Below are 55293 nucleotides of genomic sequence, written 5' to 3'. Positions count from 1 at the left end.
TCTCCCGCCTTTATTATCAAGGCTTTCAGAGCCAGGACAGACAGGACAGAGGAAGTTGCAATGGGGATCTCGAGGGCCCCTTCTCTCCCTGCCATGGTACCCACAGGCTTCCTCTAGCCAAGGGCAGAGGTCTGAATCCCTGCCTTTTGGGAAACCTGGCCCCTGTCCCACCTCCCTTACTCAAGTGTCACTAAGGTCTCAGGCCAGTCCCGACCCCAGGGCTGAGCCAGTGGGTGTGACAGTGCCCAGTCCTGACAGCTCAGGCAGTTTCACTTGAAGAAACAGGAAATGTAGGGGGTAGATGACCTGAAGGACAACCAGGGTGAGAACCTGAAGAAAGTGACCCTGTAATGTCTGGACTATATTCTCCTTTCTTCTAGGGTGCCCTCCTTCCAGGCTGATGCCCCCAAAGCTCAGGGAAGCTGGAGTACCTATATGTTCAAGGAGCTCTGGCCATTCCTACTCAACGTCCCCTTCTGGCCCTCAGAGCCTTGCGAGCAAGTTGCCCCAGCACTGTTATGTTTCCAGTGCTACTTCCCAAGGACAGGAGCTGCAGGAGATTCACTTGTTCTAACCACCCCCCCATTTCTCAGATGAGTAAACTGAGTCTAGAGGAATTGGTCATTTACTTTCCTAAGGCCAAAAGCTACTAGGGGACCCCAAACACTGAGTCAGACCTAGGTCTGACTCTTCAGCCACTCTTCTTGCTATGTCCTTCGATTGGATTCTAACTGGGTGTCCTAACTTTCTACTAGATTAAACTCTAACTCCAGACCCATGTAATTAAACCAGGCTGCCTGGATTGGAATCCTGGCCCTGCCACTTCTTAGCTGTTGCCTTGGGCAAGTCAACTCCTCTGTGCCTCAGTTTCCTCACTTGCAGGATAATAGCCCCTGTCTTGTGTGGTTGTGAGGCACAGAGTAAAAGCTATGTAAGAGTTAAATGCTGGAGGGGGTGTGGAGAAAAGGGAAACCTCCTACACTGTTGGTGGGAATGTAAATTGGTGTAGCCACTATGGAAAACAGTATGGAGGTTCCTCAAAAAACAAAATAGAGTTGCTTTATGATCCAGCAATCCCACTCCTGGGCATATATCCAGACAAAACTATAATTTGGAAATATACACGCACCCCTATGTTCATAGCAACACTATGTACAGTAGCCAAGACATGGGAGCAACCTAAATGTCCATCCATAGATGAATGGATAAAGAAGATGTGGTATATATATACAATGGAATAGTACTCAGCCATAAAGAAGAATGAAATAATGCCATTTGCAGCAACACGGATGGACCTTGAGATTATCATACTAAGTGAAGTAAGTCAGAAAGAGAAAGCCAAATACCATATAATATCGCTTATATGTGGAATCTAAAAAACGACACAAATGAAGATACCTACGAAACAGACTCACTGATATAGACAACAGACTTGTTGTTGCCAAGGAGGTGAGGTGGGGGAGGGAAGGATTGAGAGTTTGGGATTAGCAGATGAAAACTATTATATGTATGATGGATTAAACAAAGTGCTACTATATAGCACAGGGAACTATATTCAATATCCTGTGATAAACCATAATGAAAAAGAATATATATGTATAACTGAATCACTTTGCTGTACAGCAGAAATGAACACATTGTAAATCAACTATACTTCAGTAAGATTTTTTTAATTAAAAAATTTTTTTTAAATCTATGTAAGAGTTATTTTTATTAGGATCTCAAGGAGCCTAGTAATAATAGCTAATGTGTCTTGAGTGTGTTATGACTTCCTAAGTATTATGCTCAGTGCTTTCCATGCATCATCCAGTTTAATCCTCTCAATAACCCTGGGAGGGAGGAACTATTGCTCTCACTTTGCAAAGAAACTGAGGCTCAGAGAAATTAAATAACTTGTCCATCATTAGGAAGAGACAGAGCCAGGATTGTAACCCAGGAGTTGACTCCAAGGTCTATACTCTTGGCTCCCAGGCTCTACTGCCTGGCAGGTGGGACGTCCAGAGTGGCATGCTAAATGGATGAATGCAAGAAGTAAAGGAAAGAAGTTGGTGGTAACCAGTGAGCTCTAAAGCTAGTAATCTGGATTTGCCCTCAGGATGAAATCACCAGGGGCAGGAACCAGAGAACCTGGAAGCTAGACTCAGCCTTTGACAGGCTCCATGCCCTGGGGCAGAGTCTCACTCCTGCCCACTGGAAAATGGAAGGGTCAGGCTTGATTTATCAGGCCCCTTTCTGCTGCGACCTTCTGCTTGTATTTCCCAATTTATCTGGATTGACTAGGTCCCTTCACTTCAGATGATACAGGAGTAAGCTGAGGCCTGCGTCAGTTTTTCTGGAGGAGGTGGCACAGGACTAGGACTTCTGGGACAGGTTCAATCTAGGATAGGCATTCTACGCTGGGGTCCCTGCATAAGCAAAGGCCTAGAGGCCAGGGCGAGTCTGGGCTTTCAGAGCGAGCTGGAGCTGAGGGTGGGTGTTGGGGGCCCCTTAAGTAGGGCAAGGAGGTGTATGTAAAGTCGGTGGTCCTTCAGGGTCAGATGTATGTATCAGAAGCATGTGGGGGATGCAGGGGGCCTCCCATGCCAGGCCGATGTGAGAGTTGCCACGTGCAGAGTGTATGCGCGCGAGGCATGCGGTCACGTGTGCTGGGGGCTGCACGTGAGTGTCTCAGTGTCTCCTCCCCATCACGAGCATTGGGGGTGGTGGTGAGTCATGGACTCAGCCTTCAGCGCCAACTGTCATGTTCCTTCCCCCAAAATTTCACCCCCCACCCAGCCGTGCACCACCCACCCCCACTCCAAGATCTGTGTCTCTGCTTCTCTCTTCCATCTCCCTGCCCCGCTCAGCTCTCTCCAAGAGGGAGGGAGTCTTCCACTTCTGCTGACTCTGCCCTCCAGCTCCCTGCCCTTTCCCACTGCCTCTATGCTTGGGTGAATCTTCTCCCCACCCACTCAGGTCCCCAGGATTTCTTTCTGCATGATGGAGAATTCCCATACTCACCACCCATCCCTTCACCTCCATGGGGGGCTATTTCTATTTCTGGGGGCTTCTCCCTTTTCTCCATGGGCCGGCTGCTCCTGCCTCAGTGGGCCTTTTGTGTCCACATTCTGCCTTTGTGGGTTTTCTGGTGTCTGTGGGCCTCCCTCCATTTCCGTGACCCTCTCCCACTTTTCTTGGCCCTCCTCCTTGTCTCTGTAATATGCGTCCTTGTTCCAGTTTCTGTGGTCCTTTCCTCCTGTCCATGGTCTTCTCCTGTCACCATGGACCACTCCCCATGCCTGAGGAGTGCTTTCTGCTCCTGTGGGCCTCTCTCCATCTTCCTGGGGGCTCTCTGAGTCCACGAGCTGCCCCCTGCCCCCATCTTCATGGGGGGCTCTCTGAGTCCATGAGCTGCCCCCTGCCCCCATCTTCATGGGGGGCTCTCTGAGTCCATGAGCTGCCCTTGTCTCCGAGGTCCTTAGCTTGTCTCTGTGGTCTGCTCCCTGGTCTAGATGGCCCTTTCTTTGCTCTGGGCTTTTCCCTGTCCTTATCCTTGTGGGGTTTGTGGACCTTGGTCCACCTCTGTGGCTCTTGATGGCTGTCTTGCTGTTTCTCTGCATTTTTCTTCATCTCTGTAGCCCTCTCCCCCAGCTCCATGGCCTTCTCCCCAGGTCTCCCTGCCTCTCGGCTGTGTCTCCGTGGACTCCCGTGCCCAAGGGCTGCCTGGGCAGGGCGGTGGCATGGTGTGGTGGAGGAGGTGGCTGGGGGTGGGCCCTCTGTCCAATGCAGCGCCTTCCCCTCATCAGCATTCTCCTCGCGGGGGGCCCCCCAGCTCGGACCAATACGGTCTCCCCCTCCCCCGACTCCCCTCCCTCGATCTCTCTCTCTCTCTCTCTCTCTCTCTCTCTCTCTGCCTGCCTGCCTCCCTTCCTCCTGCCCGCCCTCCTCCCCGTCTCCCTCCCTCCCTCCCTTCTTTCCTCCCTCCCTCATCTCTCTCCCCCCCGCCCCCCTGCGCTCCAGGACCCAGCGCGGGCGGCAGGCGGGCAGGCAGGCGGCGGCCTCGGAGGGGAGAAGGAGAAGTGGTGGTGGTGGCGGCGGCGGTGGTGGCAGCCAGCAGCTGGAAGGCAGGCCCAGCTGGGGACCCGGAGCCAGCGGCTGCTCCTCACAGGGAACCAGGGGTCCATGGCCAGGCCCTCCTGCTGAGGCCCTGCGCTGGGTGCCCCCGGGACACCCCACCCTCCTCCGCCTCCCTCTTCCACCTGCTTCTCTCCATCCTCCCCTTCCTCCTCCTCTCCCTCCTCCCTATCTCTCCACCTCTCCGGCCCTCTCATCGCTCTCTGGGTCTCCCGGCACTCCGTCCTCCCCAGCCCCTCCACTCCTCCACCTCTCCCCGCCCCCAGCATGCTTTCCCGCGGGGGCTGAGGGCTTGAGGTCCCCAGGCCCTAGCCTCTTCCAGGGCAGGGCCGGGGCTCCAGGGGGGAGGGGGGAAGGGGTGGCCCCCTCCCCCCCACCAAGCCCTCCCCTCCCCCACTTCTCCCGATGGCCGGCTTCCTTGTCTCCACCCAGTCCTCGCCCCCCGTGGCCCCCCCAGGCCGGCCCGGCTAGGGGAGGGGGCGGGGGCCCTTGCCTGGGCCGGCTTCCCCCTCCCCCGGCTCTGCCTGTGCCCCCTCCCTTGCGTTTTCACCTTCCTCCCTCCTTTCCTCCCTCCTTCCCCTCCATTTGCTCCTTCCCCCTCTCCTCTCTCCCCTTCCCTCCTCCATTTTCTCCTTTCCCCTTCCTCCCCTCCCCGGCCCGCCCTCTCCTCTTCCACCTGTCCTTCCTCCCTGCGCCCCGGGAGCACCCCCATTTTGGGTTAGTTGGGGGCCACTGCCGGAGGTGGGGGAGGGGGCCCTGTGGACTGCCCTCTCCCCCCGCCCCAGCCACACCGCCCAGCGTCACAGCGTCTCCCCCTTGTCGTTCCTCGGGCCTCGAGGGAGCCCAGCCCTCCGTCCCACCAGGATCCGTGAGTGTCTGCAGGATGGGGGTTGGGCTGGGGCCGGGCCTGGGTCCTGGAAGGCTGGGCTCACTGCGGCCTGGTGGGGGGCCCCCGCATTCCCCTGCTCCCCGGAACGGCAAATACCCTCCCCCACCAGGGGCCTGCCCTGCGCCCTCCATCTCCCAGCCTCCTTTCCCCTTGGCCTTTCCTCACCCCTTCCTCTGGGTACCCAGCTCATCTCGCCTCCCAGCCCCCAGCTGCTGGGCTCCTGAGGGGCTGGCTGGCTCTTACTTGCGGTCTCACTCCCTCTCCGGGACTCCTGGCTGGTCTCCGCCCGTGCTTGCTCCGGCCTCGGCCCGCGGTGACCGGCTCTGCTCTCTCACTCTGTTTCAGTCGCTCTTCTTTCCTCTGAACCTCATCCTCTCTGCCTGCCATGCGTCCCATCCCAGCCGGTCTCTATCTCCTGGAAATGTCTCTCCGTTTTGGAATCTCCGTTTCATGTGTCTCTTGGGCCTCTCTCTGGCTCTGTCCAACTTGTTTCTCCTTGCTGTTAGCCCAGCCCTTTCTTGGTGTGTCTCTGCTGATCTCTGTCTCCGTCTCCCTCTCCTCCCTCTGTCTCTCAAAACTCCCCTGTCTCTCCTCTCTCTTTTGGGAGGATCCCATGCCTGGTCTAGCCCTCTCTCCACTGCCCTCTGTCCCCTGTTTGCTTTGCCTGTGCCTCTGCTGCCCTGTCTGCCTCTCTAACTCTGGGCTCGGAGGCCGTCTTCCTTCTCTTACTTTTCTGCTTTCTTCCCCCGGATCCACTCCTCGTCCTGTCTCCTCCATCCCTCACTCCTTAGCCACTGCCCCCCTCCATGGTTCACTTTGTCTTTTCTATGGTGATCTCCCCCCCACCCCCATTCTCTCTTCCCACTTCTCCATTCCCCTGCCAGGCCTTTGGTTCCCATTCCTTCCCTCCCTTTGGGGCTTGCAGGCTCTGGAAATGACCGCCCCTTCCAAGGTGCTCTGAGTGATGCACCTCTGTGTGGACTTGCCTCCCTTATGTGGGCGCTTGTCCTGTCTCCTGCCTGTGCCCCTCCAGGTCACTCACTCTTCCTCCCTCAGTTTCCCTCCCTGACTCTCACTTCTCCTCTCTCCTTGTTTGGGAGTCTGTCTCTCTATCTTGTGTCTGTCCCACTTGCCCCTTCCTCTTCTCGAGAGAAACTGTGTGGCTCACATACCTTTTCTCTCTGTCTCTTTCCGACTAGCCCTCCTTCTTTTCAGAGTTTTGTAATTTCTCTTCTCCCCACGGTTCCTGTACCTGTTAGCTGTTTTGCCTCACCTCATTTGCCCTCTCCCCTTTGCGATATCTCTCACTTGCCCACTTGTCTGTCTTCCTGCCCTGGCAGGGCCCTTTCCGCTCACTCAGCTGCTGTGTTTCCATCTTTATCTGGCTTTACCTAAGTACCTGGGCCTGTGAGGCTCGGGCCTGATTCCCTGCCCCTCCTCTCTCACGCTCTCTGTGTTGTCTCTGTCCCCTTTGGTGTCCCACTTGTAGGTGATGTCTGTGTGTCCTTCTCTCTCATTTAGCCCCAGTTACTTACTTTTGGTCTGTCTGTTTTTCTGTCTGTGCCTTCCTGTGCCTCTGTGTCCATCTGCTGCCCCCAGCCCTGTCCCTGGACTGTCTCTTTGGGCTCCCACCTGTGTCTGCCACCTGTGGGTCCCTGCCCTTCTGGCCCCTGTCTCATTCTCGGTCTTTCTATGTATCCTCTAGTCTCTGCTCCCTGATTTGCCCCCAGAAGCCCCTCGTGTCTCAGGATGACCCCCTCACTCCCACCTCTCTCCTAGCCCCGCCGTCCACATCCCTCCCCCTGTGAATTCTCCTTCCAGCTTTTCCCTGCTTCCCTTGCTCCTCCACCCTTGACAGGCCTTCACCTTAGATGTCGATTACAGTCCACAGGCCCCAGGCTGTCCAGCAGGCCCTCCCATCCCCAGCCTGTCTTTCCCAGAGGTCCTGAGAGAGAGGGATCTGCTCGAGGTCACCTGGGAGTCGGTGGCAGAGCAGGGACTGAGGGGGGTCTCTTGTGGCCCTGGCCTAGGTTTTCTGGCTTCAAGGGACGATCTGAATTTTGCACTGTGCCTCTGTCTCCATTAGCAAGTTCTACCATCTCACCAGCTTGAGCCCTCCTTCCATGGGCATGAGTGGGGTGCAGGGAGCCCCCCAGGCTCACCTCACAGCACTCTAGGCCTCTCAGTAACTCCCTCCCATGGAAACCCAAGTGTCCCTTCCCTTGGGGGCATGGCCCTTGGCCAGGGAGCACCATGCATCTGGCCAAACTCATCCCTGCCCAGTGGTCACCCTGCGGAAGCCCAGGGCACCTGGAGCAGTTGTGGGGAGCAGAGACTCACTGTCTGCCCCTAGTCTTCAGCTCCCTGGTGCAGGGTGTGGGGGCACAGTTTGGCACCCGCTTCTGCAGACAGTGTACCCCTTGCTTTACTCAGTCTTCCCATCCAGGTCTCTGGTGGCATCTCGAGTGGGTTTGTGTCCTCTCTCCATTCTGTCTTCCTGTTCTGTTCTGTGTCCCTCCTCTGTCTTGATTTCCCTCTCTTCTGCCTGCCTGCTCTCTTCCTCTCCCTGCCCTGCCCTTTCTCTCTCCATCTCTGTGTCTCACTGTCTTCCTCTCTCTTCCCTCTTTCTCTTTCCTAGTCCTGTCCTCATCTTCCTGTAACTCTCCTCTGTTTCTCTCCATTGCTCTCCCCATTCTCTTGTCTTCATATCATCTTTCTGTTCCCTTATATTTTGGCCTATTTTCCCTTTCTCCTTTCCTGAGTCTCTTGGTATCCCTCCCACCTCCGGCCTCTCCTCTTTCTGTCTGTCTGCTTCCCCCCTTCCCTCTCTTTACCCTTCTTTTTTCCTTTTTTCTTTTTTAGTCCCTTAGGTGCCTGGGGTCTGACCATCTGACTCCATCTGTGTGTCTCCATGTGTCTTTCTCTTCCCAAGTTTCCTAACTCCTGGATACTCTCCCCTCCAGACCCCGGATGTCCAGGCCTCTCTCCCTGTGGGATTGTGGGAACCAGGGACGTCAGGAAGGTGGCAAGTGAGGCCTGGGATGGGGTTGCCTAGCAACCACTGCATCCTCTCCAGCCGGTTTCTGTTGCCTAGTAACAGCTGTCTGCCCAGAGACAGGGGCGGAACTGGGTGGGGGGGGTGGCACTTCCTGGTCTCCTCCTGGGGTGGAGATGGTTCCTGGAATTCGCTCTTACCTGAGATCCTTTTCATGCCTGCCTCCCATTTTGGTGGCTCTAGCAGTGTCTCTCCCACTCAGTGCCTGTGTGCTGTGGGCTTCTCCCTGCTAGTGCTCCTCTGAGTCTCAGCTCCCCCTACAGCGATGCCTTCAGTATCGCCAGCTCTAATGAGGGCAGGGCCCTTCAGAGCTCGGCAACAGTGTCCCAGGCTCTGTGGTCACCACCCCATCCAGCAGTCCCCAAAGGGGCTCAGAGGCCCCCGTATCAGCGATCTCCCCGTGGGCTGGGGGGTCTCCCTGCAGGTGGCGAGTGGGGGCCGCGGCAGCTGCGTCCCCATGAGGAGGGGAGGAAGATGCCGGCTGAGCTTCTGCTGCTGCTGATTGTTGCCTTCGCCAGCCCCAGCTGCCAGGTGCTCTCCTCACTGCGCATGGGTGAGGCCCTACAGCGCCCCCGCTGGCCCTGCCTCCTCACACACCCTCCCAGAGCCCTCCCTGGGGCTCTTTCCTGGGCCTGCCAGCCCCTCAGGACCCAGGGATCTGGGCCTCGGCCCAGCAGCCCCCGGCTCCTTCCTCCCCCGGACCTAGGAGTCCGGATCCCGGCTCTCTCCAACCTCAGATCCGGGAGTCTGGAGCCCTGACCCCACCTCCAGCCCTCCCTCAGAGCCAAGGAATCCAGGAGCCCAGCCTTTCCTCCCTCAGGACCCAGGAGTATGGTCCCCAACACCTGTGTCCCCTCAGCTGCCATCCTGGACGACCAGACAGTGTGTGGCCGCGGTGAACGTCTGGCCCTGGCCCTGGCCCGGGAGCAGATCAACGGGATCATCGAGGTCCCAGCCAAGGCCCGCGTGGAAGTAGACATCTTTGAGCTGCAGCGGGACAGCCAGTACGAGACCACGGACACCAGTGAGCAGGGCCACAGGGGCCGTGGGGTGAGGCAGGGCAGGCTGGTGGCCCTCCATCTGCTCCTCGGCCCTGGCCGCCTCAGCTTGCCGTGTTCTCTTCTAGCTCCATCTGCCCCTTTCTTCCTGTCTGCACTGCCTTCTCCTTCCCAGAGATGGTGCTGCTGGGCCGGGGGCGGTGGGGAGAGCATCAGCCCCCGTGCTGCCCTGGGGGAGCTGAGGGCCTCGTTTGAAAGACAAGCTTCACAGCTGGCTGGGGACACTTAACCCCCCAGAGCTAAGTAATGAGGGGCCCAGGCAGCGAGGCCAGGGTGCCTCAGGGGCAGGGACAGCGAAGGTCTTCTGGAGAAGACAACACTGAAGCTGAGCTCTGAAAGATGAGCAGGATATAGAGGGAGAGGTGTTGCTCAAGGTACGCCCCGTGGAACACAGCCAGCCCTATAGTAGGGGTGCGTGAGTCTGCTGAACGCTCACAGACTGCGCGAATGTCCCTTGAACAGACGTGCTGGGGACATAGACCTTCGGGAGATGCCGCCTTCAAAGGTGTTTTAGACAGATTTCTTTCCTGCAGGCCTTTATCAGAGCCTTTGTTATGCTCACGTGTGTTTGAGATCACTGAGAGGGAGAATGGGGTCCAGTGTTTCCTGGACTTTTTTGACTGGTATAGCACAGAACACAATGAGAGACCGGGTTGGAGGGTATGGAGGGAGATGGTATTCCAGGCATGTGCCTGTAGTCTGGAGCTGGGGCGGAGGGGAGGGCTGAGTATTTGGAGCCAAGGAACTTGATGTGGGGTTGCACCCATCCTGAACACCTGGACTCAGGACGTATTTGGGGGGATCGTGAGAGACTTCTGGACTGGAGTGTGACTCGGCAGTGGGAGGTGAGGCTGGGCAGATTGACAGGCCAGCTCGAGGAGGTCTACAGGTCAGGCTGAAAGACGCTACCTTCACCTGCAGGCAGTGGGGAGTCGTTGATGGGTTTGGAACAGGGAGCTGGTGAAAGTGGAATCTGGAAGCTAGATTTGGGTAGCTGGCGAGGAGACTGGTGCGTGCCTGAGTTGACAGCCCTAAAGTAGGACAGGGGAGGAGGGGTCGAAGAGAAGCGGACAGATATGAGAAAATTGGGGGACAAAAAAGAGACAGGATTTGGTGACTAATTGGCCATTAGGAGGAAGACTGAAGGCAAGGACCATTTCCAGGTATTTGGTGTGTGTAAATGGTGGGACCCTCACCAACATGGAAGGCACAGAAGGAATAAGTTTGGAGGAAGATGAGACGTTTAGTTACGATGCTCTTAGTTGGGTGGCAGAAACCCAACTCAGGCTGCCTTAAGGAAAAGGCATGTCAGCTCATGTCACTAAAAGGCCTAAAGATTAATTTCAGGCTTGGTTGAATCCAGGTACCCAAATGATATCCCAGGATTGTTTCAGGCATGGCTTAATACAGGCACTCAAATGACGTTCCAGGAACCTCTGTGTCTTCATCTCTGGGTCCTACTTTCCTCTAAATTGGCTTCATTTTCAGGAATACCCTCCCCAGCTGGTGGCAAGATGGCCTCAACTGCTCAAAACTTTGCATCTCACCAGTTTAGCAAACCCAGTGATAATTTTAGCAGGGGACCTGGGGAAGGCTCTCAGTGGCCTAGTTTGAGCCTGTCCCCATCTCTGAACCGATGCCTGTGGCCAGCACAATGTGGTCCTTTGATCCTGGGTCAGGTATCAATCAATTCTGGGAACCATGTGATTCCCTCAGGAAAAGTTAGGGTTCTGCCACGGGGATGGGCACTGGACAGGTAAAAACCAAGGCTTCCGCCCACCTCCCAGTCTTGAGATGCACGCATGTTTAAGGAGAAAGAAAATGGAAGAAAGAGGAGCAAGTAAATGCAACAGAGGAATGGTGTTTGGGGTGTAGAGTGTAGAGGGGACCTTGGCTGTGGGTTCAGGGTAGAGGGGGTGTTGGATGCACCTTAGGCTGTGCGTGGTTAAAAAGCTTAAGAGAGACAAAGGCTGAGAAACCAGACACTGGATTTGCAGCCAGAAGGAGGTCCTTGGTGTATCCTCTTCATTTCTTCCTTTGTTTCTCTCTTGGTCTGAGCCGGCCCTCTGTTGCCATGTCTCCCTGTCTCCTTCTGTCTTGTGCCCCCCCCTTTTGTCTCCTGCGGTGGGCTGGGTCAGGGACGGGGCTTCTGGGTCCCCAGGTGGTGGGGCAACATCAGGCAGCTCCATGTGGAGTGTCGGGTTCTCTCCTGGGCCAAGGCAGTTCCCTGAGGGCGGGGACAGAGAGGAGGAAGAGGGTCCCTGAATCTGCGGTCTCTTCCCACCCCTCACAGTGTGTCAGATCCTGCCCAAGGGGGTCGTGTCTGTCCTGGGGCCCTCCTCCAGCCCTGCGTCGGCCTCCACCGTGAGCCATATCTGTGGGGAGAAGGAGGTGAGGCGGGAGTGCGGGGTTGGGGTGGGGGGCGGTCCCTGGAGGCGAGGGCTGGGGAGGGGGGAGCAGGATGGAAGCAAAGGTCCTTCTCTGTTCAGATCCCCCACGTCAAGGTGGGTCCCGAGGAGATGCCCCGCCTTCAGTACCTTCGCTTCGCGTCTGTCAGCCTGTACCCGAGTAACGAGGACGTCAGCCTGGCGGTCTCCCGGATCCTCAAGTCCTTCAACTACCCCTCGGCCAGCCTCATCTGCGCCAAGGCCGAGTGTGAGGGAGGAGAACTGTTTTTTATTTTATTTTATCTTTTTTGGACGCGCCGCCCGGCCTGTGGGATCCTAGGTTCCCCGACCAGCGACTGAACCCAGGCCCTTGGCAGTGAGAGTGCAGAGTCCTAACCACCGTACCGCCAGGGAAGTCCCATGAGGGAGGAGAACTGGATGCCTTGTTTTCTATTTCCCCAAACTCCCCTTCCCAAGACATCTAGTCTCCCACAGTCATGAATGGCCCCCTGATTTTAAGGCCTGGGGGATCCAGACACAGGCTCTCCTAGTTCCCACCATCCCTTCCCCTTTAGGAACCCAGACCTCTGGTTCCACAGACCACCCCCCCTCCCCACCCACTCCCGCCCCCAAAGAGACTCTTTAGTCCGCAGATAGTGACTGAGCACGTGCTCGGAGCAGGGCCCCTGCTAGGTCCCGGTGGTTTAGCAGTGAACAACGCTAGGTGTGGTCCCCGGCTTCCCGGAGCTCGGGGACCACTGGGGGACACCGTGGTGAGCAGCTGTGATGCGGAGTGTTGCGAGCTCTCAGGAGTTAAGCGGGGGTGATCCAACCCTAGTCTGGGAGGTTCAGAGCCTGCCTCCCAGAGAAAGGGACCTCTAAGCTGGACCTGAAGGGTAGGGAGGAGTTGAGGTGCGAGAGGAGAGAGGGAGCATGTACCAAGCAGAGGGCAGGGCAGGGCAGAGGCGAGGCCCCGGGAGGCTCAGAGATGCTCCCAGTGTGGGAGTAATGAAGCAGGACCTGGGAACGGGGCATGCTCACTGAGGGCCTTATGTTTTTTCCTGAAGACGATGGGGGCCATAGAAAGTACCCACACCGGGCAGGTACGAGTGTGTTGCAGGAAGAGCTCTTTGGCTGCACCATAGAGAGCAGACTTGGAGACTCCATGACACAAGATGTGGCATGGAGAGCGGCTAGAGGTGGGGAGGGATGGTCCTGGTTAAGGCTCAGGTGGTGGCACGGGGACCGAGGGGCCAGAATGGATTTGAGGAGAGTTGTGAGGGAAGGGAGAGGGTGGGGTCATGGATGGTGACCAGGTCCTGCCCGAGGAGGAAGGGACAGTCAGTTCAGGGGCACACGTTGGGTTTGAGGTGTCTTTGAGACATTCAAGTGGAGACGTCTGGGAGGCTGATGGGCTTGTGGGTGCCGCTGGAGAGAGAGAGGACCGTGCTTAGTCACCTCCAGGAGGGAGTCCTCTTTCAAAAGGTACTCACTGCACACCTGCCATGGTCCAGACATTTTTTTTTTTTTTTTTTTTTTACTTTTTATTTATTTATTTTATTTATTTATTTTTGGCTGTGTTGGGTCTTCGTTGCTGTGTGCAGGCTTTCTCTAGTTGTGGCCAACGGGGGCCACTCGTGTGGTGCGCAGGCTTCTCATTGCGGTGGCTTCTCTTGTTGCGGAGCACGGGCTCTAGGCACGCGGGCTTCAGTAGTTGTGGCGCATGGGCTCAGTAGTTGTGGCTCATGGGCTCTAGTAGTTGTGGTGCACGGGCTTAGTTGCTCCGAGGCATGTGAGATCTTCCCGGACCAGGGCTCGAACCCGTGCATTGGCAGGTGGATTCTTAACCACTGAGCCACCAGGGAAGTCCCCAGACATTGTTCTTGGTATTAGGGATGTGGCAGCGCATGAGCCAGGCCCTCGTCAAACCTAATGAGAAGAGCCAGACAGTGGACATAGAGAAGACGTGGTCTGGTCAGGAGTAGTGAGTCCTGTGGACAAATAGAGGAGGATGACGGGAATTGGGAGAGCTGGAGTAAGGGGGTGCAATTTGAAATAGAATGGTTGGCGTGGGCCTCACTGAGGAGGTGATATCGGAGTAAAGGTCTGGAACGTGGGGATCTGGAGAGGAGCGTTCCAGGCAGAGGGAACAGCCAGCGCAGAGGCCATGGGGCACGTGTGTGTGTGCGTGTGCGTGTGTGTGTGTGTGACAAGAAGGAGGCCGGCGTGGCCGGAGCCAAGCGAGTGAGAGAGGAGGAGATGAGGTCAGGGACATAATGAGGTGAGTGGGCAGATGGAGTAGGGCCTTGGAGGCTGTGAGGACTTTGGCCTTCACTCTGACCCAACGAGAAGCCGTTGGAGGGTTTGGGACAGAGGAGGACACATCTGCTTTCCAGCAGCAGTTCTGGCTGCTGTGTAGGGAACAGACCCTCCGGGGGCAGGCGTGGCCGATGTCACAGGCGGGAGATGGCAGCGGCTCGGACGGGGACGTGGTGCCACGGGGTGTGTTTTGAAAGTAGAGCCTGGGTGGATTGGCCGTGGGCGTGAGAGACAGACAGGGGCCGGGCTGCCGTCAAGGGCTCTGGCCTGAGCGCCTGGCCAGCTGGAGGCTGTTCACTGACCCGGCGAGGTGTGGTGGTTTGGTGAGGAGAGCAGATTGCGGCTATGCACACGTGAAGCGTGCGACGCTTGTCACGCAGCCCGGTGGGGGCAGAAAGGTGACAGGAGACAGCGTTCTGGAGATCGGGGGAGGTCTCGGTTGGGACTTCAATTTGAGAGGACCCGAGCATCAGGCCCCTGGGCCCAGCACCCCAAGAGAGCCAGCTGCACTCCGAACTGCCACCCCACATCCTGAGCGAGCCCCGGTCCTCTCCCCAGCTACCCCGTGCCAGAGAGGAGGGAGCGGCCGCCCCGTCTCCAGGCACACGGAGGGGCTCTAACCCAGGGCCCTACCCCTCCCTCAGGCCTGCTGCGATTGGAGGAACTGGTGCGCGGCTTCCTCATCTCCAAGGAGACACTGTCGGTGAGGATGCTGGATGACAGCCGGGACCCCACGCCGCTGCTCAAGGAGATCCGAGATGACAAAGTGTCCACCATCATCATCGACGCCAACGCATCCATTTCCCACCTCATTCTCCGTAAGGTGGGTCCCCACCCCCCTCTCTGATTTCCCTACAGGGTCAGGAGCAGAAACATGGGGTGACAGAACGAGTCAACCAAGGCCCACGGGCCTCAGTTGTCACGTGGCGGTCCGGAGCCCCGCTTCCTACGTGCAAACGCTAAATAGGAAGTTTTGTCTCTCAGCTCAGCTGCTTGCCGGCTGCACCCTTGGTTGGACCCTGGACAGTCGCCTTCCCTCTCTGTGCATACTTGCTACCTCAGTGGGGTGCCGTGAGGGTTAATGAGTGAAAGGTGGGGAAGCGCTGGGACAGCCCCTGGCCCAGAATAAATGCGGGTGTAGTGGGAGCGCCCTGTCATCTTTACTGAGTGCCTCTCCTACTCTGTGTCAGGGTGTTTGCGCGCCTTCTCTAATTTGGTTCTCGGGACTTCCCTGACGGTCCAATGGCTCTCACCCCAACCTGCAGGGCAGGGCAGGTATGATACCATTTTTTGGTTGAAGAAGCAGGGGTTCTGGGCCGGCAGGGAATGGACTGGCTCAAGGGCACCACCCAGGAAGGGCCAGCGCAGGACCTTTCCCCATGGGCCCTCCTCATGCCATCCAATGGTGACCCACATTCACTAATCATTCATTGCTCCCTGCTCTTAATTTTTCCTCATAATCTAATCTGTATTATTTATTTTTCTCCAGTTTTTAAAAAATTAAAACCATATATCATTGCCGATCGTAGCTAACAGGAAGGAGTGTGGACAGAATCCACAGGGCTCTTGAGGCTTAGAGCAAAGATTTTGGGCTCTGGAGGCAGACAATGCAGGCCTGGGCCGGGGTCCCAGCCCCTCTTGTGTGAGCCAAGTGACCGGTGGTCACTTTCCTCTCGAGCCTGCGTTTTTCTGTCCTGGAATGGGCTGTAACCCATGTGATAACAGCTCCTGCCACACAGGCAATGCAATCTGGTGCCATTTCATGTTCTAATGCTGGTAGCAGGACAGAACTGGGCACTCCTAGCATGGAGACGTCTTCTAGCTTTGTTTTCCTTGAGGACTGTGAGAAAGGGGCCTCACAACACGAATCTTGAGATTTATTTATTTTTATTTATTTATTATTTATTTATTTTTTTTGGCCGCGCTGCATGGCTTGCGAGATCTTAGTTCCCCGACCCGAGATTGAACCCGTGCCCCGTGCAGTGGAAGCGTAGAGTCCCAACCACTGGACCGCCAGGGAATTCCCGAATCTTGAGATTTAAATTGGCTGCCTTTCATTGCAAAGTGCTTTTAAAAATTGCAGGGGGTAGTTTTTCTGACCTGTGACCAGGCTGAGCCCTGCACATTAGCAGCCCAGACTTGGCTTTGGGGCAACCTGGGGGTTAAGGTTAAGGTTAAGGTTAAGATTACCCTCCCCCGCCCTGTTTCTGAGGTGTCCCTTTGCCTGTCTCCAGAAGGTAGTCTTCTAAGTGACCTAAAGAGGGAGGCGGGCACTTGAGAGTGTCATTCTCTCCTCCAACAAAATCTTCATCCCCCCTGGGGCACTAGTCACCCTGCGGGACATGAGCGACCAAGGTCTCCCTCTGCCCCCACTTGTCTCCTTTTCCCTGTCTCTCTCTGTCTCTGGGTGTCTCTTACTGTTCCTCATGGGGTGTCTCCTTGGAAGGCCTGTCTCTAAATCTCTCTTGCTCTCTCGGCTTCTCCCCGTGTCTGCCTCCTGTGTTCTCCAGGCCTCGGAGCTGGGAATGACCTCAGCGTTTTACAAGTACATCCTCACCACCATGGTGCGTACCCCTGCAGTCCCCGAAGCCCCCATCTCCCTCTGCAGCGTCTGCCCTGACGCGGGCCCAGCCCCTCCCTCACCCCCTCTTCTCGGTCCCAGGACTTCCCCATCCTGCACCTGGACGGGATCGTGGAGGACTCCTCCAACATCCTGGGCTTCTCCATGTTCAACACCTCTCACCCCTTCTATCCTGAGTTTGTGCGCAGCCTCAACATGTCCTGGAGGGAGAACTGCGAAGCCAGCACCTACCCCGGCCCCGCGGTGAGCTCACACCCTTTCCCCCGGCACACGGGCACACAGACACTTCCGGGGCCCCTTCAGGCCTTGGCCGGTTGTGCTCAGAACCCTCCGGTGCCCCACTCACTGTCTGAGAACATCCACGAGGCCTCGCAGCGTGGCCCTGAGCTAAGTCTGACCCCTTTCTTCCTCTCCACCTCCCAAGCCGCTCCAGCCACATGGGTCTCCTCCAGATGCCTCTGCTGCCCCAGCACATGCGCACCTCAGGGCCTTTGCACTTGCTCTTCCTGCTGCTTTGCGTGCACTTCCCCAGGGAACTAGCAATTCGCTCCCTCCTCTCCAAGTTACTGCTCAAATGTCCCCCTGTTTACAAAATGGCAAACTACCCACTATTTAGCCGCCTTCCCTGCCAGATTTTTCTCCATAACATCTATCTTTGCTTATCTAATCACCATGTGGCTTACTCTATGTTTTGCTTAGAGGTATGTACAGATATTTAGGTTGTAAGTTCCATGAGGGCGGGCGTTTCTGTTTTGTTCACCATTGTATCCCCAGCATCTAAAACCACCTGCTCAGGGTAGGTATCTGATAATATATGTTGAATAAATGCAAACATACAAAAGATGCATATTTACGTGTATTTGTTCACAAACATCTAGCCATACACCAAGGTACCGAGACACTCCTACGTGCGTGCAGGGCCATCGCACACGTACACGGACAGGGGAGCATCCATCCGCACCCCGCACCTACCTACCCAACATGGATATTCAGACCTTCACCCCACCCAGCCAAGACACGCTCTCCCACACACACGTCCCACGTTGGCCGTCACCGCTCGGTGGCCAGTTTGTGTCGAGCCCTCACTGTGTGCCAGGCGCTATTTTGAGCACTTTGCATGCATTGTCTCGCTTGAGCCCCACATGAGCACTCGGAGGCAGAGATAACGATCACCCTTCCTTTACAAGGGAGGAAACTGAGATTCCGAGAGAGGTGTGGACTTGGCTCTCTACAGGAAACAGTAGGGCCGGGCCTCCAGCTCACAGCCTCCCAAGCCCTGGACTCATAACCGTTACGCTCTCCTGCTTCCTGCACATCAGGCCCACCCTGTATATAGACAAATAGGCACGTTTGTCCAGCCCCACCCACATAAATGTGTCCCCAGACACACTCAGACAGGGGCTGTGGCTGTCTCCGCCCACCCTCCATGACCCTACATCAGCCAAAGACACGCGGATCCCTGCGCCCACCAACATCCCCCCTGAGGGTGACAGCTGGCCGTCCCGGCAAACCCTCTCAGATGTGCTCTTCCCCAAACAGACACGGGCCGCACGCGGTCAGGAAGAGCTGCCCCCCTGGCGGCGCGGGCAGCATGCACGTCTTGCCCACTGTCATCTCCGATCCCCTGGAAGACCCTCCTCGCTCCTGACCTGCGTGGTTTTATGTTCCTGGAGAGAGGAGAGTTGTCTCAGGGCTTGGGGGTAGCACCACGGGGCTTTGGGGCTCCCCTGGCTGAACTGCATCTTTCCCATCCCTCCCCATCTCTGCCCCCCTCAAAACCCCACACCCCAGCTGTCAGCTGCCCTGATGTTCGACGCCGTGCACGTGGTGGTGAGCGCCGTCCGGGAGCTGAACCGCAGCCAGGAGATCGGTGTGAAGCCGCTGGCCTGTACGTCGGCCAACATTTGGCCCCACGGGACCAGCCTCATGAACTACCTGCGCATGGTGAGCCGGGAGCGGGGAGGGCCGAGGGGGCGTTGCAGCCTGCCTCCGGGGGGGGCGGTGCTCACTGTGTCCACCCTGAGGCCCCCCTGCCTTGTCCCCCCACCTCCAACCCCGGCCCCCGCCTCCTGCTCTCCCTGGGCCTCACTCTCCCGTCTGTCTCTCCTCTCCCGGCCTTCCTCTGCCTGTCTGCGCTTCTCTTGCCCCGCTTCTTTGTTCCATCTCCTCTCGTTTGCTGGCACATGGTCTTACTCGTTTAACTGTGGTCCTTCCTGGTCCCTCTCCCTCTCTCTCGTCTCCTCCATCTCTGTCTCTTCCCCTCTGGGCCCCTGCCACCCTTCCCTCTGCCCTCCTCCCGCCCTGCTAGGTAGAGTATGACGGGCTGACTGGGCGGGTCGAGTTCAACAGCAAAGGGCAGAGGACCAACTACACCCTGCGCATCCTGGAGAAGTCTCGGCAGGGCCACCGTGAGGTGAGCATTCCCCGGGACGATGCCAGAGCCTGGATGGGGCTGGGGGCCGGGGCAGGGCGGGGCGGGGCCCAGAGGGCTGAGGCCTCCTCAGGCAGGGTCTGTGCTGACCGTGCCCTCTCTGCCTCAGATCGGGGTGTGGTACTCCAACCGGACCCTGGCGATGAACGCCACCACCCTGGACATCAACCTGTCGCAGACACTGGCCAATAAGACGCTGGTGGTTACGACCATCCTGGTGAGTGGCCCTTGTGGGGACAGGCGGTAGATGAAGGTGCCTTTCCTGAGCGGTGCCCCAGGCCAGTCCTAGTGAGGAGGAGGGATGCCTGGGCTGGCACGGCACACAGGCCAGTGGGGACGTGACCCAGGCACCCAACAACTCCTGATCGTGGCCGCGACGTCACCAACCTAATTGCTGCTGGAGCAGCGGTGGGCACAGACTCTGTCATCAGAGCCAGGTCCAGCCCTGGGTGCTGCCAGCCCGCCGATGCACGGCAGAGATGGGAACGACTGACATCATGATTCCACGAGGCGGTACAGGCGGGGCGCCTCTCGCGGCGCCTGGCCCAGGGTAGGCCCCTGTAAATCACCATTGCTAGAGCAGTCGTTTTGTCACATTTGCCCACCGAGTGTGTTGACACATGCCAACTTATTTAATATCCATCTTGAAGAGGCTCAGAGAGGTGAAGCGACTTGCCCAGGTCACACAGCAAGTATAAGACATAGCCAGGACGAATGCCATGTCTCTTATAAGGCATAGCCAGGATGGATGCCACGTCTCTGAGTCTCCAGAGCCCGAGTCTTAACCACTGTGCTCTGAATGTCCAGTCCTCTCCTTCCTGAGCACCAGCCGTGGAGATGGTCCTGTAGCCCCTGGGGTGTCACTCCTGCATTTAACCAGACCAGAGACCGAGGCGCCTGCGTGTGTCAGCGAGGATATATGGAGCACCTGTTCTGCACCAGGCACTGTGCTAGGCCCTTGCAGGTGTCACTCATTAAACCTCTCAGCTAGTCGGTGAGGTTTGTCCTATCTTCCTCCTTTTGAAGGTAAGGAAACAGGTCACAGGGCGAGTCCCTGCTGGAGCTGAGTGACGTGCTCGGAGCCCTTGCCCTCTCCCCTGCACCCTGCTGCTTCCTGCCAGGAGGTCAGGGAGGGGAGACGCGCGGGACCTGGGGAGCAGGAGGCTTCCTCGAGCAGCTGGGCTTCGTGGCAGCTGGGTCCCTGGCCCGCTGGCATCCGTTGTCTGGGGGAAGCCCCTCGGTAACTGTGAGGTGGGCCGGCTGATAGCTGTGGATGCTGAGGTTGAGAGGATTACACAGGTTCCGCAGGACGTCGGAGGCCCCCTAAAGCAGCGCCGTCACAGAGCTATTTCCTCTGTCCCTAGGGAGCTCCTGACCTAATGTGGACCTCCCCCTGGGGAGGGCCAGATGGCTTACAGACGGGAAACCAAACGCTTCGTAACAGCCTCACTCAGGGGCCCTGAGGACCAGGCCAGGCTGGCTGGGAGAGGGAGCACCTCTGCACGTGCGGGAGTGGAGTCAACCCCAGAGGCTTCCTGGGGTTCTCGGTGGGGAGCGGGGCAGAGGTCGGGGAGCGGATATCAGGAGAGCTGTGACGCCGAGGGAGGGGGGCTTCCAGTCTTTTCCCACACTTGTCTCCCGTTCTCCCCAGGGCCCATGAGCCAGTGTTGCCCTCTTCCTGACCTTCATTCTTCTCTTGATGGAGTCATTCATTTGCTCATTCATTCCACAAATATTTACTGAAGCTGCCCTGCGCCAGACCTCACACAAATTCTGGAGGCGGAGGAATGAGTCCCAGGTGGTCCCGTGGTCTCCCTGTCCTTGAGTGGCCCTGGAGTGGGGGGATCCCAGTCTGATGGAGACAGACCTGGACACAATCATTTCCACACAGGGTAATAAGGGACCCCCACAGAAAGGAGGGGCTGCCTCAGCCTTCAAAGGCCTGAAGAAGGCTTCACAGAGGAGGTGGTGTGAGACGGGGCTTTAGAAGCTGTGTAGGAGTTGGGTGCACAGAGAAGGAGGGGCCTGGCCTTCCAGGCAGCGGGAACCACAGGAGCAGGGGCCTCAGGAAGCGTTTGCCAGATCGGATGTGGAGGCAGCGGCCTCAGTGTGCACAGCCGGACCTGCCCGTTCGTTCACTAACATTTTCAGACTTGTGTTTCTGGGCTGGGCCTGCTCCAGGCACTTGGGGATTCAGACGTGAGTCAACCTGGGCACCGGGGACAAGAAGCTCTCAGGGCTTGTCTTATTCCCTGCTCTGTCCCTCGGGCCTGGGGTGGTGCCTGGCGCCTAACAAACATGGAGGGGTGGTGAGTGCTGTGACAGAGGTGGGGAAGGGTCTCTGGAGAACTTAGTTATGCTTATCCTGGTCGTTAGAGACCGTTAAGCAGGAAGGGGCAGGGCCAGATCTGGGTGTCAGAACAGCTGGGCCCTGAGGGAGGCTGCAGGAGAGAGAGACGCCCCAGGTTGGGGAGGGTGAGGCCTGAGCTGTCTGGGGCTGTAGGCAGGGAGGGGATCTGATGTGGGATGTTGATGGGCTGGGCTGGGGGAGGGAGCAGGAGGAGGTCCTCGGTGGGGTGGGGGCTGGGGCTGTCCCTGGGGTGGTGCCCACACATCTGGAGCTGAGAGAGGGCGGGCTGGTGCCAAGACCGAGAGAGGTCCCTCAGGGAAGCTGGGGGCGCAGGAGAGGCCCCAGGGTATGAGGCTTTGCAGGGCTCTTCCCCCAGCCCCAGGCCCCGCCCCCTCCCAGGGAGGTTCTCCCTTCAACAAGCTGTGACATCTCATCCTGCTCCTCGGTGCCTCTGGGGTCAGACAGACCTCACTTGCATTCCTGGCTTTGCCTGGACCTCAGGCCATCCAACTCTCTAGGCTCCATACCTTCACCTGTAAAATGGGTCTAATAGTCCCACCTTGAAGGGCTGTGGGAGGATGGCATGAGATCAGCAGGCCCCCCTGGCAGTGTCCTGCTAGGAAGATGTGCTGAGCACATGTGAATCCCTTTTCTCTCCCCATCTGGCATCATCAGTAAGAATAACAGTCGGGAATTCCCTGGCCGTCCAGTGGTTAGGACTCTGCGCTTTCACGGCGAAGGGCCGGGGTTCAATCCCCGGTCGGGGAACTAAGATCCCACAAGCCGCGTAGTTGGGCCAAAAAAAGTAAAGAATAGCAATCATCGTGGCCAGAGTCTTTGAGCTGTATGCTGAGCTCTTTGCTGGTGTTACTCGGCGGCGTTCATGGCAGCCCTGAGGCAGGTACCGTTGTGAACTCCGATTTTCAGACAAAACTAAGGCGCAGGAGGGTTAGGTGACGTGAATCGCGCAACTAGAGGATGGCAGAGCCCACGTGCTTCTACCTTGCGCCACACCACGTCGATTTCTGCTTCTTTCCAAGCCCTCGCTTCTGCGTTCTAAGCCTGGCCCTGCCGTCCGTACACTTTGTGACCTGGATGGGTCTCTTCTGTCTGTCCTCAGCTTCCTCCTGTAAAACGAGGGAACTAAAATATTCATAATAAACTGAAGGGGGTAAACTAGATCGGGGTCCTTTAAATTGCCCTCCAGGAAGTATTGGATATGGAATTGGGTCCTGGCTTCATAAAAGGGTCCAGGCAAGCAGCTTGTGAGGAATGTTCTAGAACCCACCCTACTTGAACATTTCTTAGTTTCAAGGGATTTTTATAGAAGTGCAACATGCATACAGAAACTTGCACAAATCATTAAGTGTACCACTCACTGAATTTTCAATAACTGAACACACCTGTGGGACCGGCTCTCCCACCCCCAGCTCTCCATATGCCCCTTCTGGTCTCTAACCGCCCCCCAGGTTAGCTTTGCCTGCTTTGAACTTCACATAAATGGCATCGTATTCTATGTTCTCTCTCTCGTCTGCCTTCTTGGGCACAACATGTGTTTGTGAGATTCACCCACGTTGCTACAAATAGTTTAGTCTCGTTATATGTCCTGTTATATGAAGGAACCACGATTAACTTACCCACCAAATTGATGCGCATTGGAGTTGTTTCTAGTTCTTTTGCTATTGTGAATAGTCCTGCTGTGAACACCCTACCACACGCCTTTCGGTGAACATGTATAGGCATTTCTGTCGAGTGTATTTGCAGGAGTGGAATTGCTGGAGTTTTCCAGCCTCGGTAGATACTGCCAAAGCATTTTCCAAAGTGGCGGTACCACTCCCCATTCCCACCGGTAGTGTGTGAAGGAGAATTCCAGTTGCTCCTCAGTTTTGCCGGTGCTGAGTATAGGAAGTTGCCACCTCTATTGTAGTTTTAACTTACATTTCTTTAACGACCATGGAAGGTGACCACTTTTTCATTTAGTGCCTATTTGGAACCTTCTTTTGGGAAGTCCCTGCTCAAATCTTTCTCTATTTTTAGAAAATTGGAATATCTGATCTTTTTATTGATTTGTAATCTATTCATATGTTCTGGATATAAGTTCTTTGTTGGCATATGCATTGCAGAGAACTTCTCCCACTTTGTGGCTTGCCTTTTCACTCTTGGTGGTATTTTTTTTGGCTGTGCCGTGCAGCTTGTGGGATCTTAGTTCCCCAACCAGGGATTGAACCTGAGCCCTCAGCAGTGAAAGTGAGGAGTCTTAACCACTGGATGGCCAGAGAATTACCCCCAATGGTATCTTTTTTTTTTTTTTAATATTTATTTATTTATTTGGCTTATTTATTTATTTGGCCGCGCCAGGTCTTAGTTGCGGCATGCGGGATCTTCGTTGCTGAGTGCAGGATCTTCGTTGTGGCGTGCGGGATCTTTAGTTGCAGCTTGTGAACTCTTTATTTGCAGCATGCGGGATCTAGTTCCCTGACCAGGGATTGAACCCGGGACCCCTGCATTGGGAGCGCAGAGTCTTAGTCACTGGACCACTAGGAAAGTCCCCCGAGTGGTATCTTTTGATGAAAAGATTTTTAATTTTCCTAAAGTCCATTTTATCCTTTTCTCCCTGCTTTACGGTTAATGCTTTTATTTATTTATTTATTTACTTATTTATTTATTTTTGGCTGTGTTGGGTCTTCGTTGCTGCGTGCGGGCTTTCTCTAGTTGTGGCGAGCGGGGGCTACTCTTCATTGCGGTACGCAGGCTTCTCATTGTGGTGGCTTCTCTTGTTGCAGAGCACGAGCCCTAGAGTGTGTGGGCTTCAGTAGTTGTGGTGAGTGGGCTCAGTAGTTGTGGCGCACGGGCTTAGTTGCTCCACGACATGTGGGATCTTCCCAGACGAGGGCTCGAACCCATGTCCCCTGCATTGGCAGGTGGATTCTTAACCACTGCACCACCAGAGAAGTCCAGTTAATGCTTTTAGAATTTAAGAATTCTTGGGATTTCCCTGGCGGTCCTGTGGTTAAGACCCCGCGTTTCCACGGCAGAGGGCATGGGTTCGATCCCTGGTCGGGGAACTAAGATCCAACATGCCACACAGCACGGCCAAAAAAAAGAATTCTCTGCCTACCCCAAGTTCATAAAGCTAGTCTCCTATATGTTTCTTGAAAACATAATAATTTTGCCTTTTACATTTAGATCTACAATCCACCTAGAATTGATTTTTATGTATTATGTGAGGTAGGGGGGATCAGAATACATATTTTCCATATGGATGTTTTATTGAATGGCACCATTTATTAAAATGTTCATTCTTTCCCCCTTCAGCACAGTCTTACCCTTGTCATAAATCAAGTATCCATTTATGTGTGGGTTTCCAAACTCTCCATTCTATTGTCTGTTTGTCTGTCTTTGCTCTAATACCACATTGTCTTAAACACCACAGTTTTAAATTGTCTTAATACCCAGTAGGGTAAATCCTCCAGTTTTCATGTTCTTCATTAGGATTGCTTTGGTTCTTTTGATCTTCTACATTTCCATATGCATTTAAATATCATCTCTAAAATTTAAAAAATATTTTAATATTAAAATTTTAAACTGGGGGTGGGACAGAAGTTAATTAAATAGAAGTAAGTAGCATTCAGTTTAATTCTACATTAAATAGAATTCAAAGCGTGTGGGGAGGGGAGGAGTGAAAAAAGCCATCCCCTTCCCTCTCCCGTCCCCCATTTTTTTCCCCATCCTCCCAGATATGTCTGAGCATGTACAAGCCCATACCCACTTTTTCCTTCACAAAGAATAGCATATTGTACACGTTGTTCTGTAGCTTGTTTTTTTCCTCTGAATATATCTTATAGAACTTGTTATTTTAGTAGTTGCCTGGGATTCTTTGATGACATCAATAATCTTTTTAACCTGTTCCAAATTAGGCTGTTTCAGTCTTTGTTCCTGATACAAGAAATGGTGCCATGACTCTCCTGGACCTACATTTTTGTGTACAGGTGCATAGCCATTCGTAGGATGAGTTCTTAGAATCAGACTTAGCAACATCCCACTGTCCGTCTGTAATGCTGGGCTTCTGCAGAAGATTCTTTTTGAAGAAATCTGAAAACCTTGGATTAGAGGCTTCTTAAAACCCTTGGATCTGATGGTCTGGGACTGCAGGTTGAGTGCTAGATCATTGTTTTCTGACCTTGAGTTCTGTTCACAGGCCTCAGTCCCTGTTTTTGGCTCTATCAGCTCCCACCCGATCCTGAGGCCTCGAACCCAAATCCACAACCCAGGTGCCTCAGTCTTGAATTGGAAGATCAGCTTGGCCTGGTGGAAGGAACAAGGACTTTGGAGAGCACAGCAACTGAGTTTTGAATCCCAGCTCTGCCCAATCTCCCCTTCCTACTGCCCTGCTTCAGCTGTGTGACCTTGGGCAAGACATCTGACCTCTCTGAACTTCGGTTTCCTCCTGTGTACATCAACAGGACTGTATGAGCGCCTGCCAGCTCTAACACTGGGTGTTTGTCTAGAGAATTCCTGATTTCTGATTCTCTAGCTTTGATACCCGGCCAGACACCCCCGTCTCTGTGTCTAGCTTCTCCCAGGTCCGCTCTTGTTTAGTCTGGCATAGGGCTTAAGAGCAGAGCTTTGGACTCAGCCTGACTTGTCCATCTCAGCCACTCACTACTTCACTTCTCGGGACCTGTGTCCTCATCTCTCAAATAGAGGTAATAATACTGACCTCCTACGCTGACAGAATAGCTGTCACACAGCAAGCCCACAAGAAATGCTAGCTGCTGCTGCTATTATTAGTATTATCTCATTCCTACTCCCGGTTCCACAGTTTTGGATTTGAAAATGTGGCTTGGGAGAGAGAGAAAAGCACTGACTTCTCTCCATCCCATCTCCCCTCAGCTCTGGGACTTTGTTGGGGTCCTGGTATCTAGTCTATAGGTACCTTATAGTACCTATCGCTGTATAACAAACCGCCCCAAAACCTGGAGGCTTCCAACAATAACGATTATTATTTCTCACAATTCTGTGGGCCAACTAAGCAGTTCTGCTGAGCTCACTGTGGTTGCGTTCAGCTGGTGTCTAGGCTGGGCTGTTGGCCGGCACGTCTCGGTTCACCCATTCTCCCTCATCCTTCAGCAGGCTGGCCTGGGCTTCCTTTTTTTTTTTTTAAATTATTTATTTATTTGGCTGCGTCGGGTCTTAGTTGCAGCACGCGGGATCTTTCGTTGTGGCACGTGGGCTCCAGAGTGCGCAGGCTCAGTAGTTGCAGTGCGTGGGCTTAGTTGCCCCGCGGCATGTGGGATCTTAGTTCCCTGACCAGGGATCAAACCCACGTCCCCTGCATTGGAAGGCGGATTCTTAACCACTGGACTACTGGGGAAGTCCCTGGCCCGGGCTTTCTTACACTGGGGTCCCAAGAGATCTCTCTGAGGGCCCAGGCTCTGAAAGTCACACAGCACTACTTCCAACGCATTCTGTTGTCCAAAGCAAGTCTCGAGGGCCGCTCAGACCCAAGGAGTGGAGAAATCCGCTCTATCTCTTGACGGGAGGAGCTGCAAAATACTGGGCATCTACCTCGGAGCTCAGTAATTATGTGCTGAATGAATGAGAGGTGGCAGAGGTCACTTGACCTCTGTGAGCCTCAGTTTCCACATGTGTAAAGTGAGTCTAAGGATACCTCCTGTGTAAGGTCACTGTGAGGAATTTTTTTTTTTTTTTTTTTTTTTTTTAATGGCCGCGCCACACAGCTTGCGGGATCTTAGTTCCCCCACCAGGGATTGAACCTGCGCCCTCGGCAGTGAAAGCATGGAGTCCTAACCCCTGGACCGCCAGGGAATTCCCACTGTGAGGAATTAAATTGATAAAATCCAGAGAACACACACAGCACAAGGGCTGGTACTTCGCAGGTGTTCAGTCCACATGGTAACCATATGGATATTATTGCCAAAGCTCTTCTGGCTGATTCCTAAATCCTAACTCCTTTTATTCCTAAGTCCAAAGTGACACTGTACAAACAACCATTTAGACAATAACTATGTAAGATAAGTATCCCTTTTGTTACCATCATCTTCATATGCCTCGTCTTACTAGCACTTGGAATATTCTCTCTGCTTTTGTCCTTATTTGGCACAAAAAGGGTCAGTAAGGTTTGCTCAAACCCCTCAGAAATAAGCATCAACATAGCAAAACAGCTGTAGGCCAGAGATTGCAAACTGTCCGGTGTTTGTTTAGCCTGCAAAGCATTAAAAAAAAAAATTGGTATTAGAATTTGAACTGTTGCTAACCTTTAAAATCAGGAGATTTTACAAAACAACCTGGGTTTCCAAATTCTCTTGACATTGGACCATCTGGCATCTCAGGCCTGCTTCCCTTGTGGCAGCATTGGGCTGGAGCTAAATCCTGGTGGGGCAGATTCTCTTTGATCCCTTGGTGGCTCATGAAGTCAGTTTAATGGGTCGTTATTGGTTGTGTGGAAAAATGAAGTAGAGCAGGACGGAAAATAGCAGGGTATTCTGCCATAGTCATAAGGGAAAGGACTGCTTTGTGGAACTAAGTCTGGTTACATGTGTGCAACTGTGAGCACATAGACATATGTGTATGACTTGGATTACAAGTAAAATATATATCTTACTGCGGGTTTTAGCCAAAAGTTTGAAAGTTTGGCACGATCTCCATCCAGTCTGATTCACTCAAGTTACCTGCCTCCCTTGTAGCCATTTGAGCTTGAGATGAGGTTGTCTGGTGGAGATCAAACCAGTTTCCTGCAATCTGCTGGGGCCTGGCAGGGTCCCTGCGCTTTTTCCCTGGCTCTGAGTATTTGTTTTTGTTTTGGTAGTTATTTTTAGTTTTACTTTTTAAATTGAAGTATAGTTGATTTACAGTGTTGTTAGTTTCAGGTTATACATATATATGTATGTATATATACATATATTCTTTTTCAGATTCTTTTCCCTTATAGGTTATTACAAAATATGAGTAGAGTTCCCTGCGCCATACAGTAGACCCTTGTTGGTTATCTATTTTATATGCAGCAGTGTGTATATGTTAATCCCAGCCTCCTAATTTACATGCCCCGCCCCCCCGCCGCCGACTCTGAGCATTTGTAAGCAGGGGATGAAGGCAAGGACTCCATCATCTCCACTCTGCGAGCAGGTTCCTGATCTGGCTGCAGCCTGGGCCCTGGGACCCACGACCCAGACCCCAGATGCCCCAGTCTCTGACCACCACCCCCCCTTCTCTCCTGTTTCCCCAGGAGAACCCGTACGTCATGCGCCGGCCCAACTTCCAGGCCCTGTCCGGGAACGAACGCTTTGAGGGCTTCTGCGTGGACATGCTGCGGGAGCTGGCCGAGCTGCTGCGCTTCCGCTACCGCCTGCGGTTGGTGGAAGACGGGCTGTACGGGGCGCCCGAGCCCAACGGCTCCTGGACGGGCATGGTCGGCGAGCTCATCAACCGGGTACGGCGGGGCTGGGGCTGAGGAAGGGGCCGTGGGTCGGGTGAGCAAGGGCGGGCGGGTGGGCGAGCAGGCGGGCAGCCAATGGTGCCTCAGAACCAGCCTGGTGCATACAAGGGGCAGGAGCCGATGGTGCGCTGTGTCCCTGTGGCTGGTGAGCACCACGGGGCGGGCACAGTGGGGAAGAAGGGCAACGCATCCCTTCCCGTGTTCCGCTTTCAAATGCTTCCCTCACGCCACCTTGGCTTAGTCGGTGCTCGAAGATGTGTTGAGTGAATGAAAGAGACGTGGAGTGGGAATTGGACAGACGTGGAGGAGGTGGAGAAGGCTTCCTGTGAGAGGCAGGGATAGGGCTAGGCGGCCGGGATGGCGCCTCACGTGCGCTGTGCCCAGCACCTGCCAGGAGGTGGACGTGGAGGCTGCCTATTGCGCTCACAAGGTCACGCATTCCGTAGGTGTTTATTGAGCACCTAGTGTGTGCCTTGCACCACGCTGGCGCGGGATATAGTGGTGAGCACAGGGGACCTGGACCCTGCTCCCAGCAACTTAGGGTCCCATTGAGATGCAGAAAAGCAAATGACCACAAGACAGAGCCATTGGCTGATGGGGAAAACTCAGAGGAGGGACCCAGAGGCTCCTGACCCAGCCAGGCATCCAGGGAGGGCTTCCCAGAAGAGGTGACGCCCAAGCAGATTCCCAAAGAGTGTGAAGGAGTCAGCAGGGTGAAGGGGGGTATGGGAGAAGGGCAAAGTGTTTGATGGCATTTACAAACAGCGGGGGCTGGGGTGGGAACATGAGTAAGAACGAGTTGGGTGTGGGGCATTTTAGAAGAGCAGCCGGGCCCTGAGTGTGGGCAGGATTTGAATGTAGGTGAGGAGGGCAAGAGGCAGTGGTGTGGGGGGTGGTAGGCAGGGGTGCAGCGGAAAAAATATTTTGGAGTCAGACCAACCTGGGTTTGAGTGCTGGGGTGAGTCATTTCTTTCCTCGGAAGCTCAGTTTCCCCTCCCTAGGATGGGGATAATGATACCTGACAGGTCTGTAGTAAGGTTACAGACACGCTGCACACGTTGCTTGTCATAGGTGCTTCTTCTTTTTATTCCAGTCATGAGAAGCCATGTGGGCGAATGCCCAAAAAAGACAAACAGGCCCCCAGCTTAGGGGCACGTCCAGGGCAGGTGTGTGGAGCAGGGACCTGTGGCCACAAACGGTCAGGGTGGCCTTGACATTGGACTTGGCTGACAGCGTCAGAGACTGTCACCCTTCTGAGCCCCTGAATGTCACCAGGAGAGACTCAAAAAGGCCACTTTGCTTGACAAGGATGTTTATCCCGTAAGGCACTGATTTTCAAAAGTTGTTTTGACTTCAGAGCCTTTTTTCCATTTGAAAACGCCCTCAGGGCCCTGGACAAAGCAGAGCTGCTCTGGGGGAGACAGAGGTCGGGATGTCCCCCCCGGATTCTGGTGGCTCGGTCTCCCTCACCCCACCCAGCTGGCAGGCCCGAGGCACTGCCCTACAGGCAGCCAGCTGGTTGAAAGCTTCTGCCCTGGGTGGGTTCAAGAGTCTGAAGCCAGGGCCTGAGGAGACAGGAGGCAGGAGCTGGTGGCCGGACGCCCACCTCGCTGGCAGGCTTCCCTGTGACCTCATTGCCATAGCTTGGTCCCCAGTCTCGTAAGCTCAGAACTTCTGTTCATCAGGGCCCCCAGAAATAAGACTCCAGGAGAGCAGCCCTCCCCAACCAAAGTCACCGTCAACTGGACATCTGTTTATTCAACTGGACATCTGTTTATTCATCAACAAAGAAGTCCTATTTACAGCTGTATGACCTTGGGCAAGAGTCTTAACTCCCTGTGCCTCGAGCCTTCCCTTAGGACTTGGTGTGAAGGTGCCTGGGGTGAGCATAGCAGGGCTGGGAGCTTTTCTCATTGGTTACTGCTCTTGTGGTCCTGAGTCCCGTTTGAATCTCTGCTGAGCATTTGCTGTGTGACCTTGGGTGAGTTACGTAACCTCCCTGTAAAACTGGGGAAATAACAAATGCTAGCGCATAGGGCTGTTGTGAGCATGAAATGAGTTAATCCATGTGGGGGCTTGGAACAGGGCCGGGCAGGTAGTGGGTGCTGTGTGCCTGTGCTCTCTTTCGATCATTGTTAGTGTTATTCCTGCCAGCACGTACATACATTCATGCGTTCGTCCGTCCTCCAGCCAGCTAGTATTTATTGAGTGCCTACTGTATACCAGGCCCTGTGATACACCCTGGGGATTCAGTGGCCTTGCCTGGCCTTGCTCTTAGGGTTAAAGACTTTGGCCCGCAGCCAGAGGTCCATGGGATGCACCTCCTGCACACAAAGGGCTGAGCTGGCTCAAATGAGGAAACAGAATCATCGGGGGCTGCTGGATGGCCTGCGGGAAGGTCAGGGGAGGCTGGAGAGGGCCAGGACTTGGTGACCGCCTGTGGCGGGGGCGGAGGAGAGAGGACGTGAGCGTTCCTTCTGTTTCTGGCTTGGGCAGCTGGGCGATGGCGATGACATTTAGGGAGAGAACACTGGAGGAGGAGCAGACTCAGAGTGCAAAGGATGGGCGGAGTTTGGCCCCTCCAAGGCTCAGCTGCCTGCTGTGGGATGGCCAAGTACACTGAGCTTCGCACAGATACTCAGCACCGTCCTCACGGCAGCAGCAGCTGACGTTTGTGGACTTCACGCCACGTGCCAGGAACTTTTCAAGTGTTCCTTAATTCTTCTAACAATCCTTCCTGGCCCAGAGGACCACTGCCCTCCTACCGATGTGAGATCAGGGGCTCAGTAGTGAAGGGACTTGCCCCCAACACGCAGGGCTGCAGCCAGGTGTGACGGACCCAAGGCCTGTGTCCTTTCCAGACACCCAGCAGGTACTTGGGAAGCCTAGAGTGGTCAAGGTGATGCCCACGCCGTGCCAGGCTCTTGTCCGAACTGTATGAACTTGTGTTAACTCCTTGACTCCCCACGGGCACCCCCTGAGGAAGGCCTGGGGTTTGCCCAGTTTTCTCTAATGGACAGAGTAAGGCACCAAGATACTGTCCAGGCCGCACGGCTAGTGACAGGCAGAGCCAGGGCTGGCACCCCAGCAGGCTGGCCCAGAGCTGACAAGTGACTTCCAGATGGAAGACAGCCTAGGGCACCAGCATCCCCCCAGCCACCCCGACCCCAGGGCCAGGCTCAGGGCTTGTAGGCCAGTCTGGAATTATGGTCCGTTTATTCCACCCAGTGGCCACTGCTGGAATTACCTTTCTCCCTGCCATCACTGCTGCACTGTGATTTCAGGCCCCGCCCCTCTCACCAGCCTCCTCATGGGCCTCCTGGCCTCCCATCTCTCTCCATTCCAGTTTGTCCTCCAGTAGGATCTTTGTACAAGGCAAGTCCGACCTATCGCTCACAAGCTTTAGCTGTCACCCCCGGGGGCCCTCCGGTCTGGCCCTTAAGGACAGGGCAGATATCTTAGGTCGGGTTTCCGGGAAGCAGATTCCGTGGTGGAGATTAGCAGGCAGGAGGTGTGTGGGGTGCCCTCGGAAAGCAGGGAGTAGAGGAGCAGGCTTGGGCAGAGGGAGGAGTTGAGCTGTGCTGCAGTCATGGCTGGACCTCAGCCGTCCCATGTCCCACGGGCAGCTCTGGAGCTGGGATGGCCATCAAAGACATCCCCCTGAGGTAAGGGGGAAGGCTTTTATGCCCCTCACCGACACGTCATTGGATGAGGGCTGTCCTCGGGGAGGGTCAGGACCTGGGGCAAAGGCGGTCTTCCACCTACAGAGCAATCAGCCACCAACAACTGGGACCATGAGTGCCTGATCCGGAAGGAGGGTCTGGGCGGCCACCACGGTGTCCACTACAGCTGTGAGCTGGTTAGACGCCAGACAGAGCCAGCTTCAGGTTGCCTGCTTTCCCGTGTGGTCCCTGGCGAGCCACTTCATCTCTCTGAACTAGCTTCCCCTCTTGAAGTGGGAACGATGTTCCCTCCCTCACAGAGTTTTGTGGGGAGTGGGTGAGGGGGAAGCTGGAGGTCCTAGAACAGAGTCTGAGTCACCCGGGTCTTGCAGGTAAGGAGTTTGGATGTTCTTGTTGTTGTTTTCTTTTTGGCCAAGCCAAGTGGCTTGCAGGATCCTAGTTCCCCGACCTGGGATTGAAGCCGGGCCCCAGAATTGAAAGCACCGAGTCCCAACTACTGGATAGCCAGGGAATCAAGCCCCCCTTTTTTTCTCCTTTTTTGTTTTTATTTATTTATTTATTTATTTATTTATTTATTTATTTATTTATTTATGGCTGCGTTAGGTCCTCGTTGCTGCGCGTGGGCTTTCTCTAGTTGCAGAGAGCGGGGGCTACTCTTCGTTGCGTTGCCTGGTCTTCTTACTGTGGTGGCGTCTCTTGTTGCAGAGCACGGGCTCTAGGCGCGCGGGCTTCAGTAGTTGTGGCATGCCGGCTCAGTAGTTGTGGCTCTCGGGCTCTAGAGCGCAGGCTCAGTAGTTGTGGCGCATGGGCTTAGTTGCTCCACAGCATGTGGGATCTTCCTGGACCAGGGCTTGAACCTGTGTCCCCTGCACTGGCAGGCAGATTCTAAACCACTGTGCCATCAGGGAAGTCCCTTTTCTCCTTCTTGGATGTTATTTTTATTGTGTTATGAAGTCACTGGAAGGTTTTAAGCAGGGAACGTGCCATGATCTAATTTGTTTATTCTTTTTTTTTATTGAGGTGAAATTCATATAACATAAAATTAACCAAATTCAGTGGCATTTAGTATATTCGCAGTATTGTGCAACCATCACCTCTATCTAGTTCCAAGACATTTTCATGACCCCCAAAGAAAACCCGAACCCACCAAGCAGTCACTCCCAATTCCCCCCTTCCCCAGCTCCTGGCAACCACCACTCTGCTCTCTGTCTCCATGGATTTACTTATTCTAGGCATTTCATATAAATGGAATCAGCCAATATGTGGCCTTTTGTGTCTGGCTTCTCACACAGCATGACATGCTTGAGGTTCATCCACATTGTAAAATGATGAGTACTGCCTTTTTAGGGCTGACTAACATTCCATTGTATGGATATAGGACCTTGATTTAATTTCAAAATCATTTAAAAATGATTACTCTGGCTGCTGAGAAATAACTGTAGTGGACCAAGAGTAGAGACAAGGTGGTCCATTTCAGAGGCCATTGGAAAGTGTGGAAGAGAGAAGATGCTGGCTTGTGCTCCAGTGGTAGCTGTGTCAGGTGTACCACCAGGTGGGATGTGTGCCAGAGCATGAGAGGAATCAAGAGTGACTCAGGGTTTGGCTAAGCAGCTGGGCCAATGGCAAGGCCAGGTTCCACCATGGGGAGGACATAGGAGGAGCAGCTTGGTGGGGTCGGGGGTCAGGGGGATAAGAGTTATCTCTGGGTGTGGGTCGTTTGAGATGCCTATTTGAAATTCAAGGGGGAGACAAAAGGATTTCCTTGTGTGACTGAGCATGAATTATTTATTTAACTTGTCCACTATTGATGGATATTTGGGTGGTTTCCAGTTTTTGCAGGCATAGACAATGCTACCATCAATTGGATTGGTGGGGGTATTCCTGAGGGTAAGTTCCAAGTGGTGGAGGTTCAAAGGGTATGAATGTTTTTTAAGTATATACTGCCAAATGGCCCTTCAAAAAGGTTCCACCAATTTATATTCCCACCAAAAGTGCACGAGAATGTCAAATTTTCCACACTCTTGCCAACAATGGGTATTATCAATCTTTTAAAAAAACCTTTGCCAATCTGAAAGGCTAAAAATATCTCATTGTTTTAACCTAAACAGAATGTCACACGGCTGCATATTAACTCCCATGTGGATGTACTGTAATTTATTGAAGCATTTTTTATATTTAGTTGTTTCCAGGTATTTTTAGATGTTTGTTTGTGCTGCTATAAACAACCATAAGCAAACATCTTTATGCACGAAAGCTTGGCTTGCATTGTAGCTGATTAGGATTGAATCTCAATAGAATTACCCGGTGAAAGGGGAAAACCCTTCGTATGGCTTTTGTTATATACTGTTGAACTGCTTTCCAGAAAGACTACATCAGTTTCTTTTTTTTTTTTCTTTTTTAACACCAGTTTCTATACAGGCTCCTTCTTGGCACTGAGGCTTTTGATGGATTTTTAGATATTCAGACAACCTCCTGTCATTTTCATAGATGGCAAGTCATTTTGATTTTTCCTGCTTTGACTGGTGGACCACAGTAGGGCTTATGTGGCCAAGTGATAAATGGAGTCTGAGCCCAAGTTCCACTCAGAGTGGGCCTGATAGGCCCTTGGACTCACTCTGTGTTTTTCCAGGTCCTGGTTGTATAATTGGAATAAGCTTTCTGACCCGTGGAGTCAGGGTCATTATGGTAGAAAGAGCCAGTGGAAGCCCCTAGAACTCCCCCTGTTTCCCAGGATAGTAATCCAAAAGCAATTCTACATCCTTCGGAGGAATTGCAGAGATTGGTGCCGCCATTAATGGCTTGAAAGAAGCAGGGGTAGTGATCTCATCCCTGTTCAACTGGCCTGTTTGGCCTGTGCAGAAGGCAGATGGATCTTGGAGAATGACTGTGGATTCTTGTAAATGCAATCAGGTGGTGACTCCAATCGCAGATGCTGGCCCAAATGAAGTATCTTTCCTGGAGCAAGTCAACACAGCCGTTGGTAGCTGGTGTGAGCTACTGACCTAGCAAATGCTTTTTTCTCCAACCACTTTCCAAGGACCACCAGAAGCCAGGAGTATAAACCTTCAGTCTTGCCTCAGGCTGACATCAACTCTCTTGCTTTCTGCCATCATATAGACCAGCAGTCCCCAACCTTTTTGGCACCAGGGACTGGTTTCGTGGAAGACAATTTTTCCACAGACTGGCGGGGGGGCGGGTCAGGGGGATGGTTCAGGAGATAATGCTAGCGGTGGGGAGCCATGGGCAGCGGCAGATGAAGCTTTGCTCGTTTGCTCGCCGCTCACCTCCTGCTGTGCAGCTCGGTTCCTAACAGGCTGTGGACCGGTACCGGTCCACGGCCTGGGGGTTGGGGACCCCAATATAGAACACGGAGAACTTGGTCTCTTGACGCTGGTCCATCACACTGGCAACATTTTGCTGATCAGATCTTATGAGCCTGAAATAGCATTTAGTGAGGAGGTTGGCAATAAACCCACAGCTGATATCAGTCAGTTAGTGTCCAATCTGGAGACAAAACAGCACCAGTTACTTGAACAGAATCATATCAGCTATTTTTGTTTGTTTGTTTGTTTTGTTTTGTTTTTTTGTTTTTTTTCGCTGCACCTCGAGGCATGTGGGATCTTAGTTCCCTGACCAGGGATTGAACCGTGCCCCCTGCAGTGGAAGTTCAGAGTCTTAACCACTGGACCGCCAGGGATTTCCCCTCTTTTTTTTTTTTTTTATGGAAAATCTGTATTTTTAATTGCTACTCTTTTTTTTTAAATTAATTAATTTATTTATTTATTTATTTTTGGCTGTGTTGGGTCTTCGTTTCTGTGCGAGGGCTTTCTCTAGTTGCGGCGAGTGGGGGCCACTCTTCTCGCGGTGCGCGGGCCTCTCACTATCGCGGCCTCTCTTGTTGCGGAGCACAGGCTCCAGACACGCAGGCTCAGTAGTTGTGGCTCACGGGCTCTGTTGCTCCGCGGCATGTGGGATCTTCCCAGCCCAGGACTCGAACCCATGTCCCCTCAATTGGCAGGCAGATTCTCAACCACTGCGCCACCAGGGAAGCCCCGGGATTTCCCCTCTTATCAGCTATTTGAACAGAGAGAATTTAATACAAAGGATTGTTAACTAGGGATTCCCTGGAGGTCCAGTGGTTAGGACTTCATGCTTTCACTGCTGAGGTCCCGGGTTCAGCCCCTGATCAGGGAACTAAGATTCCGCAAGCCACGCAGCGTTAACCCACTAACTGAAAGAGTAAAAATAAAGCTAATGGATCCTGAAGGTAGCAGCTGGAGGAAGCAGCCACTACCCCGAGGGCTCAGGGGAAAGGGGAAGAAGTTGGAAAGATTAAACCTTAGAAACTCAGACGAGGGTCCCAATAGAGCTGAAACTCAGACCTTTGCTGTTTGTCTGGTATTGCGGACATTTGGTGGGTTTTTTGGCTTTGAGCAACAACTTATACCTGGGTATAACTTGTGTGTGCTGCTTTAATCCCTTTACCAAACAACCTGTAAGGCTTTTCATTTTGAGGGAGGCCCAGAGCATGCAAAAGCTCTGCAGCAGGTCCTGGCTTCATGCAAGCTGATCTGCCACCTGGGCCTGATGAGCCGGCAGATCCCGGGAAGTGTAGTGTGCTGGTGGCAAATAGGGAAGCAGGCACCAAGAGGTGACTCGCATGCAGACCTCTAGAGTTTTGAAGCAAATCATGCTGTTTTCTGCAGATACTATTCTCCTTTTGAGAAACCGCTCATTACCGGGCCCTGCTAGACGCTGAACACCCGCCCATGGACATTGAGTGACCCTGTGACCTGAGCGCTCATGTGACCTGGGTATTGTCATTTTTGCATCAGTCAGGGGTCTACCAGGAAACTAATCACTCCAGATATTTGTGGGGTTTTAAAAAATATTTATTAATTTATTTAATTTTGGCTGCGTCGGGTCTTAGTTGCAGCATGCGGGATCTTTGTTGCGGCATGCAGGATTCTCCGCTGCAGCGTGTAGGCTCCTCGTTGCGGCCCGTGGGCTTCTCTCTAGTTGTGGCGCACAGCCTCAGTAGTTGTGGCACGTGGGCTTAGTTGCCCCGTGGCACGTGGGATCTTAGTTCCCTGGCCAGGGATCAAACCCTCATCCCCTGCATTGGAAGGCAGATTCTTAACCACTGGACCACCGGGGAAGTCCCCAGATATTTGAATGAAGAGAATTATTTACTAGGAATAAAGTTGCTAACTAGTTAACTGAGAGGGTAAAAGTTGAAGTCCAAGGCAGGAATCAGCAGTTTTTCTGCAAGGGGCCAGATGTAAATATTTCCGTCTTCCAGGTCATCGTGTCACTACTCAACTCTTCCATTGTATGGAAAGCAGTTGTAGACAATACCTAAACAAGTGCGTCTGGCTGTGTTCCAATAAAACTTTATTTACAAAATCGGGCAGATGGTCTAGACTCGGCCTGAGGGCCATAGTTTACACACTCTTGCTCTCTCTCAGGCATCAAGGAGGTAGCAAGGCAGGAAGTGGCTCTGTCTCAAGTTCTGAAGGAGCAGAGAAGAGCTGAAACTCGGAAACTTAGAGGAAGGGCTCTGTGGGGCGGAAACTCAGACCCCGAGGAGGGGGCACTCTCCAGCTGGTGCTGGTGCCCCAAGAAAGGCTCAGCAAAGCTGGTTCTGCAAGTGCTGGGAAGCTGCAGACTGAATTTGTCTGCTGCCCTGTGGAAGAAATGCTGCTGCCTTTGGTGCAGAAAGGCTGGGGACCTGAGAGTAGACCAGAAGGAGCAGGTAACTCTCCTTCCTCCAGCCTTGCAGCCTTCCTCTAGTGCCCCCTATTGGCAGAGCCTGTCAGGGAGTTGATAGCACCGCACAGATGGTTTGCACAGAGCTGGTGTACAGGGCGGGCTGGGGCAGAGGGCCAGTCACCAGTGCTTTGGTTGGTTTTTAGGCATTTAGACAATCCCCCTGTCATTTCTACAGGTGGCTTATCATTTGGATTCTTCCTGATTTCATCCCAGAGATTAAACTGTCAGGGTTCCCTTGGGGAGGGAAGTCTTCTCTAAGGAACAGGTGTCCCTTTTGGGAAATGAAGGGGGAGGAGGAGGTGGAAAGGGGGCAGGGGTTCCAAAGACTCTGAGAGGAGTCTAGAAGAACTTGCAGCATTTAAGGATCTGTCTGTCCTCCATTCGGAATTCATCTCAAATCGGACCACCTCCTCTCCACCTCCACTTAGCCCCGCCCCCAGCATCTCCGTGGACATCTTTAGTCGGCTTCCACTCTTGCCCCTGTGGTCTGTTCTCAGGGCGGCCAGATCACGTTACCCCCTGCTGCTCACACCCTCTGATGTGATGTCCTCTGTTGCCCTTGGGGTAGAATCCGGCCCCCTTCCCCTGGCCTGCAAGGCCCTGCAGGGCTCTGGTTCCCACTCTGCTGCATTTCCCACCACCTACCCGCCCCCCCCCCGCGCTTTCTGCTCCAGCCACCCTGGACACTGCCTTAGGTGCAGTGGGAAAGCCACCCAAGAGTTTTTAAACAGGTGACTATCATTTTGGATGGGGGGGTGTTATGAGCAGAGGCAGGGGGCCAGTGAGGAGGCTGATGGATTATCGTGGGGGGCCTTTGCCAGGACAGACCTCCTGTGGGTGCATAAAAATAAAGATTCCTGTATTAGCTAACATTGTTCCCAATGATTCACATATTAGTCATGAGAGTGGCAAGTGCACAAGAAAGGAGAAAACCGGGAATTCCCTGGTGGTCCAGTGGTTGGGACTCCGCTCTTTCACTGCCGAGGGCGCGGGTTCGATCCCTGGTTGGGGAACTAAGATCCCACAAGCCGTGGGGTGTGGCCAAAAAAAAGGGAGGAAAACCCACTCCTTACTCTCAACACACAGGAATTCCCAGGGGTAAGCTCTGAATCCGGTGTGTTCTGGGCCCTTGCCACACACGGCCGCCTCTGGATTCTGCCTTGGGGACGTGCCGTCTCTCTCTCACCCTGCCGTAGTTGTTTCACCTGTGCCGTCTCTCTCTACTCTTGGTTAATCTTCTGGGTCTGTCCTCTTTCCCTGACATCGAATTGTCTTTCAGATCTCTTCTCTCCTAGAGCCTGGATTTCATTTTGGGTCCACGTGATCTCTCCCTGACCTTGGTTTTGTTTTCAGCCTGTGCCACCTCTCTTTGCAGTATCTTTGGGGCCCGTGCCCTCTCTCCCCACCCCAGTTCTGTCCCAGTCTGTATTACCTCATGTGCTCTCAGTCTCAGCCCCTTGGGGGGTGCGTGTGTCCCTCCTCCCAGGCCAGTGATCCGGGACCTTGACTCTTATTTCAGCCCCAGGGGGAGGACTCTACTTGAATTTGGAGTCGGTGCTGGGGCCCGGCTGAGCCCTGGGCGATGGAATCAGTATGCCTGGAAGGAGCATCCTCGGAGCCGGGTCCCAAACCCAGGAGACCTCTCGCTCACCCCCCACCCAATTTTACAGAGGACCAAAGTGAGGCCCAGAGACGTGGAAGCCCCTGTCCCTGGTCACCCAGTGAGCTTGGGGCAGAGCCAGGGCTCCCTACTCCCACCCCCGGCCCTCCCCAGCGCCCTGCCACCTCTGTCATGTATGTGCACACGTGAGGCCACGTGTTCGGGTGTGGGCACTGTGCCTCTAGGGAATGCCCCCCACGATGTCATCGCTCCTCCCTGCACTCGTGTACAGGGCACGTGTTTGTCTGCCTGAGTCCACGTGGACAGTATGTCACTGGGTCAGCCTGTGTCTGGGCACGCATGTGTGGATATGGCATGGTGTGCACATGTTGGTGGTGTAGACCTGACCGTGTACAGTGCTCACGTGTGCAGTGTGTGTGTGTGTGTGTGTGTGTGTGTGTGTGTGTGTGTATGTGTGTGTGAAGTGCCAGGTTTTTTCCCAGCCTGTTGTCCTGCCCACAGCTAACGACTGCCTGATATCCTCTTGGGCAAGAGCGAGATGGCCCCTTTGCATCAGGCATTCCAGCGTGTCAGCAAGACCCCAACACACACCCCTTTGTCCGCCATACCCCACCCACTACCCACCCTTCACCACTTCAGACCCGGACCCCAGCCACCCCTCCCCAACTCAAGACCACATGCAGCTTCTCCTGAGGTCATTATCTCAACTGAGCCGGGCGTAGTCCTGTGTGTCAGGGGTGGCTTCATGATGCACACATCTAGGTCCCTGGTGTCTGCCAGGGGCAGGAGAGTGGAGGTCATGTCTCTGCTTTATGGTCCCCAGCCCCTGCCTTTACTCTCTAGTGCCTTTGCCTCTCTGAGCCTCAGTTTCCCCTTCTATAAAATGGGCCTAGTAGTGGCCCTCAGGGAGCTGTTAAGAGGATTATACAAGATAATCTATATAAAGTGGCATCTAGCATGGAGCCTGGCACATAGTAAGCGCTTGATAAGTGTTACCTGTTAATTGTTCATACAGAAGAGAAAACCAAGGCTCCAAGAGGGTCCTGAGTGGGTCAGCGTCCAGGCATCTCAACTCCAATCTCAGGCTCTCTCTTTAAGACCCCGGCATGGTGGGAGTGGTGGGGGTCAGTGGTAGGTTTTATAAAGCAGGGTCTTAATGATGAACTTGACTGGGGAGCGGGAGAGATTGGATGAGGCAGGGCAGCAGGGCAGGAAGGAGGCCACAGGAGCCGCTTACAGCAGACGTGAGATGACAAGGGTCCGACTGGAGGCCCGAGGTGCGCTCTTGGAGCCGGTCCCCTGGCTCCTTCTGCTGCCCTCTCTCTTTGCCTCTCTCTCAGCTTCTGATATTCTAAGTCGCTCCCTCAGTGCGTTCTCTCTAACTGCCCATCTGTCTCCCTGGCCCGCCCATCTGCCCCCGCCCCGCTTCCCCTCCAGCAGAAGGCAGACCTGGCTGTGGCTGCGTTCACCATCACAGCTGAGCGGGAGAAGGTCATCGACTTTTCCAAACCCTTCATGACCCTGGGAATCAGCATCCTCTACCGCGTGCACATGGTACGGTTCCCCTGGAGACATGGAGGCGGGGGTGGGGGCTGGCGCTGGGGCCGGACACCCAAGGGAGGCAGAGGCTGTGGGCTGGACCTCGGAGGGGCCGGTGGGGCTCATGGGCCCCGGGGCTGGGGGAGGGGCTCAGGTCTGTGTGGCTCCGGCTCTCACTCCCTCTCCCACCAGGGCCGCAAGCCTGGCTACTTCTCCTTCCTGGACCCCTTCTCCCCTGCTGTGTGGCTCTTCATGCTTCTTGCCTACCTGGCTGTCAGCTGCGTCCTGTTCCTGGCCGCCAGGTGAGTCCACTACCTGCTGCCTGGGAAGGAGAGGGCGGGGAGGAAGCACGAGCTGGGGTCTCCATGCCTGACCTTTCTGTCGTCTGTCTGGACCATCCTCGGCCTCCACTTGGGGCCTTGGATTCCCTGCACCCTCCCTTCTCCCTTTCTGGCCCTGTCTCTGTATTTCCTTCTGGTGGTTCTGACTTTTGCTCCGTGGTTCTCTCTGGGCCTCTCCCCTTCCCGTTCTTTCTGTCCCCCTCCCCTTTTGCCCGCACTGTCTCTGTTTCTCTGTGTGTGTGTGTGTCTCTCTATGTCCATCTCTGTCTTCCCCTCCGTTTTCGTCCCCCCATCTCTTCTGATCACGGTGGCTCTCTCTTTCCTCTGTTCCTCTCCTTTTTCTCCCCATTCCCCGTGTCTCTCCACAGGCTGAGCCCCTACGAGTGGTATAACCCGCACCCGTGCCTGCGGGCACGTCCCCACATCCTGGAGAATCAGTACACGCTGGGCAACAGCCTCTGGTTCCCCGTGGGGGGCTTCATGCAGCAGGGCTCGGAGATCATGCCCCGGGCGCTGTCCACACGCTGCGTCAGCGGAGTCTGGTGAGAGGCTGCCTGTCTGCCCCAACTGGGGTTGGCGGGGGGTGGGGTGGGGGGGCTTCTGAGGCCTGGGCCCATTCCCGTTACCCACGCCAGCTGTGTGACAGGGAATGGGGTGGGGGCAGCTGAGCCCCAGCTCTGCCACTCACTGGCTGTGTGACCTTGGGTCTCCATGCCTCAGTCTCCTCATCTGAAAAATGGGGATAAAAATGCCCATGTCTCAGGTTGTAAGGATTCAGTGTGGCTAAGGGATGGGAAAGTGCTTCTGCTGACCTGAGGGGTTATAATCAGGACAGTATTGGCATTGTTACTGCTGTCTCGGACATTGCCTGGGCAGTCACAGAGACACTGGAATCCTTGAGCCAGGACAGCCTTCACTGTCCAGAGGCTGAGGCTGAGGCCCAGACAGGGACACCTGCTCCCTCAAAGTCCCACGCGGATCTCGTAACATTTTTTCTTTTTTTTTTTTTGGCCACACCTCGCGTGGCTTGTGGGATCTTAGTTCCTTGACCAGGGATTGAACTCAGACCCTCAGCAGTGAAAGCACCACATCCCAACCACTGGACCCCCAGGGAATTACCCAGACCCAGTAACTTATTTTGAACAGAACTTATTTTGCCTCCAAGACAAGCTCCAAGAACCTATGTGTCAGAGAGCAGACACTGACAACTGGTGATGTCTGGCCCATAGTTTAAAATTTTTTGAATTAGTTGGCATTTAAAAATTGGGTAAATTCACTTACAAATTCAGATGTCTCTTTTTGTTTTGTTTTGTTTTGGCCACGCTGCGCGGCTTGCGGGATCTTTGTTCCGGGCCACAGCAGTGAAAGCCCGGAATCCTAACCACTAGGCCACCAGGGAACTCCCCAAATTCAGATTAATCACTTTTCTCGAAGATTTGGGAGATCTGATAGTGCTCGGCTGGCATTCCCACCTGGCGTTGATGCCTGTTCCACTGGCCTCAGTCCTCTCTCCCTCCTTCAGTCACTTTAAAAAAAAAAATTTTTTTTTTTGTCTGCATTAGCTCTTTGTTGCTGTGCACGAGCTTTTCTCTAGTTGAGGCGAGCGGGGGCTACTCTTCACTGCGGTGCACAGGCTTCTCATCGCGGTGGCTTCTCTTTTTGTGGAGCACAGGCTCTAGGCGCACGGGCTTCAGTAGTTGTGGCGCACGGGCTCAGTAGTTGTGGCTCGAGGGCTCTAGAGTGCAGGCTCAGTAGTTGTGGCGCATGGGCTTAGTTGCTCCGCGGCCTGTGGGATCTTCCCCGACCAGGGCTCGAACCCGTGTCCCCTGCATTGGCAGGAGGATTCTTAACCACTGCGCCACCAGGGAAGTCCCCCTTCAGTCACTTTCCGGCCTGGCTTCCATAAGCACTCACATTTGCCACCCTACCTTTGAAATAGCAGCTGGGCTTGGCTGCAGTTCATATAACTCTTCTCAGCTCCTTTTCCTCATTAGAACCACAGAAAGCCAAGGAGCATGCTTAGGACAAGGAATATTCTCTGGTTTTATGGATTAGAAGACCGAGACCCAGAGAGAGGAAGTGGTTTGCTAAAGAGCGTGCATTTGGCTAGAGGCAGGGCTGGGCCGAGCCAGCCTCCCGCCCCAGTGCCACCCACCCCATAGGCCCTGGGTACCTCTCCAGGGCAAACCGAGGCATTGGGCTTCCTCCCCATCAGTCAGAATCCATGCTCAGTAGTCATTCAGCAAGAGGTGCTTCTCAGGCCCTTCCATGTGCCAGGCACTCAGGTGGAAAACCAGTCCTCAAGAGGCAAAGGAACTGAGAATAAACAGATAAATCAACACAAGGACATCATATTTTATGCCAAGAATATGTCCCGAAGATATTGTTTGATTCAAAACTTGTTTGTTCAAGACTAACCATAATGGTGGCAGGTTTTTCTCTTTCCCAGCTAAGCGAGGCTAACTACCATCTGGCAGTTGTTTGCAATTTGCTTGGTCCATTGGCTTTGAAACTTTGTTTGTTTTGTTTTGGTTGCACCAGGTCTTAGTTGTACCAGGCAGGCTCCTTAGTTGCGGCTCCAGGGCTCCTTAGTTGCAGCTCCAGAGCTCCTTAGTTGCAGCACGTGGGCTCCTTAGTTGCAGCAGGGCTTTGAAACTTTTTTTTTCTTTAATTTTTAAAATTTTCTGGATGCGCCGCATGGCATGTGGGATCTTAGTTCCCTGACCAGGGATTGAAACCGTGCCCCCTGCAGTGGAAGCTCGGAGTCCTAACCACTGGACCACCAGGGAAATCCCTAAACTTTTGAATCTTGATGATTTTTTTTTTTTTTTTAACATTTTGGAATTGGCATCATGTCAGGAGTTATACCCTGTATTCATTTCCTGTTGCTGCTGCAACAAATTACCACAAACTTCGTGGCTTAAAAACAACATAAATTTATTCTCTTATAGTTCTGGAGGTCAGAAGTGCAAAGTAGATATGACTGTGCTAAAATCAAGGTGTTGGCAGGGCCAGTTCTTCTGTAGGCTTTGGGGAAGAATCCATTTCCTTGCTTTTTCCAGCTTTTAGAAGCTGCCTGCGTTCCTGGGCTTGCGGCCCCTTCCTCCATCTTCAAAGCCAAGAGCATAACGTCTTCAAATCTCTCTCTCTGACTCTGACCTCCTTCTTCCGCATAAGGACCCTTGTGATTCCATGGGCCCAACAGGATAATCCAGGCTAATCTCCCAATCTCAAGACTCTTAACTTAATCATATCTGCAAAGACCCTTTTACCCTGTGAGGGAACATACTCACAAGTTCCAGGGGTGAGCATGTAGACATCTTTGGGGGGCAAGCCTTTCTTCTGCCTACCACACACCCCGACTGAACTTTATTAACATTTTTTTAAAAATAAATTTATTTATTTATTTGTTTTTATTTTTGGCTGTGTTGGGTCTTCATTGCTGTGCGAGGGCTTTCTCTAGCCTCAGAGAGCGGGGGCTACTCTTCGTTGCGGTGCGCGGGCTTCTCATTGCGGTGGCTTCTCTTGTTGAGGAGCACGGGCTCTAGGCATGCGGGCTCAGTAGCTGTGGCTCGCAGGCTCCAGAGCACAGGCTCAGTAGTTGTGGCGCACGGGCATAGTTGCTCCACGGCCTGTGGAATCTTTCCAGACCAGGGATTGAACCCGTGTCCCCTGCATTGGCAGGCGGACTCTCAACCACTGCGCCACCAGGGAAGCCCAACATTTTTAATATAATGATGTATCAGATGTATGTAAACTGTGCTATTGAAGAACCAAACAGGGTGCAGTGAAAGAGAACAGTAGAGAATGAGGGTGCTCAGGAAGGGCCCCTCTGAGGAGGTGACATCTGGGCTGTTTCATCTGAAGGTGCAAACAGAGGCATGCCTGCCAAAGAGAGGGAGGCGCATTCCAGCCAGGCACGAGAGGGAGGCACGTGTGAGGAGGCGGCTGAGAGGGCATGAAGGGACCCGCTGTGACAAATCTGGCTGAGTCCCCCAGTCAGGTGGGGGACCAGTGACCAACTCTCTACAGCCCATCCCTTCTGCTGCTCAGTCAGGGACCCTCTTCCCCAGCTGGGTGTTCTCTGCCCCTTCCCATCGCTGTCACCCAGGAAGCCCCCAGTCACGCCCCCTCTCTCACTGGTGCCTTTGACCCCAGGCTCACTCTTGTCTCCACCCCGAGTCTTCCCCCACATTCAGTCATTCAACAGATGTTTCTTCATCTCCAGATGTGACCTCGGCCTGGTGATTCAGCAAGCCAGGGCCGGTGGTAGGGCGGTGGGGGTGGGTGCCAGTGCCCTAGGGACTTGGCCGCCACCTGAATAGCAGCAGCTTGGCCAGAACTCCCCTCCTGGGCCCCTCATCTCATGTCCACACGGGCCATAGCTTCCTGCCGCCACACCCAAGGGCTCGTCATGGTTCAGGACAGCTCTGCCTTGGAAATCAACGTTTCTTTTTTTTTTTCTTTTAATTAATTAATTAATTTATTTATTTATTTTTGGCTGCGTTGGGTCTTCGTTGCTGCGCGTGGGCTTTCCCTAGTTGCGGCGAGCGGGGGCTACTCTTTGTTGCGGTGCGCAGGCTTCTCATCGCGGTGGCTTCTCTTGTTGCGGAGCACGGGCTCTAGGCGCGCGGGCTTCAGTAGTTGTGGCTCACGAGCTCTAGAGCCCAGGCTCAGTAGTTGTGGCGCACGGGCTTAGTTGCTCCGCGGCATGTGGAATCTTTCCAGACCAGGGCTCGAACCCGTGTCCCCTGCATTGGCAGGCGGATTCTTAACCACTGCGCCACCAGGGAAGCCCTCTGGAAGCAATTTTTAAACCCAGGGAGTCTGGCTCCAGATTCCATTCTCCCAGCCCCTCCACTAGTCAGCAGTCAGCCTTCTAGATGCTGGGGTCACTGAGCGGGGCACCACCAATGGGGCACATGGCCACAGGGGCAGGGTGGCAGGGGTGGCTCCAACCTGTAGCTCACCCCTCCCACCCCTCAGGTGGGCCTTCACCTTGATCATCATCTCCTCCTACACGGCCAACCTGGCTGCCTTCCTCACCGTGCAGCGCATGGAGGTGCCTGTGGAGTCGGCCGACGACCTGGCGGACCAGACCAACATTGAGTATGGCACCATCCACGCTGGCTCCACCATGACCTTCTTTCAGGTGGGGTCCCTGGAGCCACCCAGGCTTGGTTTCGGGGTCCCCGCCGTGCACAGCGGCTCAGGGTGGGGCAGTGCATTCCTCAGAAGGTTCCTGCGGGGCCTGTAGGAAGTCAGCTGTCCTGTTTGGCTTGGACGCAGGTCTCCCGGCAGCAGGCTGGGCCCTGGGTAGATATGGTTGAGCATCTGCTCCCAGCTTCTCTGAATAAGGCCTGGGAACACCGGGAAGACAGGGCTGGGTGTCAAGCCGAGCCGAGGCCCAGGGGTGGAAGAGAGAAAAAGGGTTGAAAAACAGGCTGCGGCCCCTTCTTCCCAAGCCTTCGGTCCTCAGGATCCTCGCTGGGCTGGTGGGTGTGGGGTTGGCTTGGATCTGGCCTTGAGCAGTCTGTCTGTCTTGCGTCTCTCCTCTGTCTTTGGCTCTTCCTGTCTTCCTCTGGTCTCCCCGCTCTCTCGGGTTGAGGGAGACTTTCTAGAGGGCAGGGGACAGGGCTCAGGGGAAAGGCAGGAGTGGAAAGACCCTCACCCGTCTTCCCCTCATGCGCCCTCTGCCCAGAATTCACGGTACCAGACGTACCAGCGTATGTGGAACTACATGCAGTCGAAGCAGCCCAGCGTGTTTGTCAAGAGCACAGAGGAGGGCATCGCCCGCGTGCTCAACTCCCGCTATGCCTTCCTGCTCGAGTCCACCATGAATGAGTACCACCGGCGCCTCAACTGCAACCTCACCCAGATCGGGGGCCTCCTGGACACCAAGGGCTACGGCATCGGCATGCCGCTGGGTATGGCGGCAGTGGGGCGGGGTGGGAGGCCGTGGGTCCCCAGGCAGCTGAAACCAGGCTGTGTGAGCAGGCCAGGGAGTAGGCCAGGCCCTTCCCGAGCAGGCTGGGCGCGCTGTGTGTGGCCTCCTAGCTGTGTGGCCTTGGGAAGGTGATGCCACCTCCCTGAGCCTCTGCACCTTCCACCTGCATATAAACAGGCCTAGGAGCAATCAGCTCCAACCCTGGAGGGCTGTTGCGAGAACCCGGTGAGACTGTGCCCAAGTCAGTGCGTGTGAGCCGTGAGGCTTGCTGCCTTCCCCCATTTGTCCGAGGGCCCCTCGAGGGTGAGGACCTGGTTTTATTTACTTCATATCCTCTGCACCAAACCCACAGCCTGGCTCAGAGCAGGTGCTCCAGCAACTTAATGGATGTTGCTGGATGGGTGGAAGGGAGGGAGAGAGGGAAGGAGGGAGGGAGGGAGAATGATGGATGGATCTGCTAGGGGGACTTGGACATGCTTTTTCAGGGCTTGGTGCTGGAAACTCACCAACGATTTTGCCACCAAATTTTGGCATTTTGGCTTTTAAACCCACCTATATTCTGATGACCACTGCATTTCTTAGCTATGACTACATAACAAATTACCCCAAATCTTAGCAGTTTTGTGGTAGGGTCAGTGCTGTATCAGGTGGGCAGTGTAGCCTGGTGCTTTGAGGGACAGGCTCTGGAGTCACAACAACCTGGATTCAAATCCCAGCTTCCTCCCTGACTCAGGCAAGAGTGTCACCTGCTTCATGCAGATAATGAGGGTGGTAGGTAACACGTGCCTCACAGGATTATCGTGAGACTTAAATACACTTCTGTAGACAAAGGGTCTGGCACATAGTAAGTGCCTGATAAATACCAATCACTCCACTTGCCTGTATCCCTAGTTCCTGGCACCTGGTAGATGCTCAAGAATTATAGTAGTGAATGAAGAAATGAGTAGAGGGTAGGATATGGGTGGGGTGTTTGGGGCCCAAGGATGGTTTAAGGGGAGGATCTGAGGGTAGAGAGGAGAGAGGTGGTCCAGGGTTGGGGCCACGCAGAGGAGAGGTGTGGCTGGGGATTCGTTCACTTGGCAGATCTGATGCCCTACTGTGTGCCAGGACTGCTCTGGGTGCTGGGATGCCACAGCGGGGAGCTAGCTGCCCAGCCCCCACCTCCAGCCGCCTATTAGGGGTGCAGACAGACAATAAACACATAGCTTTATAATGTGATGTCAAGTAATGTCAGCTGCTCTGAAGTAAATAAGGGGAAGAGATGGACAGGGAGGGGGGTGCTTGCTGTCATTTTAAATAGAGAAGAGCCCCTGAGGCACCCTGTGAGCAGAGCCCTGAGTGAAGTGAGGGAAGGAACATTCCAGGCAGAGGCAAAGGTCCTAAGGGAGCCCCAGGTGGTGGGACCAGTGAATACAGAATCTTGTTGAACATTTGAACATTTTTTTTTCTAGCTGCAAACAGAGCCATTGGAGAGTTTTAAGCACCAGAGAGGCATGATCTATGTCTATGTTTCTGAAATTGTCCCTCTGGCTGCTGTGTTGAGAAGAGCCTGGCGGGAGGAGATTGAGGGGGGCCCACAGGGAGAGGGGAACGGTGACAAATGTGGCAAGTGGGGGCTCGGCCCGGGGGTGGTGACAGGGGAGGTGGCGGGCAGTAGTCAGATTTGAAGGTGGGCCGGGAAGATGCTGGGGATGCGGCAGAGCTGGGAGGAGACGAGCTGCGGAGGGGAGGGAACCTCTGGGGTCTGGGCAGGCAGGGATCCAGGGTCCCGATGACCGCCAACCCCACCGTGTGCCCGGTCCAGGCTCCCCGTTCCGGGATGAGATCACACTGGCCATTCTGCAGCTTCAGGAGAACAACCGGCTGGAGATCCTAAAGCGCAAGTGGTGGGAGGGGAGCCGGTGCCCCAAGGAGGAGGACCATCGAGCTAAAGGTCAGCCATCCCTGCACGCCGTGCCCTTCCCAAAGGCCCCTTGCCACCCCTGGCCCACACAGCCCGACCCCTGGCTCTCCCCCTCCACCCCCAGGCTTGGGCATGGAGAACATCGGCGGCATTTTTGTCGTGCTCATCTGTGGCCTCATCATTGCTGTCTTCGTGGCAGTCATGGAATTCGTATGGTCCACGCGGAGGTCAGCAGAGTCAGAAGAGGTGAGGGGGCTGGCGAAGGGTGTGCGGGGAGAAGTGGGACCCCAGGGGCAGGGGGTGTGAAGACTATGGCATTGGGAGCCGTTACTGGAGGAATGCGTGGGTTGGGGGGCTGGGAGCTGGGGACGTGAGAGGATCGGAGCGACTCCATGGGTCCCGGAGGTCCATGAAGAGGTGAGAGCAGGGAACTCCCTGACGGTCCAGCGGTTAGGACTCTGTGCCGTCACTGTAGAGGGCCCAGGTTCGATCGCTGGTGGGGGGAACTAAGATCCCACAAGCCTCGGTGCGGCCAGAAAAAAAAGGTGAGAGCAGACGGAAGACGGGAAAGAGGGTCCATGGACATGAGGAAGGACAGAGGGGGAAGAGGGCGCAGGCAGAGATGAGGATGCAGGGGAAGGAGTGTGGAGGGGCAGAGAGAGAAGGATATGGGGAAAGAATGAGGTGGTAAAGCAAGAAGAAATAGGAGGAGAGACAGGGGCAAGGAGAATGCAGCTGAATGCGACAGCAGGAAGACAGACTTGCTGGCTGGTCTCAGCCCATACGCGGGCATGGTGGTACCCAGCCATACTGCTCCAGTGCTAACCCCGCGGGCCCCCGTGCTCCTCCACGATTCCAACCTTTCCCTCTCTCCGCCAGCCTCCAGCCCCTCCTTCCCCTCCTTGCTTTGAGCCCATGACCTTGCTTCTACTGGCCTGAGAAAAGCAGAGGAGTCAGAAAGCATGCCGAGCCCCACCTCTACACCCAGCTACCCTCATGCTTTCTCCACTCGCCCCTTAGTGACTCCAGATGAACATACACGCTCCTCGCTAAGGCTTCTCCACACGCGCCCCGTCTCCTCCTCTCTTGCCTTCCCAAGGACATTCCTCAGCTGTTCTCTCCTTCCCTCCCGCATCATCTGCTTTTCTCCCTCTACTGGATCAAGCCCGGCAGCATACAGACGTGCTGTCATTTCTCCCGTCTTCAAGGAACCCTCTCTGGACCCCGTTTCCCCTCCTAGTCACCGCCCCATTTCTCCCCTTCTGTTGTAGCCTTGACAGGGTGTGTCCCTCTGCTGTTTCCAGTTTCTGTCTTCCCATTCAGTCTTGGACACACTCCCATCCAGCTTCTGTCCCCACCTCTCTTCTGAAGCCAGTCTTGCCACCAGTGACCTCTGCATCTGAAATCCAGCGCCTGAGTCTCTGGCCTCATCATCATGAGGCAGCCATGGGCTTCAGCACAGCCGATCACTCTCTCCTCACGACCCTCTCTTCCCTGCTCCTGCCTCATTTTCCTCCTACCCCTCTGGCACTGTTTTGTTGGGGCACCCTAGGGCTCGATCCTTGGACTTCTTCTCTTCTCTTTCTCCATTCCCTTGGTGATCCCATCCAGCCAAATGGTTTGTAAGACCATCTGTATGCTGATGACTCCTGTATTATTTATCTTCTGCCGTGTAACAAATTATCCCCCAATTTAGCAACTTAAAACAGCAAACTTCTATCAGTTCACAGTGTCCATAGGTCAGGAATCTGGGAGCAGCTTAGCTGGGTGGTTCTGGCTGCTCAGTGTCTCTGGTAAGGTCATGGTCATGACGTTGGCTGGGGCTGCTGTTGTCTGGAGGCTCGACTGGGGCTGGAGGATCCACTTCCAGGATGGCTCACTGTCTCAAAATGTACCTGTGGGGTTTGAATTTATGGAAGTGACTGAGCAGAAGAGGCCAATGCCAGTGAAAGAAGAGTTTATTACTTACATTACCTGACAGGAGGGGGCCTACCATGCCACATAGGGCCACAAGGAAAGCACCAGATTTGGTCAGGAGGCAGAAGAAGGGAGAGAGAAACCTAGGGCAGGGCCTTTATTGGGGTTTCCATAAGAAAGGCAAGGCAGCTAAGGAAACGGCTTAGGACTGGGCAGTGTGAATAATGTCAGCAGGCTCTAGACTAGAGGGGTGGTCTCTAATTGTCTGGTACCTGGCCCTGGGTTGATTTAGGGCAGGGGAAATATTGGCTTGGTGTGTGAGAGTCAGAAAAAGGGAGTGTATAGACTCAGGATTGGTTGGTTTTCATGTGAAAGGCAGGTTCCCAGCCCTTTGCTATCCCTAACAATTGGCTAGCTCTGGGAGGGCAGTCTCTCCCTGGCTAGCAAGATGTTTCAGATGTCAAAACATCCTAAGATAGAGAGAATAAAAATACACTCATTCACATAGCAGTTGGCAGGAGGCCTCAGTTCCTCACACAGGGACTTCTCCATAGGGCCGCTTGAGTGTCCTCACGCCGTGGCAGCTGAGTTTCCCCAGAGCGAGTGATGCAAGAGAGAGCCAGGAGGAAGCCAAAATGTCAGCTGACCTAGCCTTATTCTGTTGGTCAGTGAACCTTGTACAAAGGCAAAGGGGAGTACACAAGGGTGTGAACACCCCAGGGGCAGGATCTTGGAGGCTGCCTACCGTAACCCTCAAATGTGTATCCCTTACAGGGACCTCTCCCTGAACCCACGGTTTGTAAATTCAGCTCCATACTTGACATCTCCACGTGGATGTCCACCACATAGTGCGTGACGTCATGTGGCCAACACAGAGCTCCTGCCCACCCATCAGCCAATGCCATCATTCCAGTTGCTCAGGCCAAAATACGTGGAGTCACCCTTCACTCCTCCCTCTTTCTCACACCCTCTATCTGATCTCTTAGCAAAAACTATTGGCTCCACCTTTGAAATATACCCAGAAATCAACCCCTTCTCACCTCCTTGGCCACCACCACTGTGGTCCAGCCACCGCCATATCCTGTCTGGTGATCGTAGCAGCTTCCTAGTGGGCCCCCTGCTCCTGCCCTTGACCTCCCTGCAGTCTGTTCTCAACACAGCTCCAGAGTGATCCTGTGAAAGCACAGCAGTCCTATGCTTAAAACTCTCCAGTGGCTCCCATCTGGCTCAGAGTAAAAGCCAAACCCTTACAGTGGCCTCTGGGCCTTACACAAGCCAGCCCTCATTGCTCCTCTGACCTCATCTCCTCCCTCTCCCCTTTGCCCACCACACCTTGGCCACCCTAACCTGCTCCACATTCCTCCAGCACCTCACCCCTGTATCCAGCTGAATTGTCTGCCTTCCCTCCTGCCAGGCCCCACACAGCTCATCCCGCACTGCCTTTGTCTACTTGCAGGTCCTCTTCTCAATGAGTCTCCCCTAAGGACCCATCTCAAAATTCAGCATCACTCCCCACCCACACCCCCACCTATTTTCCCAATTTAATTTTTCTCCAAAGCACTCATCACCATCTAACATACTACTTATATTTACATATTTATGTTTTGTCTCTGCACACTGGAATATAACCTCCATGAGGGCAGGGACTTCTGTCTGTTTTGTTCTCTGCTGTATCCCCAGTGCCCGAAACAGTGCCCGGAACACAGTAGGCGGTCAGCAAATACGTCTGGCAATAGTGCGTGCATGAATCAGTGGCCAAGGATGGAGAACGAGTACGAGGGAAGGACTAGAAGCAGTTAGAAACTTTCGAGTGAAAAGACAAGAGGAAAGAGTAGGAAGAGAGGAGCGTGGATCGGAGGTGAAGGGCAGATTTAAGAACAAATCCAAAGAAGAAGGGAGATGGGAGCGAGAAGTGGAGGAGAGACAGGAGTTGAGAGGTGGAGAGACGAGACAGGAAGAGCATGGGGAAATAAGGGAACTGTGAGAGAAGAGAACGGGAAATGAGGAAAGGGTGGAAGGAAGAGAGGAGGTGAAAGGGCATGCAGGAAAGAGAAAGAGAGGTGAACACAGAGGTGGGGCAGGGAGAGCAGGAGGGTGTGGAGAAGGTTGCCAAGAGGACCAGAGGAGAAAGGAGGGGGGCGGGGCGGCGGCAAGGAGGTCGCAGACAGTGACCACCGCGCCCCGCGCCGCCCCCAGGTGTCGGTGTGCCAGGAGATGCTGCAGGAGCTGCGGCACGCGGTGTCCTGCCGCAAGACGTCGCGTTCTCGCCGGCGCCGGCGCCCGGGAGGCCCAAGCCGGGCCCTGCTGTCGCTACGCGCCGTCCGCGAGATGCGCCTCAGCAACGGCAAACTCTACTCCGCCGGCGCGGGCGGGGATGCGGGCAGCGCGCACGGGGGCCCCCAGCGCCTCCTGGACGATCCGGGGCCGCCCGGCGGGGCCCGGCCCCCCGCCCCCACCCCTTGCACCCACGTGCGTGTCTGTCAGGAGTGCCGACGCATCCAGGCGCTGCGGGCCTCCGGAGCCGTCGCGCCCCCGCGTGGCCTGGGCGCCCCCGCTGAAGCCACCAGCCCGCCCCGGGCCCGGCCCGGCCCCGCCGGCCCCCGCGAGCTGTCCGAGCACGAGTGATCACGGGCGGGGCCGGGCGGGCGCCCGGACTGACCGCAGGGACTGGGCTCGCCCCAGGCCCCGGCCGCCCTCGCTTCCCTAGTGGGCGAGGGACGGGACTTGTGCCCCCGCGCGCCGGACGCCGCGATTTTGCCTTCGGTTCCCGGTGAAGTCTGAGGCTCGGCTCCGGAACCTGCCTGCGCCCCCTAGTGGACTCGCCAGAGGGTGCCGCGGACGCCCGCACTCCGTCCCCCACTGCGAACAAGAGGAGCGCAGGAACGGAGGACTCCAGGGGCCGAGGACTGCAGGGGCTGTTCCCGGAAGCGGAACGCAATTCGCGGGGAGAACCCCATCCTGGGACTGCTCGGGCTCCCCAAGACTTAACGCAGCCCTCCCCACTTCTGGAGAAGTGGGAGGCCTCTGGACAGATGGGTGTCCCCTGGTGCCCCTCGACTCTTCTCTTTCTCTCTTTTTTTTGGGGAGAAACCTCGGAATTTCTATGAGACCCCCACAGGGAGGGGGTCAGTTGGGCCCCCATCCCTCCCCCTGCCACACCCCAGTCCCCGTTGGAATAAAAAAAGAACAAAACCCCAAAACTGGGGATACCCGGGTCTCATTTCCTAGGGGTGCAAGGGCACTGAAGGCTTGGGCTCCCCCCTCCAGGGAGCCTGCTGAGAACCGCAGACTGGATGGTCACTCCTGCACTCTCTCGATTCTCCGCCCTGCCCACAGACAGCAGGTCAGCCCAGGTCCGGGCAGCTGGCCCTTCTCCACTGACCTTCTCTCAGGACAAAAGGAGGCTGCGACAGAGACCCTGAGACAGATGGAGAGAGATACAGGGATCTGGAGAGGCAGAGACACCAGGAAAAGGAGACATAGAAAGACAGAAACCAGATGGGGCTGGGGGAGGGGAGGGTGAGTGAACAGTTCAGTGTGGTGGTGCCTGGGTGGCCCGTATGGTGGCAAGTGTGTGCCTGGGCCAGGGTAATTTGTCATGACTTTGTAGTCATGTGCATGTGTGTGTGTACATCCGTCAACCCATCTTCAGCTGTGTGACTGTGACCCTGTGTTTCTGCAGAAAACGTACCTCCCCAGCCCCCAAGAGAGGAAGTGAGAAATCCCAGTCGGGGGGAGGGAGGAGGTGGGGCGGGGTAGGCTGAGGGCTGGTTGAGCAGGGAGAAGAGTGGGTCTGCTTTCTGTCCACGCCCTCCCCCCCCCCGCTGGAGGTTTCTGTGGAAACTGCAGCTGAGAAAGGACAAGTGAAGGTCACACAGCCAGAGCCAAACCGAGGCCGAATGGAAGGGGGAGAGATGGGGAGGTGGAGAGA

The 55293-nt window shown here is 54.6% G+C and overlaps 1 protein-coding gene across 5 annotated transcripts; it reads left to right on the top strand.

Moving 5' to 3' along the window:
* The first annotated feature begins 4016 nt into the window (after positions 1-4016).
* GRIK5 (glutamate ionotropic receptor kainate type subunit 5) lies at positions 4017-54562 on the top strand. 5 transcript variants are annotated; one of them, XM_059903905.1, is made up of 20 exons: positions 4018-4981; positions 8482-8610; positions 8917-9081; positions 11409-11506; positions 11605-11770; positions 14466-14644; positions 16332-16385; positions 16484-16645; positions 18194-18346; positions 18711-18815; positions 18943-19050; positions 28430-28633; positions 41153-41269; positions 41447-41556; positions 41964-42137; positions 46582-46747; positions 47297-47522; positions 49347-49475; positions 49570-49691; positions 53559-54562. In XM_059903905.1, the coding sequence occupies exons 2-20, from the start codon at positions 8532-8534 to the stop codon at positions 53985-53987; spliced, it is 2946 nt and encodes a 981-aa protein (XP_059759888.1). In that variant the 5' UTR covers positions 4018-4981; positions 8482-8531; the 3' UTR covers positions 53988-54562. The 5 variants fall into 5 exon arrangements, with proteins under 5 accessions (XP_059759890.1, XP_059759891.1, XP_059759888.1 ...); XM_059903906.1 differs by having other exon boundaries at positions 4019-4981; positions 41156-41269; XM_059903907.1 differs by lacking the exon at positions 16332-16385 and having other exon boundaries at positions 4017-4981.
* The last annotated feature ends 731 nt before the right edge of the window (positions 54563-55293 follow it).

The sequence above is a fragment of the Balaenoptera ricei genome, chromosome 19 (genome assembly GCF_028023285.1).
Source record: "Balaenoptera ricei isolate mBalRic1 chromosome 19, mBalRic1.hap2, whole genome shotgun sequence".
Classification (NCBI taxonomy): Eukaryota; Metazoa; Chordata; class Mammalia; order Artiodactyla; family Balaenopteridae; genus Balaenoptera; species Balaenoptera ricei.
This window is presented reverse-complemented; position numbering and strand designations above follow the sequence as displayed.

What these genes read in the sequence shown, in the direction of transcription:
- GRIK5 (XM_059903905.1), top strand. Translation starts at nt 8,532, where the DNA reads ATGCCGGCTGAGCTTCTGCTGCTGCTGATTGTTGCCTTCGCCAGCCCC. An exon ending in GGAGGACCATCGAGCTAAAG is followed by an intron (nt 49,476 to 49,569) that starts GTCAGCCATCCC and finishes CTCCACCCCCAG; the next exon opens with GCTTGGGCATGGAGAACATC. An exon ending in GGTCAGCAGAGTCAGAAGAG is followed by an intron (nt 49,692 to 53,558) that starts GTGAGGGGGCTG and finishes CGCCGCCCCCAG; the next exon opens with GTGTCGGTGTGCCAGGAGAT.